Below are 58186 nucleotides of genomic sequence, written 5' to 3' on the forward strand. Positions count from 1 at the left end.
TAGTCATTGTAATGTGACCTAACAGCATCAGTTGCATCTCTTGAATCAGATGAATGCTTCAGAATCTCACTGGAAGTAGTAAATCTCCCATGTTCTTTTCGCCTACTATATAGTAGAGTATTATGCAATTTTGGATGCAGTCCAAAATTCAGTAGAAAGGTAACATGGCTTATTTTTCTGTTTGTATATTGCACAGCATTCACTGTAGTGCCCAGGGGAAATTCACCAAGAACACTGTCATTTATTTCCCATTTTTTCAGTTCTAAATGTGTGAGGTTATGTTGAATACATAGGATTAACACCATCTGGCATGATTTACTTGGACTGTACAGCATCATCCTAAATGTTTAGATTTTACTATCATATATAAACATTTTAGCCACTGTTTAGATGAACTTACATTAAGTCTGGCTCCATTCTGGTTTGACACTTTTCACAAATCCAATATGAAAATACACAGCTATGAAAACACTGCATGGCTCAGCAGACTTAATGAGATTCTTAGTGGGCTACTCTTGGAGTAGCAGCCTCACAGTGGTCCCTATCCACAGCAGTGAGCAGTTTGTTTATCACAGTTTCCAAAGAACCACAGATGTTTGGTCTTTTTGGTAGAGTGTGAACTGATACACTCTGTGTAACAATATTATATCCATTCAGAACTCACATTAATGCTAGCGTTCATTTTTAGAATGAGTCTCATTTACATATGGGAACAAGGGTATGTTTTTGCCAATCTGAGGATTTAGAGAATGTGTCCAGCTGTAATCCCACTTCACTGTCACTCAGGATCTGCCCTTCCCATGAGACTCACGCTTGTAACACCCACTAATTAAAACGCTTTTGTTCTCTGGAGCAACCGAACCACAAGCCCCCGCCCCAATTAAAAGCAGCAACATTTCTGAGATCAGCGGGAGAGAGAGAGAGAGAGAGAGAGAGAGAGATGAGATGAGACACTGACCTGCCTAGGCTTCTTTTACACTTTTACAATCATATCACATATACACACACACACACACACAAAAAAAAAACAAAAACACAAACACACACACACACACACACACACACACACAAACACACACACAAATCACGGAATGTTCAGATGCTGTATTTTTAATCATCTCTCCCTCTGCCTTTCACTGTCTTTCTCTCTGGAGAAATAATCTACAGCATTTATTTTGCAGTGTTATTTAAAGAAACACAAAACAAGTCTAAACATGAAGCAAAGGGTCTTATTAACAGCCTGATTTAGATAATAAATCAATAAACCCATTTTTAATCATGTTGTGTCATGGGTCTTCAGTTTTTAGACATGGCTGATGACACCACAACAAATCAACCAACACAATATCATGTGATAAGCGTGATCATGTAAAAAGTCCACACATTTACCATACTTTTACCATAGTAACTGTTGCTCGACCATGTCATGTGTAGTCAATACACAGTAACTACAACATATACCATGCCTCTCCCACCATAACTGTAGTTTTACTGTGGTATTTGTAGGTATGGTAACCACAACACCTTTTCATGATTTTACCATAGTTAAGTAACTGTGTTTACTATCTACTCTTTGTATTTAAAGCACAGTAACACTACACTTGCTATGGGTTTACCACATTAACAATAGTTTTACTGTGGTATTTGTAGTTAAAGCACAATAACCACAACACTTACCATGCTTTTACCACAGTAAGTGTACACTGTTTACACTTAATATACAGTAAAATAGCTCCAACAAATATACCTAACAAAGACAAATCAAGTTGATATACATAGCTTTTACTAATTTTAGGTCTTGGAAAATAAAAAAAAATTTTTGGTCTCATATGAGGCATTAAAATGTATCCATTAAGCAGATGCTTTTATCAAAAATTAGGAAAATAACACTGTACATAAAGTAGAAAACCACATTAAAAATGCATTGATACTAAATTTAACACTACTTAAAGGTGCTGTACGTTCCTGTTTGTGTCGTCAATCTGGCAACCTGCGTGTGCGTTAAGTCTGAGGAGGAGGGGCCGGGTGAAAAAACCCACTCCAATATTTTGAATTTGGACTGCAATAGTTCAGCCACTCGACGTCAATCCTACATACAGCACCTTTAGAGATATGGCCACATTAGTGAAATCTGCAACCAAAAAGGTCCATTGGCAATAGTATATCAATGTATGAAGCACATCTCACAAAGTCACTTTTAAACCAAGCAGCTCTCTGTTGATCAACTTGGCAAATTTGAGTGACCAGTTTGAGCCCATTGCAAAATCTGCACAGGGAAACACTTTTTCCTTCACATAAAATTCCTGAATGCATAGATCGCTGTTGAAATGAATGGATATTGCACTCAAAATGTTCTGAACAGTGGTAAATGAAAATGCAGAAGGTAAGAGGGAAAAATGTGTTTGTGAAAGTTATTGAAATTTGAGATGATCAGCGGATGATGGGTGAAGGCTGGAATACTGTATTGATAGAAGGGTGCTGTGAAAAAAAAAAAAAAAAAAGAGTGGTGGTGTTGTATATATATATGGAGATGAAGAGGGAGCCCAGCAATTAACCCTGAGTGGTTAGCTAATGTGACTTCCCTTCAGAAATCTTTAAAGGATCTTGAACTTGGACTCAAACCAGCAAAGATGGTCAGTTCAGAGAGGGTGGACAGGAAGATGTGGTGTGTTGAAAGTACCAGACAGGTCTAGAAGAATGAGGACGAATGATTTAAAATTAGCTCCGGTCGCAGAGTTCGAGTGACAGGTAGCAAGCAAAAAGACCACTATTAGTCCAGTTTGGTTGTATGTGTTTTTTCCCCAAGATTTTTGTGCTCTGTGAGGAAAATAATGTTGAATTACTACTGCTGTTTTTAACCATACAGGTCCTGGGTCTTTGGGACCTGTGTCTATGTGTGCATCATGCAGCATGATGAATAATACATATAATGTTCCTGTAGTCTTGTGTACCCAGATATCTGAGCAGAATTAATAGGGATTGTTCAATACCAGGGTTCTTCAAATCCTTTCCCCGAGAGCCTTACCTGTGATTTTCTAGGGATCCTGAAGACCTTGATGAGCTTGCACATGTGTGTTTCATTGGTGCAATACCTACTTCAACCACTCTGTGTCAATTCTACATACAGCACCTTTAAAGCTATGGCCACATTAGTGAAATCTGCAACCAAAAAGGTCCATTGGCAATAGTATATCAATGTATGAAGCACATCTCACAGAAAGTCACTTTTAAACCAAGCAGCTTTCTGTTGGTCAACTTGGCAATTTGAGTGACCAATTTGAGCCCATTGCAATTCGAGATTTGAGAAACCCTGGTCTATACTTATTCTGTTCAGGAACCAATGAATTTGTTTTTCCATGGTCGGCCCCTCATTGTGTAATATATTTCATATAAACCCACATAAGCATGAAAACAAAATGTTCATGCCACGTTACATGTCAGTCATACAATCTCAAACTAAGCTGGATCAGACTTCACACAGAACAGGACAGAAGAGTAAATTCTATAAAGCACATCAACTGCAACAACGTGTGTAACTATATCACACAGTGGAAGTGCTCAGTTAGAGTTTCAGAAATTCTGCTGATGATAACAGCTCTCCAGTTGAGTTGATTATGGACTTGAGCTGACTGATTCTGAAACCTTAAAGTTGGCACAGAATTTTAAGAATGATATTAATGCCACGTCTCCGTGGAGAAATGGTTTTAAGGCTGGATACTCATGGGTAAGAGAAGGGGTAATGCTGGGCTTCCATGATGAAAATGTTTTGGCACAGGGGGGCGTTGAACAGCATCAGATGAAAGAAATGTTACAGTTCTTTTCTAAACAGCCTTCTGATTTCTTTCAGGGAGCTTTTATGAGGTGTGTGTGTGTGTGTGTGTGTGTGTGTGTGAGAGAGAGAGAGAGAGAGAGAGAGAGAGAGAGAGAGCTGTCACAGTGGAGTGTGTTTTCATCATTATGGATAGATTGAGGAATTGGATGTATGAGCACTCGTGCAGTGAGTTAGTGAGCATGTGTATATGTGTGTGTACTCCAACAAGATGTTAAAGTGAAATTGTGTGGAAATAAGAGATTGATTGTGGTCAGTTTATCTCTACATTTTATATAGTGTTGTAGTTGTGTGTTATTGTTACTGAGAAGGCGTCCACTATCCCCATGTTCTGGAGCTTAAAGGGTTAGTTCACTCAAAAATTTAAATAAGCCCATGTTTTGCTCACCCTCAAGGCATCCTAGGTGTTTATGACTTTCTTCTTTCAGACAAATCCAATCAGAGTTATATTACAAATCTTCCAAGCTTTATAATGGCATGGGTGGGTGTTTTTGTTCATCAGACCAAAAGTAGTCAAATAAAGCACATCCATCTATATTAAAACGTGCCTCATACAGCTCTGGGGGGTGAATAAAGGACTCATGTAGCAAATCGATGTGTTTTTCCAAGAAAATATCCATATTTAAAACAATATAAACAACTTTTTCTCACTTCTGCTAACTGTCGTAGGCAGAAGCTGTTCCAGCAGCCAAGAGGAGACTGGTTTTCCTTTGGTAAAGTAAGGAAACTTTGCTTCCTTTGCTCCTGTTAACAAACGTTGGTTTTTGCGAGACTGACATGTGCATGCGCGTCCTACATTATCCGCTGGAACAGCCAGCAGTCTCTCCTGGACGTGCATACGACAGTCAGCAAAAGTCACACAAAACTGTTTATATCGTTTTAAACATGGATTTTTATTTTTTACAAAAACACACTGATTTACTACAGGAGGCCTTTATTCACCCCCTGGAGCCGTGTAAGGCACATTTTAATATGGATGGATGCACTTTATTTTACTACTTTTGGACTGCCCACGCCATTATAAAGCTTGGAAGAGCCAGGACGATTTTTAATATAACTCCAAATGGATTTGTCTGGAAGAAGAAAGTCATATACAGCATATCTAGGATGACTTGAGAGTGAGTAAAACATGGGCTAATTTTCATTTTTGGGTGAACCAACCCTTTAACGTCGCACACGATGAGGATCTACAGAGGTTTATGATGATATCATCTATCTCTCTACATCAAATCTTCTCCTTTGATGGCCCCATGCAACAGTTTGAAGAACACAATTTTCACAATTTTGTGTCTTTTTAAAAAAAAAAATACTCAATAGGCTTTAGTTGGGGGTTGGGAGATATTTTAGCTAAAACCAATTCCCTATAAAGAACCGGCCTAAAGCAGCTTTAGCTAAATTACAGAATCACACAAATTCAGTTTTGGTCAAACATTTATCTCTCCTCATTTCTGAAACCACTTACTGTACAGTAGAAAATAGGGGTTAAAAAAAAATTAAAACCAAACTGATACACCACCAACAGTACCACGATACTCTCATTGTGTACCGAATGACCCCCACCCAAAGAGTGAGTCAAATGATAATTCAGCCCTAGTAGATACATAATCTATGATTTTCAGTTAATCATATTAATAAGAAGATGATACATTACACAACATTGGTTTATTAGACTTAACAGTTATTAATCTATTAAACATGAGGTCAGTCGAGTCTTAAAAAATGAAAGTACAAACAGTTAACATTAAGACCAGTACAAAGTCACACATTTTCAGTTTTTATGAAGCTGAAAAAATACAGAAAGGTACAGACTGTAACATGCATGTGATGATGATAATAATGTAGAATAGCTCATATTATTAATTGAGATATACTTTCATAAGACTGCTCAAAATTATGTGCAGTTTTAATTTGTTATAACTAAGTTCATTCATCTTGTGAATGCATTAAACATATGCATGTTAAAATTGTCAAATAACTAAGAGACAGATCACAAATCCTTAAACCCCCTAAGAATTAATATTGATTGAGTGCATTAAACAGACATTGATAGAACATGGTGGATTCATTAGATGTGTACATACAGTAGCAATGCATAGAGCTGTACAGAATTTTTCAAATGTTTTATATACACCAAGCAGCATCACTCACATATTTTCCTCTGGAGTTTTTGGATTTCATCTTAAAAAAATATTTGCTTTAATATGTACATTAATGCTCAAAAAGGCCTAGTTCATAATTTGTACAGATGTGTGTCCAGGACCATCCATCAGTAACAGCTGACCTTATTATAAAGCGTTACCATTTTAGTTTTACCTGCGAGATGCTGCTGCTTACACTGTGGCCAACATTTTTATACACAAATGATAGCATGTTGCCAAATTCAGACAAAAAACAGATGACAGCATTTTCTAGAAATTATTTAATACTAAATATAAAATGAACACTTGATGGATGAATCACCAGGTCTTATTGTAACCCAAAATAAAACATAAAAGAACAACAACAACAATATTTAAGATGATGATAATAATTTGGTGCTTTAGACATTATGATATTATATTAATAAAGTAGTGTATTAAAATGAAAAATGAGTCCTAAAAATAATGATGACATAATAAAAAGTATGTGATTTTTTTCATGAAACTTTTTTCCCCAATTTTCCAATTTACTTAAAAAATGTATTAACTAAATTCAGATGAAGTAGATACAACACATAGATAAATCCTCCATGAACTAAAATCACATAAACTGAACTATGTGTTATGATGGAATGCTTTACAAAAAATAAAAAAAATAAATAAAAAAAATACTGAGACAAAATGAATCAAAAGCTGTATGAATGTCTTTTTTTTCTATTTACATACTTTTCTGTTTCCTTAAAGTGATAGTTGACCCAAAAATGAACATTTTTTATCACTTACTAACCCTGTCTAAATGTCTTTCTTCTGTTTAACACAAAATACGATTTTTTAAATAATGTTGGTAACCAAACAATTGCTGGTGGCCATTGACTTCCATAGTATACAAATCACTTGCAAAACATTACTTTATATTTAATTCATAGTTTATAAACTGTAGTTAATGCATAAATAGACTCGATACAACTAGTGAGTTCTTTATTCATTTTCACTGTAATTAACAAATTGTTATTGTTTAATTAGCTCATATGAAAAGAGTCAGATAATGCTTTGTTAACAACTTATTAACAGCAAATATACTTTACTATTTTACAACCTTTGCATTAATTGCATTAGTATGAAGTGTTCTCAAACTAAGCTCATGCTCCACTCGTCACCACGCCTCTAAATTAGCAACATAGCAACATTAAGCTTTACTACATCTTCCACTTTGCATTATATTTATATATGGACCTAATTGTAGCCTTTACTCTTCTTTTCGAGTGCCATGGCAAAGCATGATGGGAAACTGAAATCCTGATTCCAGTTACATTTAAGTTAAATTAAAAGAAACACATTTAGTAAATTCAAAAGAATGCAAACATTCAGTTACCTAAAATGTACCAGTTTTGTGTTCAACAAAATAAAGAAACTTCAGGTTTGGACTTGGAGTGAGTAAATGATGACAGAATTTTCATTTTAGGGCAAATATCCATTTGAGGCAGGTCGAGTTCATATTGCAGCCTTACTGAAAGAGATCAAGTTAGATTTGAGAAACAGCAGCAAGTAATACAGTTGGCGTACAATCCACTGACCAACACACAATCCCTTCAGGTGCTGTAAGGAAAGCGGAGCAGAGTTAAACTTCTGCTCAGAGTGAAATGCACTTCAGCACAGTGGAAGCTGACACAATCACTCCATCTCTAAAGAAACATATGATGTGTAAAGATTTGACGTGTAAGATATTAAGAGGCACCAGAACTCCCACACAGGATGAGCAGCATAGATAGCCAGTGACACATGCTCAGATCAGAGACAGCAAGCGTTTAAACCTCGCCAAGAGCTGGTCATGGACTGTGTTCTGACCCCAGTCCAGAGAATCTGAGAGCTAAAGGAAGCAGTCCAGACACGAACAGAGACACAAGCCTGGCCACAAATGGGTCCGCAAATGGGCTGTGTGTGGCTCTCCTGATCAAAGCCTTCGCTGAACTTGATCATGAACCAGAAAAAAACAGTTCACAGAGCTGTGAAGAAGGCCATAAACCTGACTCCAGGTCTCATGGTGTGTGACGAGATTTAAGTATGAACTGGTTGTTGCCGGCTCTGTCAGACACTCAGTGTCATGTTCCTCAGGATCCACTGCTGTGATCGCCTGCCGCTGCAGTCTCTGAGAGTGGGAACCATCTTATCGTCTTCAGAAGGCATGTCCAGACACTGGTTACTGTTCACATGGAGCAGAGTCAGCCGCTGTGGGGAGACACAGATTTATAGAGAAACGAAAAACAAACAACACATGGTGTAGATAAATCTCACACTTTACACTAAGGTTTCATTATTTAAGCATGAACTAACACTGAACAATATTCATTTGTTCATCTTAATTCATGTTCATTTCAGTGTTTGCTATAGATTATTTATTGTATTTATGCATTTTTTGAATTTTTTCATATTTTGTGACAGATCGCTGTTCAAGCGGCACATGAACCGATCATATTTGCATATTTACTTAAAGCACAAAATAAACATGAATGAACATCAGAAGGTATTTTATTTCAACTGGCAGTGCTTGAAGTGGGCTTGTACGGTCACTTCTATATTTTAGTCTTTAGCATACCAGCATTTTTTCAAGCATTGAAGTGAATTCAAGCAGAGAACAAAGTTGTCAGAATTCAGTAAATTATTATTTTCTGCGTGTATTTGAGTGTTTTATAATAGACATGGGCTGTAGGTGTTTTAGATTTTGTCGTGGTCAGTGTTTGGCATCGCAGCTTGACTTGTGCTTATTTGTCTTGAAAACATTTATTTAAACATTAAATGGTTGATTGATCGATCGATCGATTGTTTTTATTGATTGATTGATTGATTGATTGATTGTGGCACTATACATACATTGTGAATTATGAAAATTAAAAAAAGTACTTATTTATTAAATAAACAATTCAACCGCGGATATTTTATAATCAAACTGCGGCTTTATGATTGGTCAGATCACCTGTCAATCAAGCTCCCTGCGAAGGGTCGATTGATGCATCACAGATTTTGCTATATTGTTTAAATCGCAGTATGTAAATGTATCTGCAGGGCTCCTTAAAGTAATGATGGGCACTTTCGAAGCACTGCTTCATGAAGCTACAAAACCTTTGGGAATCATTTGTTTTAAAGCAGTGATTCGTAGAGCATATCAAACTGCCTAAATAACATGATTTCAGTAAACGAGGCTTAGTAACATCACAATTGTTTCAAATTTCCAATCTGAGATTCCAATGGTTCACCATTGGGGGCAGTGATCTTTGTGAACCTGTGAATCATGTGTGTTCACTGAGATCACCCCCCAGTGGCAAACCATACAGTAAGTATATTGGGTATATTGGTAACACTTTATTTTATTGTCCGATTCTCACTATTAGCTTATTAGCATGAATATTACTAGCATACTGGCTGTTTATTAGAACAAAGCACACATTAATTCCTTATTCTGCAAGACCATATTTTAGATCCTTTAATCCGACTCCATACCTAAACTAAACAACTACCTCACTAACTAATAACCAATAAGCAGTAAATTAGGAGTTTGTTCAGGGAAATTGTAATTATGTATTTCCTATTCTAAAGTGTTACCAGTTTATTCAATCCATGCATCAGTCTAATAAACCTGCTGCAATATATGTCATCTATGTAATTCAAACAACCAAAACGCACTCACTGCTTTTGACTGAATACATTTTGTAGCATATTTAATCTGTATAGTGTAGACTAAGCATTTATCATTTTATATTTTATGACTTTGCTTAATTTCTTTTTATTTCATTACTGATTGTTTGATTGTCTCTTCGGAAAAGGCTTGGGAAATTTTATTTTACTTTTTATTTTTTTCCTTAATAGACTAGGTCAAACACAGAGCCCAGATAATTATTTTATAAAATTATTTAAATACTGTATGAAAGAAAGAAAGAAATGTATCATTTGCAAAGTGTTAGAATTGACATGAATTTTCAAAACCTTGCAGTCACACTGTAAAATCCTATAGTTTCAAAATGACAGGGAACATACAATAAATATACATTTTATTTCTCCAATTCTCTAATCGTGTGGTAAAGGATCTTGCATCTTTAACTCTCTGAGGTCTAGGGGGTTTTGGGGCCTGGTGAAGTTTTGACATCCCCTGACTTTTGTGTGCTTTTTCCAGTTGCTTATAACCATATTCATGGCTAAAGTCTAATAACACTGTAATCAGTACAAACTGGGCCACAATAATATGTTAATAGCATGCATGTACATGATTGTGTTTTTGAGAAAACAACGTTTATGCGTCGTTAGTAAAAAACTACAATTTTGAAGTCACTGAAATAAGGTCATAAAACACCTTGAGAACATTTGTTCACAAGACTGTCAAACATGGACCTTGTAGCCTAGAATTTTTGCTTCAAAATGATGTGAAAATCATCTTGTTTACTCGCTCACAGAAAACAATAGATTAATTAAAATTTTCTAAGACACTTTTTGTTTCAAAAGGGCATATGCGAGTAGGCGTCAACTATCATGAATATTTGTGTGATTTACAACTAAGACAAAGACCCACATAATGAGCTGCATAATGAGCCTTTCAGCCAGGTGTGTGACTGAGAGGCAAGAGTTACAATAAAGAATGTGAGGAGAAAATAAATGTATATATTTTTATGTTTGTAGTTTATTTAGAATATAATTAATTATCCCACAAAATAACTTGAGATTAATGAAACATAATTTTGGTTTGTGCTTTTTGCTCCATATTAAATTTGAGCCCCATTTTAACCCTGTTTAGCTATTTGATTCTTCAGAGTAGGTATTCAGCACAGTCTCTGAAAGCATCGTGCCATCCAGCAGAACTCCAGAGGCGGATAATGAAAGCTGCTGCCCTGCTGAGTCCAGACACCCTTCCTAAAAGCCTGGAGCCTGCGGGTGATTGCTCCTCAACAGCTCTGAATGAAGGTAATCAGTCACTGTCTCGCACTGAGAGATAGGTGAGAATATGCACTGTTCTGCCTCTCCTCAACTGTGGACTGCTCAGACTCTGACACTATTTTACAGCTCATGCAGCAGACAGCATGACAAATGAGTTGACCGCATACGGTCTCATGTTTGGTATGAATCACTGAGCATTTTGAGTTCATAATGAACAGCAGCTAGTTAATATCCGCACACGAGAAGCATGTGTTGTGTTTTACACAGAGCTCTCAGTCACTCTAAAACTTTTATGATACCGTACTTGTATGGTGCTTTTTGAAGCTTGACAACCCTTGCTTGCTGTCTGCTTTAACTGTATGAGCAGCATGAGCATTGCAATAAACATTTAGAGAGAAATACTTGTTAGTTAATAGCTACAGGATTTAAATTTTTACTAGGTAAACTATTAATTCAAAACTTTAACCTACTTACCTGAATCCTACCTAAATACCTGTGTGTGTGTGTGTGTGTGTGTGTGTGTGTGTGTGTGTGTGTGTGTGTGTGTGTGTGTGTGTGTGTACCAAATGTCCCCTCAAGGATAGTAAAACCTGACATTTTTGACATTGTAGGGACCGGCCTGCGGTCACTATGAGGGGAAAAAAATATATACATTAAAAACAGTAAATGATGTTTATCTGAAAGTGTAACAATGCAACAGGTTTTCTGTAAGGGATAGGTTTAAAGTTAGGGGATAGATTATATTGTTTGGTCAGTATAAAAGTAATAGAAGTCTATGGAAAGTCCCCACAATTCACAGACACCTAACATGTAATAATAACTACATGTTTAATCTCATTTTGACCATGTGAGGAAAATAGTTGTAGCCATTCGCGTAAAACAGTAGCTTTAAGTTAATACTCATGAACCCCACAGCATGAAAGACACGGATATGTTGACAAAAATAAAAAAAATAATTCTCAAAATAGTATGAAAAGTATACATTTTAATTCATGTTTGCGATCAGATTATTGAAGCTCTGTTATAAAAATGGTTGCTTGACTGATGTTATTTAAATAGTTTATTTAGGTGTTATGCTTTCAAATTAAATTCCATATGAACGTATAAAACTACATACATTTAAACTGTGCTGTGTTGTGAAACAATGCCTGATGAGATTTAAAATCACTTTTCACATAATTCTGATCCTTCTATATCCAGCTACACATCCAGTCGCTCTGTTACATACAGAAGCTAAATACATACTTTTATAACTCAATTTATCTCTTCCCTATTACGTTACTTTTTACTGTCAACGTGAATGAAATGAGTAAACTGTTGCTGTAAGCAAAAAACTATTTTATTTGTATTTATTAAAAAAACAACAACAACAAAACTTCATTACAAAAACTCAATTATATCATAATAACTGAAATATTCCCACTCATTGGAAGAACTCAGATTCAAATTAGGTCCCTTACCTAATATACCTGACCATTGCAATCAACAATTACAAACTCTCTTAAAAACAACATGCGTAATAAATGAATCAAGTCTGTATCATGATCAAAGTGTTTCTGAAATCTTACATTTTTTTATAGTTTTGTTCAGCATATCAAAGAGAGTATTCCTACATGACAGTAGCTCAAAAACACAACACAAATGACAATAAAAAAAGTATTCTTCACTGATAGCAGCAGTACTAGGACCAGTTCTATTTTTCTTTCTTTTCCTTTTTTTTCTCTGACATAATGTGGACAGAAGATAAAATACCATCTGGGCATAAACATAATTTACCAGCAAATGATGCCTATGTCCAGATCTATTTACATACTACTTAAAGGGATAGTTCACCCAAAAATAAAGAAAATTATGTCATTAATTACCCACCCTCATGTCATTTCAAACCTGTAAGACCTTAGTTCATCTACGGAACACAAATTAAGGTTATTTTGATGAATTCTGAGAGCTCTCTGACCCTCCCATAGGCAACAAGGATCCTAACATGATCAAGTCCAGAAACGTAGCAAGGAGATCGGTAAAATAATCCATGTGACATCAGGGGTTCAACTGTAATTTTACCGCTTTTTCACTTGTTTTTATTTATTCATTTTATTTTTAGTTTTTTATACCACATACTGTATGTGTTAAGTTTGAGATTAACACAATGACCTTGGTCACAGTAGGGTAGAGAAATGGATGAAGGTGAGGAAAATAATCAGCAGTAATATATAAAGCCATGAGATTAGATATCTTTTTGCTACAATGGCAGTCAAAGGCTGCGTGGTTCTCAGTGACGGACGTAGTATCAGTGTGAGGTGTGTTACAGAGATCTCTGTGTGAGGCGCTTTTATCTGTGTGCATCTGAGCAGGACACAGACAGCATCATCCTAATGACAGCATCAGCTGTGAGCTCTTCACTAAAGTCAATAACACTCCTTCAAACTCATGGCTCTTTTACCAAGAACATAAAACATATATCTATAATACTCTATAATACTGGGGTGTTTGAAGATGATGTTGATTATATCCTTCAGATCAGGACAGCTAAGATGCTTACATACACAACATATAAGGACGCCCACAGCATTTTAAAAAGTCTAATTTAAAATGCATCAGCCAAGTTATTTGAGATATAGTCTGTATGTGTGTGTGTGTGTGTGTGTGTGTATATATATATATGTATATATATATATATATATATATATATATATATATATATATATATATATATATATACAAAAAAGTGGATTAATACATATGTATATGTGCATGAATGTGTGATATATTTGGCAGTAAATTAAATATGAATTCAGATATTCAAAACAATAAATGTTGTATCCTTTGGAAGATAGTGTGTATCCATGTGTAAAATTACACTGTACTGCCATCATTCATTTGCTAATGCTTGATGAAACGAAAAACCTCTGAGTGAAAAACACACATAAAGACACAGGCATTAATGAAGCGTTGGTGGCCGAACATATGCCAGAAAAAAATGCTGATTAAAAATACTGGAGTGGCCATTCAAATTCAGGGTTTAGACAATAAAAGCCCCTCATTCTGTCTGTGCTGAGCGCAGCTGCCGTGTGAGAGTGAGAGTGTGTTAATGCAAAGGGTCCGTCTCCACAAGCCCGGGCTTTCTCAATGAGATCACTTCAAAAGAGCTTGTAAACAAAGGTCCATTTCAATCCACCACGAACAGATAATCAAGCCTAAATAAAGCCGCCTTCTCTGATCTGATGCTAAATTATAGCAGGAAGAGGTGGCCATGCTGGCTGCCAGTAAATTTTCATTTCACCATAGAATGTTTATGTAATAAAAACACATTTCAAATGAAATTTAATTTGACACAAAGGTGCTCTGAAGGTCCTTGAAATAGCTGTATATATCTAGCAGCTCTTGTGATGTCTGTCTTTGAGTTGCTGTCCCCTCCCATTTCTCTCAAAAGGTCAGCAATAATTGCTCCTAAACGCACGGAAACCTGCCTTGAATGTGGACTCACAGTACAGCCTGAGCTCCATAAACCAATTTCTCATCAAATGGCCTCACATTCAATAAATGCTATAACCACAAAACTATTTCACAAATGAAGATTAAATTGATTTATGTGAGGTTCATTCTCAGGAAGCCATTTGTGTTCTATGCTTCTTCCCATGATTTAAAATAAATAGTGTTATATTTAAATTATACAGAGTTTTAACAAAGTGTTATTTCTGTATCATATTTATTTATTTATTTTTTTTTTTTTAATACATTTATTTCAGCTAACATTCTTTAAACTCATATATATTGTCTATTTATTTAGTAGTAGTAAACTTTAGTACACAACCCTTTATTGTGGTCCTCAAATGTCTGGTAGAAAAGATTCAGCAGTAACCTTTTTAACCCTCAAGCATCCTTCAGTTAGCATCCCTTAATTGGTTATTTTTTGGACAAATGTGGGCACAAAGGTCTCATGTGTGATCCCAATTTATCTTTTTAAATAAATGTCATATCACTGTCTTCAATAAAATAAAAACTATCAATTTATGCTTTTTTTTGTGAGTGATTTTTTGTGTATTTTTTTTTTTTTTTTTTTTACCATATTTTACCATATTTTATTATGTAAAATTATACTTTCTTTAGAAATTAATCAATCCAGTAAGTTCAGACAGCCAAAACCTAAGAATTTGGTGACTTTGATGACATCTGGTGACATATCTTGACATAAAAATATCAAAAATATCAATAGCCACTATATGGCTGTAGTACTCAATAGCTGCATATAGGCTGAAATCAATAAACCATTGTTGTAACAAACTTAACCTCTTAAGTTTTAGATTTTAAGTTAAAATTGTAGAAATTGTTTAAAAAAACATTTTTTGTTGGGTGAGACTATACAAAGATGGAAGACAGAAGAATTATTTATTTAAAAAAGCAAACCAAAAAAAAAAATACAAATGAAAAATTTATAAAAATAAAAAATAAAACCATCAAATTTCAGTAACTCAAAAAAAGTAAAATGGATAAGAATAAACAATAATCCTAACAAGTAGCATGTTTCAGACATGTTTTGTTGAGAAGCATCAACAAATCTTGCAGTAGGACTTTGATCTGGCTTTGAAGTGTGTGTTAGTGTGTGTGCGTGTGTGTGTGTGCGTGAGCGTGATTTCACCAAGTACAACATGTTCCTGGAACATCCTTGTTGATCCTGGAACAACATTCCAATCAACCAATCAGAATAGAGATATAACTTTTCAGGAAATATCTGTTTTAGGCTTACAATCAGGGTTAGGTGCTTCTACACCCTTTTTAATCAGCTATCATTTCACACTGATTTTAGGAATAAATTACGGGTAGGGTTAGGTTTAGGGGTAGGGATTGGGTTAATTCTATATTTTTGGACAATAATGTTGATCCAGGATCATCAAAGATGTTGATCCGGGAACATGTCTTACTTGGCAAAATCACGGCGACCGCATGTGTGCGTGTGTGTGTGTGCACGCACAGTGACTGATTGGCACAAAAAAGCTCAGTCATTGGCTCATTCAATTCTTTGGTTTTGTATGTGTGAGTGATTGTTTTTATTCAACAAAATGTAAAATAAAAAACCTGCTGTGTTAAAGGCACATTCGACACTTTGTAAATAAAAAAAAATGTGTCCACATTTGTTTGGATGCTTAGGGGTTAAATCCTGAGAATGTCCCGTGCCGGTCCATGCATGGCATCTTTACATATCTAAAGCTCAAAAACACTAGAGAGACAAACTAAAGTAACAGCTAAATTAAACCCAGAATGATGTGCAAGATACTCAGGCTTTCAGATACACCTGATAGTTCCCTCAACAATTATACAGTATGAATGTGGGGTAAAGCACACTTTACACTAGGGCAGCTCTAATAACTGCCTACACCCTCCTCACCTCTACAGGCTGATTTTGGATTGGGCTACTGGCGCTTTCAAAACTGACCTGCCATCAACAGGAAGTTGTGGTAGCTACAGAAAGTAATCAGTTGGGCTGTAGTAGAGCTTCTTAAAAACCTCCTGCCGGGTGAAGTTTCGGAGGATCCAGGACTGAAGGGGGCTATCGTCACAGTACTCCACTGTTGGGCCGTATGTCCCCTCCTCCAGCCGGCTGATGGTCAGACACGACTGGGTGATGATGTGCAGGAAGGTGTGTTTCTGATGGTTTCCATGAAAACATGATGACAATAAACCAGGTATGGGTATTGATGATAAGAAGGTCAAAATGTGCCCACAGTCTTTTACCTTATAAATCTTTATTTTAATAGAAGTAGATTTTCTTTAAAGTCTGACTAAAAACATTAAAGCACATGTAAAATACTTCATTATAATTTTATCGTTAGTGTTTCAGTATTACATTTAAAGACAATATATTTTAATACTAAATTCATCATTACAAATGTGTAATTACAATTATATTACAAATACATGAGATTGCATTAAAGTATATTTTAGTTTACCATAAAGACTTGTCAAGACATTTGGCACTTACACCATATTACAAAGACAACATAAGTTATAATGATGAAATCACATATGAAAATGTACTTTAGTCCTACTTAAGAGGATCAAAAATCATTCGAAAGGACAGCTGTCTGGATTTAATATAAATTTAAACTATACTTCATTTGTATTTAATTGCAATTAATATGCAATTAAGTGTCCAAATGGTATATAAAAGATATTGAGACCAAAAATGATAATTCTTCTGTTTTAATGCATAAAAATAATTCAATTCAATTCGATTCAATTCAATTATCTTATTAATTAACTTGTTTATTTCCAGGTTAAAATTTGGCTTTTGAATCCCAGATTTTCAGTGTGGTCTCAGACTCCACTCTACAGTGTATACACACAGAGGTTCTAAACAAGGGCACAAACTAATGGGGGTCACAGAAAAAGCTCAGATGCGGAAATGTAAACGTAGGGCTGGATTGTCAGGGAATAAGCATGGGTGTGTAGTTTGTGTTCCCTGGTGTCTGGTAATGACAGAAATAAACTGTAATGGGGCTGACTTAGGTGGAGCAATGCTGCACTGATGTCTCTTTACCTTCTAAAATGGCTATTTAATTGGAAACAGTGCCAGAAACTGAGCAAATCTCGGTAAACCCATATCATCAATTTTCACATGCAGTGTGAAAAACCTGAGAGCTATTTTTAAAGCAAATGCCTGTCTATCTGGTTGCCAGTAGTTTATGGATTAATGGGAAAAAGAATCACAATTTAATGACGGGAGATTCTAGGATGCGAAATGTTGTCAGTATCATCGTTCTTTATATTTTGATCATTAAGTCCCTGCAGCACAAGCTTCCAGGCGGTAGAATAAATACAATGCCCTGCATTACAGACAGCTGAGAGGTGAAAACCAAACACTGGATACGTGTTTGTGTCTAACATCAAAATCAAAGCCACCGAGGAGACGGAGATCTATTTTTAGACGGCTTCTGATTTCTTGAGCCCCTTTGTGATTCAACACTAATGTCCCTTATGGCTCAAGTGTGATGTCCTGTTTTAAATCAAATGACTAATTTATTTGGAAATATAAGCACTAGAATCGACCCAGCTGACAAAGAAGTGTAATCCGTTATATTAACAAAAATATCAATAGCACCAAGAATCTCGAAAAGCTTCTATGTGATTCTTGATATCTTGAGAATGCTGTAATGAATCTCAGAATCTTATGAATGAAAATCAATGCATGGAGAGGAAATGTTATAGAGCTGTATAGTAAACAAATATATTCCTCCTTGCTATGTCTCTACATGTACAGGCCTACAAGTATATGTCTGTATTTACACAACTGTGTTTCTAAACCACTCGCAGTGTGACTCAGTTACAGTGGGAGTCTACTTCACAAACACCTCTACTGGAATATTCAAACGACACACAGCAAAACACAGTTCAGATGATCTTACCTTAAAGTCATACTCCCATTTGCCAACATACTAAGATATGTACAGAAAGAATAGTTCATCAATTTCCAAGTAAATGCACAGCATCTCAAATACACAGAACTACACCAGGACGATCAATATTCAGAGATGGAAGAAATAGAAGATATTGTACAGAAGCACACAAAGTGGATAATAATGTGATATGCAGCACCATCTGGTGGTTAAGAGCAGAGTTTTTCAACTAGCTGCAGGTCTAATGGGATACAGTAGGTAACGTTTTATTTTAAGAACCAATTCTCACTATTAACTAGAATGGTAGCACACTGGCTGTTTATTTGTACTTATAAAGCACATATTAATGCCCAATTCTGCATGACTAGGCTATATTTTGGATCCCTTAATCCTACCGCATACCTAAACAATAAGCAACAATAACAGCAAATTAGGAGCAAGTGTGTTCACATAGAGGTTTTCAAGGCCGGTGTGAATAAATCTAGATTTAAATTCAAAGAGACAGGACAGTCTGTGCATGACCTGATGTGAACATCACAGAGCCCTCAAAACTCTCATGCAAAGTCTGTTTCATTCACACTTGACTCTGGAGGGCGCTGTCGCACAGAAAGTCCCAGACGGACTCATAGAAGTAATAACTTGTGATGTGCCAGAAAATCTCTAACATGGACAAAAGGATGCAGCTATTGCTGTTTACTGAATAAAAAGCAGAAACATTTGGACACTAAACACTTGATTGCAACAATATACAGTTTATTTGTGTGTTTTTATTATTATTATTATTATTATTATTATTTCCAGGTAATAAGTATAATAAAAATCCAGTGCTAAAATATATTTCGCTTTTATTACTACAGTATAGAAACAATCCTCCCTAACAATTTAAAAAAAATGGAAAAACGGGTTTGTGGTATATAAACAAATCATAAAATTTTTATTAGGAAAATATAAGAAACTATTATAGATACAAAATATTGTTTATTGTCCAGCAGTGTATTTGATTTCTTAGCCAATTAAAATAAATAAGAAAAAATAAAACTTGCCAAAAAAAAAAAAAAAGTATTTACATTTGATATTTCTGTCCCCCTCACTTTTGAAATGATGGCTACACCCCCGTAGTTAACAGATGATGTCACAGTTATATTTAGTTAGTTTATCATGGAGTTTGTTATTCCCGTCTTCACTCTATAGTTCCCTTGGTTACTGATTTGATTAGTGATTTCAGTTCAGCTGTGTATTGTTAATTTGCCTTATTGTCGGTTGTTGTTTGTGTTAAGTGCACACCATTACACATGTTTGGATATTTGCTCTTTAAAAAGACATTGGTCTCTGAACCTTCGACTCTTCTTCATCTTTGGAACTTGCTAATACGTGACAAGTGAAAATTGTACCTTAAACTAAAGTGTGACTGAATGTTCATATAAATATTTTGTTTACATGAATATGTGGCCAAATGTTATTGGATTGATTATGCATCACATGACCAATCAAGACATTACAAGTTTGAACAGGGAGAAATAGTAAATGATATTTGAGACCAACAGTTGGAACTTCATAAGTGTATGGAATGTCTTAAATAACAGAATTTTCATTTCTGGATGAACTATGGCCGCATCTGATTTCCATAACCCATTTCTGGAGTTGGATGTCAAATGGACATGTAATTTTTGACCTGTATCCAAAACAAATATAGGTTCAGTTTCCCCGGAGCATTCTGAGGTTAGATGTCTCCTGAGAGCCCATGTGGTCTTTGTAGGGCTCAAACAAAAGCTTTTTGATAACTAGTCGTATACTAAACTGAATATAGTGTACACAAACCTGACGGCGCCCCAGGGTAAAATGTGCCTTTGGTATTACTTTCCTCTAAACCACTAGATGGCACAAAAAAACTTTGCTTAGAACTTTCCAAAACATTTCAAGATCTCTTCAAAATGAACATGCAAATGTGGCTGATCCTTGGTGTGATCACAGGCAGCAGCACAAAGTTGATTCTGTGCTAACTTGATCTAATATTTGATGCTTTTTTTTTTAATGCTGGAGATTTAAGTAGCAAATGACAATCACTAAAATTATTGAATAGGGCCTCTATTTTGACACTAATGCTTTCTTAATGATTTTCACTAAAGCAACAGTTTTTCAATAATGGAAAAATATGTAAAAAAATAGTATTTGCGGTAAAAAATTGCCCCTGTTGTTGGGTCTAAAGGCTCAGTAATAAGCATGATAATTAATAGGTGGTTGACATTTCAGTTTGTGGACATGACATGATCAGATTCAGATAAATATCACATATTATGTTGGGTGTCCATCTTAATCATAATGTTTAGAATGAAACCATCATATTTAAAAACATGTTATATTAATCATATCATATAATAAAATATCATTTGTTGACAACACTAAAAATCTTTACAAAAAAAACACTATACACAATATTCTCCTCTCCCACATCTCTTTTGTAAACCCAACTCCTTTAACTTTTAACCAAAAACCCTCCTACACGTGTTCTCTGGTGTGCCCAATAACAAAGAAAACACGTCAGCAGCGCCGTACGTCAGCGGCATCACTGCAGTGTTGTGAACTCAGAACAACAGACCCGGAAGAGAAGAAAATGCTGAATAAAGTCGTAATTTTTGTTATTTTTGGAGCAAAATGTATTTTCAATGCTTCAATAAATTCTAATAGACCCTCTGGTGTCACATGGACTACTTTGAAGATGTATTTATTACCCTTTTGGACGTGGACAGTATACCGTACATACATTTTCAATGGAGGAACAGAAAGCTCTCGGACTAAATCTAAAATATCTCAAACTGTGTTTCTGAAGATGAACGGAGGTCTTACGGGTTTGGAACGACATCAGTGTTAAACATCAACTACACAATTCAGGGAAATGTGGGAACTAAACCCCTAACAGTGAACTTAAATATACAGTCTTATTTCTGCTTTAAAAAAGTGTACTAACAGCACACTTGAAATATCTTCTTTTTTGTAAGGGAACCTATGTGTAATTTGATGTTTTTATTGCAATGACTTGTCGGTGTGCAAGAGTGATGTTGCTGGTATGTGTGATGTTTTCTGTGTGATATGTACCTCTGCATCGTACTCAAACATCTGGTTTCCTTTCATGTGGTGGCACTTCAGCATAACAACAGGTCCATTAAGCCGCGATGCATCCAGACACAGGTCATCGGTTCGAATCTCTTTGTCAGCCGTATATGAAAACACCTGCAAACAGATTCATCAGATGGGAATTAATTACCATATGCTAATTTACAGGAAATTACTTACTTTATTTATATTTTATTACTTGCATATATAATCAACATTTCAGCGATTGTGTTATCCAATCTTTCAATTTAGCAACAAGAATTAAAAGGATTTTCTGTGTGATACCAAAAATTCTGCTATCAAGCTTAAAACAAAGATGCAAAAATCATCAATCCCAATGCATTTTTGGTCTAGTAGATATTTAATTAGTTTTATGTTACATTTAAATGTATTTGTACAGTAAGCCTTTAATTTTACAACTTTCTTACCTGGTTGCCGCCCATTCCATGACAGTTGAAGAAGCCAACCTTTTCATTCTCTTTCCGGCCCATGTTATCCACACACTGATTTGTCTCAACATTTCTGATCTAATACCATAAAAGGACAAAGTCTGAGAATTTCATACAATGCACTGTTCTTTTAATCAGGTACTGTATGTAAGTCATCATTTTTTACAGTTGAACATTGTCCTTGGGATTTATGAGACAATATAACTGGTGAAAAGCTTTAAATACAATTATTGCAGACTGCATTGAGGGAACTGCTCAACACAACATCAACATGACCGCACACATAACGTTTCTGATTTAGTGTGAAAAATGACAAACTGAAGCAATTTATTAACAACTCTGATTCTTTTAATGGTCATGTCAAAAGAGGAAACAGTGAAACTCTCTTACCTCCCCAAGTGAGTAGTATCTGCGTGGAATCTGAGAGTCGGGGTAGATGTTTTCCAGGTACCATGAGAAGGGTTTACACCTCAGTGATTCTCTTAAAGCCTTTCGCAAAGAAACATCTCCATAATCCACCCGAACCACACCTGGAGAAACACACACAATCAGCATCCATGACATTCATCATATACTGGCCTTTCAAATCAGTGAAATGTAAATGCATGACCCTCTTTTGCAAGTCACTTAAAAGTGCCTGCTTAATGAATAGATTTAAATATACCCACCTACAAACATGACCCAGCGAAAACAATGAAGAAATAGAACATATATAGAGATAAAGAATTCATAGAAGCATCTGGAAGACCTTGATCCATATTCAACCCTAAGTAAACATGTTTAAGTCATATTTCAGCAATCTAGAGCTGTAAAAATGAACCAGCACCAATTAGGAACATGTATGTAATAGATATGTTTATACAAATAACAGCATTAATACGGCATTGAAGTCTAATTATGGATGCAATGGCACAAAACTATAGTAAACAGAACACCAGAACAGAGGAGATGCCAAGACGAATGGACAGAAAAGTACAGTATGTATACCTTTATTCATCTACAAGTGTGTGAAACAATGTGTCATTTGCTATGAAGAAAATATAAAATGATTAAAAAAAGTGATAAAGATATAGCTTTAAAATGTTAGAAACGCTCAATTGTATTTGTTTCCAAAGTAGAGTCTGTAAAACTAATTTCATTTCAAATATTTATTTGTATTATTTATTATAGTTGACAATGTCACTGATAATTTTATGTAATTTTAATATAGATGCTTACACAGATTTGACAATGATGAGTTATTTCAGCACTAGATACATTTAGAAAGAGGTTGGCTGAATTAATGCTTTCAATTAGGTAATATTTTTTTTAAGAATTTTTGATTGATTGATTGATTGTGTGTGTGTTTGGGGGTTAACTGTTAATCTAAATATAGGCAAAGGTATTTTTGTATTTTTTTATGAAAAGTCAAATTCTTAGACTCATATTATATCCCTAAAATACAATGCAATGGCATATATTCAATCATTGAAAAATCTCAACTGTCTCAATTCAAAAGCACCACATCTTTCACTACAGACACTAGAGGGAGCTTCAACATCACTTTTTATCACTTTTTTTTTTTTTTTTTAAAGATTTATTTATGGGCTTTTTATGCCTTTATTGGAAAGGACAGTGTAGAGTAGACAGGAAATCGTTTTTTTTTTTGGTGAAGAGAGAGGGGAGCGGGATCAGCAAAGGACCACGAGCAAAAACCCAACCATCCACGCCGTCAGCGCAGTTGCGCTGTATATGTCGGCGCACTAACCGCAAGGCTCTTGGCGCCGACATTTTTTATCACTTTTCTCAGTAAACGTTTAATTGATATAAATTGAGGGAATAAAATTCCACCCATCCAGACTGCTATCCTCTTGAAGGTCGCAGGGATACCAGAGCCTATCCCAGTGTTACAGTAAAACTGTGCGTGTATACATGTATACATTAAAATCCATCAGGAACCAAATTTTAATTCTATTTTTCATTTCATATTAAACAAACATACACATTTTGGGATGATGTAGATGGGTGGTCTCTTCTATGTTCGTGACTCTGCAGAGAGGGTATAATGCATCTGCACACACACACACACACACACAAAAAACACACACACACACACACACACACACACACACACACACACACACACACACACACACAGGGCTGCCTCGGCGATCAGAGCACACACTTGACAGCTGAAGCGTCAGGCATTTGTGTCTTTCTGCTGAGTGTTGACTTTCTGCATTTCTTCCTTAGTCTAGCGTTTTCTCTCTTTATATCTTTGCTGCTGTGTTTTGTGACCTCTTCTCTCTCTGTCTGTCTTTGTCTGTGGTGCAGATGATAAATGATCTTGTGTGTTTCAATAGATGCCTTGGGGCAGAGCTGCTCTCAGATGTGATCACTGGGTCTAAGTTATGTGCTATCTCTCCCCTCAGAGCTCAGTCCAGATTTAAAAGAATAGTTAATGCAAAATTTCACACAAAATTTCACAGTCAATCTTTGTCGTAGCTCTCAAATCTCATTACAATTTCTGGCTTGTCATATTTGGTTTGAAACACACATGGACCAAACTTGTGCACCTTGCACATTTTGTAGTGAGACTTGGGATTTATAGCAAAAAAAAATAGTGTGAATAAGCTGTCTTCATAGGTATTATTGTACCAAACTTTGACAGGTAACTCAGACGCAGGGCTGGTTTGAAAGCAGACTTGTGTCTCCAGTCATTTTAAATAAACGTGTTTTAGACCCGAGAAGACATTTTTTTTTACCGTATATTGACAGATACTGATTACAGAAAATCAGAATGAATTTTGTGTAAAAATAAAGCTAAGAGATAAGCATACTTTTAGAGGGCATAAAATAAATATAATAACTGTTTTTAATAAGACATAATTGTACATCTTTGTAATTTTTAATTTGTCATCTCTGACTCAGAAACATTCATCCCAAAAAAAAAAAAAACAATTATAATAATAATTTTGATTAATGAAACCCTAGAGGATACTGGGGTGTGCAGCAGCAACATGCAGCCCACTGTGCTCTTCAACATCTGAGCCATTCAAGACAATAAGTGCAGGGATTTGCTTATTAATATTAATATAAGAATTTGCCTGTCTTTTGAAGTGTAACATAAAGCTTATGATGGAGCAGAAAAACAATGGAGCATACTGTTGCCAGATAATGAATACAGAAAATGCCAAACTACTCAAATAAATCAATCATAACTGTATATTTTCTCAAATAATTCATGAAGATGCATGGGGGGAAATCTCCCAAATTTTTGACATACACAAAGGCTATATTATCTGGAAACATGGGTTAAAAATGTAGCTAAAACAAATCTGCAAAAAATTTAGGAAAATAAGCATACTCTCACATCCTAATCTGCCTTAATATCTTCATTAAAAATCCCTCAACTTGCCATGCTCCAAACCTCCTTTAAAAAAACAGGCTTCCAGGCTTCCTTTTTAAAAATGTACTTATGCAACATGGGTTCAGCCAAAAAGTGATTCTGGTAGAAGATTTTACACAATACATGTCTAGTGTGAATACTGTTTTAAACATCTGCTTGTGTAATCCAAGTGCTGAAAACAGGATGTCTTAAACACTAGAAATAGCTTTCAGCTAAGTGCAGGTAAATGTTGAGTGAACCTTCTTTGTGGGGTGGACTATTCCTTTAAATGTGTAAGATTTGACACTAAAAATCTCTTCAATTCAAATAACCTCGGTCTTTTTCTCCAGAACAGCCATTGCCGTAGACTCTAGACATACCAGACCACACTATTTATTCATCACACACACACACACACACACACACACACACACACACACACACACACACACACACACACACACACACACACACACACACACACACACACACACACACACACACACACACACACACACACACACACACACACACACACACACTTCAGTCCGCAGACCACAACACAGCACCACTGGGATGCCTTTCCAGGAACAATCCCCGCCTGTGCTCCACATTACCACAGAGTTCCTCCTGAATCTTTCCCTCTCAGGTGAACTGACAGAGGTTTCAGTAAAGGCTAATCTCATTATTGTCCTTGTACAGGATACTGAGGCTTTCTAACCCCACTATAGCACTACATTTCCCAGGTCTCCCTAGGGGCGAGATGCAGATAGAAAACCAGGACGTTCATGAATACGTGAGCAGCAGTGCAGAACTCAGACACTTAGCACAATGCCAGGCATGAATAAAAGATGGAAAATCTATCATTAGGTTGAAATATCTGTCCCACTGATCTGCACAATAGAACAACTGCTTGCGGACTGTCACCAAAACGTCTATATCAGCAAATATGGGCAAGCAAAATTGTTTTAGAGGGATGTGTTACTGTAGTGGCTGTTACAGTTAAATGGGGATGAAATATTGATGTTTCATGGTAGGAACAAGAGGAAAACTGTCTTTTATAGAAGAACATTCACTGGAAAGGTTGTGGAATATATTACTTTTTTCCCTCTTCATTCTTCTTCTTCAAAAAACGTGAATAAAACTTTCACACTTCTGTCTTTCATTTAAATAGCTCGCAAGAATCATCATTCCTTCAATTTCACTTTAAAATTATGATTTTACTTTTAACTTTGAGTTTAACTATGTTTTATTTACTTATTAAATCTTGCTTGGTAAATGTTAATTTCAGACCCTGATGGTAACTAAACCTGAACATTTGTTTGCATACTGTTTGCATATTGTTGTGCCATCAACAATAAAGAGCCATCAAGCTGGCACTTATTCTGACATCGACTAACACACTATAGCACACATATACTTGATTAAAATGTAAGCTTCAGTGTTATTTGTTATATTTAAAGTTATTTGTTTAAGTCCCTAGTCCCTGACTAAAATGCATGTTTGAGCTGTCTCACATGAAAATATTTTAAAATATGTCAGTGCCATTGTTCTGTCTCAAGATGCACACCTGTAACATTTTCTTCTAAGGCATTTTTATAGAAGCTGCTTAAATACCTTAATTTAACTAAGGCCTAGTCCGGGCTTAAGCTAAGCCCCGTCTGTGAAACCGGGCCTAAATGTACTAAACAACTTTGTAATGTAATTTGTTTACCATAAAGGCTTGTCGGTACATTTGGCAGTACACTTTTACCATATTTCAAAAATAACAAGATAGTTGTTAAAAACAAAATAAATAAATATAAAATTACAAATAAAGATATACTTGCTGTAAGTCCTATTGCATTTAATATACATTGAAAATAAGCATATAATACATTTTCAACATTTAACATTTTAAACATTGCATTTAGTTCACACTTGAGTATCTTCTTTTAAAACATAATATTTGAAAATAAGTGCTCTTTTTAAAACTAGGGTTTTGTGTTTGTGTGTGTATGTGTGTGTACCTACTTAACCATATTTTAGGGACAGATTTGTACCGAAAAGTGAGCTAAACCTGTCAAAACCTCCCTTTGGAGACATCCTCATTTGTAAAACTGGAATATATATATATATATATATATATATATATATATATATATATATATAATATATATATATATATATATATATATATATATATATATATATATATATTTATAGTAGTAGTATTATTTTTTTTTTTTGTAAAAATGCAGAAAGTGTTCTGTGAGGGGTAGGTTTAGGTGTAGGGTTCATGGAGGGCAATAGAATATACAGTTTGTACAGTATAAAAACCATTGTGTGTGTGTGTGTGTGTGTGTGTGTGTGTTGTGTGTACTGGTATATATGGTTTATGAGAACACAAATGTGTAAAATGACATGGGTACTACAACGTCAACATGGTTTATGAGGACACTTCATATGCCCCCATAAAACAAAAGGCTTAAAAACCATACACAATGATGTTTTATGAAATTCAAAAATTGCCAGTAAAAGCAAGAGGATGTGTGTTTAAGGAATTGCATTTGAAGATATTTAGTGCACTACAGTTCCCTATTGTCTGTGTAAGCTTGAGGAATGCTGGATATTATATACAATAGAAAGCAAACAACAGCAATGAGTCCAGGAGGCCAAACGATAAGATAATTACAGCCTTTCAAAACAACCATGACCACAGAAGCAAATCAACGTGCTATTTATAGAAAACGCTCTGCATCTCTGTAAAGACAGCCATGCATCACGCTGACACTAATGAAGACCTGTGAGAACACGGTTACTGCTTTAACGGCCCATATTCTGAATTCACTAGTTCACTAGCGTTAAACAATTGGCTTGGTAGAATTGTGGTGTCATCTCACTTTCTCTTTATTTTACACTTAGTTAAAAAGATAAGCTTGAAAGTAGTCAAAACAAGCAAAAGTAAAGCTACAAAGATTGTGTGATGGTCCATCTCAGTAAGTGAAGTGTCATTTATAGTTTTTCTGAAAAGTATCACCTGGTGAGATGATGTAGAAGAAATCTTTGAACTCATCCATCCAGACTTCAGCCAATCGTCTGTTGTTCTTGTTGATCACCTGACCAGTTCCACCAGGGAAGCTGTATGGTGTGGCCTTCCTGAACACATGGCCTACATGAGAACACGTGACTATCTCCAGAGATCCTCCGCACTGCCAGATCTATTCACACACATACAAAAGAAATATCAGAATTAAAATCATCAAGGATCTTTAAAACTTGGCCACATACAACTACAAAATAAAAATTCCAGCATGTATTTATGAATAAAATATTGCAGAACATCATCGTTATGTAAGACATTTATGACCCCTGCTATTTTTAAACGTTTAAACTACTGAAAAATTGAGTTCTCACCCTAAAAGACATCTCAAGGTTTTCCCCTCCCCATATGTCCATGCCTGAATCATAGGTGCCAATCTCTTCAAAATAAGTTCTGTCAATAGAGAACAGACCTCCTGCCATTGTGGGAGTTCTGTGGAAAAGATTCAAATAAAACCTTAACATGAATTAGTCTGACAGGGTGTATATACTGTAGGATATATATCTGTACCCACCATCAAGTGATGTGAACCACTGTAGTCTGTGTAAGAGAATCCTCTGATCAATAACCTTCTTTATACGGTTATTTATTCTTTATAGGGGATCAATAAATTACTATATATATATATATATATGTTACTATTACTATTACTATATATATATATATATCTGTATAAATGTATTTCTGTATTTTTTTTTTATTGCATACATCATTTTGTTGTTTGTGTCCTAATGTGGATACTAGATGTACACCTTTTAGAGAGTACAGAAAAATGACAGACTTTCTTCACACCTGTCATTGCTTGTCCCATTAAACAAGCCAATGACGAGCTGTCATCAAACGACTGCTGATCTCAAGCGTGACTACAGGTTTTGTTGTTATTTTGGTTACATTTGTGATTTGTAATAAAAAATGTAAGTGTAAAAACAACATACAGGTTGATTGCAGGTCTCTAAATCAAATAAATAAATAAATAAATAAATTAATAATAAGCGTAATCAAATCACAGTATGTTTAGACGTCCAAATTACAAGCCTTTTGTTTATTACACTGGCAACTCTTGACTTTTGCACATCATGTTTGGAAGACATATAAAAAAGTAAAATTAGTTCAGTTTAAACACTCCTTAATAAAAATCCTCTGAATAATGAAAGAATTGGTTTAAAGAGTTGACTATATCAGATGTTAGATTCACATCTTACTTCATTATAATGTAACTGGCAGTGCTGCAGTGACAACAGCTAAACCACTGTGGCGCCTACATAACATGCTGTCTGCTCAATTAACCAATAAAAACCAGACGTTATGTGAAGGTTTTCATTTATTTGGAATGAAGGCTCTGTGTCTTTACCATTGTAACGAACGGTGTGTTTGAAAGAAACAATGTAGCACAGATGATTTCATGGGTCAGTGTGAATAATTAACAGAATAATGTGCTTACATCATTCACGTCAAAATTGAAAATAAAATGCTTTAAAGTGTATTACCTAACAGGAAGGGTTCTGTCCCCCTTGCGTCGGTCCATCTCTCTCTGAGGAACTGGATACCATCTGAAGTTGAGCTTCCAGTTGAATCCCCCATAGGTCATATCTGAGCCGGCCATGTACTCGAATGTCTCATCACTGATGACATCAATGATTGGACAGACCACAGCCCTCCTAAAATGACAAACAAAAATAACCCTTTCACCTTCAGCCCATTGTTGCAGTGGAAAATAGGGTATTTTGACAAGAACTGCACCTATTTTTTTAAAATATAAAATTATAGACTTCAAATTCTAATTACAAAATTAGCATGAGAAAGCTACCAAAAAAATGGAGGGGGAGGAATAATAGTTAAAAACTTCCCTCTCTGCCAAATAAAATAATTGCTTTTTAGTTTACTTTACTTCAAGATTAATACATTTTTAAACATTTCCACGTTCATACCTTTTCAACAAAAAACATGCACCAATAGAATGGCTGATAACAATTTAGTATAGGGACCAATACTCAGTTGCTTATTAGCATGCCCATTAACATATTGGCTGTTTATTGGTGCTTATAAAGCACATGTTCTGCATGACCATATTCTACATCCCTAATCACCTAAACTTAACAACTATCTTACTAACTATTAATAAGCAGCAAACTAGCAGTTTATTGAGGCAAAAGTTGTAGTTAATGGTTTGTTAATAGAGAGAATTAAATCTTAAAATAAAGTGTGACCGAATGGCTCAAATGGTCACACCACCCTAAGATCCTGGATTCAGATGAATTTCAGGTTTAAACTGGAAGCTTTAGCTAGTCAAAACACTTTAACAGTCTATTATTTTGCAATAATGCCCAGCTGACTAGACATTATTCTTTGTGTAGCAGAAAAAAGACCCAGACACATTTCCAGTGGTGGACGAAGTACACAAATCAAGTATTTGAGTAAAAGTACAGATATGTATAATAAAATAAAACGAAAGTACAAAAGTACTCAAAGTACTGATAGATATATTTATTTTGCAATTTTTCAGTATGGTTATGAATAAAAATTCATATCTGTCTACTTGGGTATATTACCTAATTTAATTTTATATTGGCACACATTTTTTTTTATAATCCTACTGCTCAAAATACCTGGAATTTTCCCAAAATAACCAAAATGGAGGTCAAGATATATTTTTGTTGTTGACATGGGCTTTGGTGATGCAGTAATGTTCAAAGCTGCCATGTACCACCCTGGAGCACAAAACCAGTCATAAGGGTCAATTTTTTTCGAAATTGAGATTTACGCACATCCAAAAGTTGATTCATCTTTAACAAATAAGTTCTTAGCAAAATTACTAATCAGAAGTTTTGATACATGTATGGTAGGAGATGTACTAAATACTTCATGGAAATGATCTTTTTAATATCCTATTGTTTTTGGCATAGAAAAGGTGGTGGCTCAGTGGTACAGCATGGTGTTAGCAGCGCAATGGGTGATTCCCAGAGAACATACTGTTAAAAAAATGTATAGCCTTGTGCTGTAAATTTTATAAAAGTGCCTGCTAAATGCATAAATGTAAATAAAAGAAAAAATGTATAATTTTGACCCATACAATTTTTTTTTACCCCAGCGACTTAAGACTTTTTTGTGCTCCAGGGTCACATTACATTTTACCAGCAAGAAAAAAAATGTTTTATGTTGTTTTGCAGAACATACAGTTATATATGACTTGAAAATAAGGCCTGAAGTTAGGAAGAACAGAAGGAAAATCAGTATATTTTCATAATGATTTTTTCCTTCTCAAACCTTGTCTGTGGTGTAAAAACACCCCTGGCCCAATACTCCCAGTGGGCATCACTCCCCACTTTGATAATTACTGTAGTGACCATGTTCTGAACATCACAGCCTTTCTTTTCCCCCAGATGCAATCTATCTAGGTGATTGAATAAAAATATTTGGACTTTATATCTAAAAATGACCTCAACTTAGCACCAGCAACCTTAGACAGTTAGCATCAGCTAACAATATTTACTTATTTTCAGTATGGTTATGAATAAACATTCATATCTGTCTACTTGGGTGGTTAATCCAAACAATATAAAAAATTTACACTGTTGATAAACAATATAAAAACAGATAGGGCATGCATTTTAATAAAACTGTTAACGTTACGGAAGTGGGGAATTTGAACGTGCATAAGTTATTTTATTTAATCTGTGTTATTTAATGTTTCCTTTTTTTTGTTTTTTTACCTACAAGGCACTTATGCTGTAAATAGATCAGCATTTACAGCAGATTTAGTTCACAAACGACTAACAGTTTTGACCTAAATATGTTTTTGTATGTTTTTTAGTTACAATAATTAATCCTAAAATTCGACATTACTTTTAACAGAATCAGACGTGCACACTCACAAGCTCTCCCGGTTCTTATTTGTGAATTCAGTTCACTGGAGACTCGCACTAAACGGTTCATTTGAATCAGTGAGAGTAGACTCTAGAACAGCTGCAGTCGAATCATTCCAATTCGTGAATGAATCGTTCGTGCGATTTGCGAACCTATTTAAAAGGTTCATTGAAAAGAATCAGTTCGTTCTTGAATCAGACACTCTGAGCACGTGATATATTACAAGGAGTAACAATATGTTTTATGAAATGTAGTGAAGTAAAAAGTATGATCTTATGCTTTGGAATGTAGTGAAGTTAAAGTAAAAGTTACTAAAAATAAAAACTACTCCAGTAAAGTACAGATACTTGAAAAATGTACTTAAGTACAGTAACGAAGTAAAGCTACTCCGTTACTGACCACCACTGCACATTTCCAAATAGGAACAGTCCACACTATAGCTCATGCATCCAGAATGTTAATTGGATAAACACCTTTAACTTCAGCACCACTAGACCGATTCTGATCAATGCAAACTCAATACACGGACCGCATAATGCTATACACACCCAAATGACCAACTTATCCCTTACCGCTGTGTGATTCGGCCTGATGGGGAAATAAATATCTTTAAAGCATGCAGCACAAAGCGCATGCTCTCTCAGAAAGGTTTCCTGTATCAGAGCACCTGAGTATGAGGCTGAGCGAATGTGAGAGTCTGAGTGAGTGTGCCTGTAGAGTAACAAGATATCCTTAGTAACGTAATTCAGAATCTGTGAATCTGTGTGAACGTAATAAAGATCACTTTACAAATGGAGGAGACGTCATACTTACTGATGGGTAACAGGATTATACTTTGAGAGACCATGAACTAAAGTAGCTGGAAAGGTTAGCATTTCAAGCAAGGTAAATAAGCAGTAAAACAAGTTAGTGCTTAAGTCAATTACTTACTTACTACATACATATTAGTTACACATGTAATTGTTATGGTGGACTTTCATCTAAACATCCAAACATTTACCCAGACATTTTACCTATTTTTGCTACATTAAACCACAGGCAACATCACAATATCTTAGTAGTGATGCATTTTTTTTTCTAAACCAGGAGTCACTAGGGCCACAAGATGGCTTAAAATGATTACAAATGAGACAAATCACACTTTAAAGCTAAAACAGATAAAAAAAAACAAGATGCAATCTGACGTTATTTTTTTATTGTAATTCATTCCCTTAACAACTGCCATATTTATTGAAGAACCAGGGTTTCACAGTTTGGGTAAATCTGTAACTTAATTAAAATGTAAAAAAAATCCTATAATCCTAAATGATTGGAAAAATCAAGTTAATAAAATGAATGGTAATAAAAGGTCTGAAATCATGGGACTGACTTACTTAGAATTATTTGAATATATTGCCACTCCTAGTGTAAATAAAATCATGATACCAGAAATATCATAACTTACATGAGGGTCTTGGAATATTGTCTTTGACAAGAGAGTGCCTTGGAATCAAAGAGGCATGAGAACCATCTGCAGTACATTCTCTGCTGTCTGACTAGAAGTTTATTGTAAATATCTTTTGCCGTGTACTATATTTAGTTTCTCTTATGGCAAAAAGCACAAGAAAAGGAAAAGCAAAAATAGCTTGTCTTGGAAACAGTCTCAAGTCTTTAAAATATACAGTTTGTGGCTCAGGAATAAATTGTCTGTACAAAGTCAAGCACACTCACCTGTCCTCTTTGATCCGGGCCAGCAGTGGCTCCAGCCACCCTACAGTGCACTCACAGTGGGCGTCCAGGAAGGTGATGACCTGTCCTCGAGTGGCGGCCGCCCCTCTTAGTCGCGCTCGAATCAAACCAGATCGCTGCTCCATCCTTAAAATTCGCACTGGAACCTCCAGAGTCACAACATGGTCCTCTAATTTTTTCTTGAGAAAATCTGGAATCATTCAGTCAATAAAAGCAGAGGTCATCTACGGAGATGAAATTATGGTGGACAGCTTCATATTACACACATCTTAATGTTTCCTCACTTAGGTCTCAAAGAAGCTAAATGACATTTATGGACGAAATAAACTTTAAAGAAAATGTACTGCCAACTTTCACATAAACAATGACACTAGAGATATTGTGCCATTGACTGGTATAGTGATACTGAAGGAATAACTCAACATGCAAACATAATTAAAATGATCAGTTAATGAATTGACGTGATTATGACCTCTCTCGCTGGCATCATCCACCAGCAGTATCTCGAGCAGCAGGTGTCTGGGCGAGCGGTTTATGGCGCTGTGTATGGTTCTCAAAAGTGTACTCCAGGCTTCATTATGAAACACGATCACAATGCTGGTGTTTGGAAGGTCATCGGGGTACGTCTTGGTTTTACAGCTGAGGAACACACACGTTAAGAGTTAATAAGACAAAAAAAGTGTAAAAACAAACCATTTTTAGACATACAGAGTCAAATTTCTTTGCATAGCGCTTTTCATAACACACATTGTTTTAAAGCAGCTTTGCAGAGAACCCTGATGTAAATGTTTATTATCAGATGGATCTGTGGAATACTCGATTCTGATTGGTCAGTCACCACATTTAGAGTTACATAATGCAGCTGCTGTCATTTTGTGACAATTGTTTTGTACACTGTTATGGCCTGTATGATAAATAACAAGCTGGTAAGAATTTAAAACAGTTTCATCAAAAATCAATATCTTTTATTGTCATAATTATTCTTGTGTAGAAATGTTGTGTAATAAGTACCATATCTCTTAATGTCCGTCTAAGTTTAAACTTGCCACTTGCTAGCAACTGCTTTCACGGAAGGTTTGCCTTCAAATATTTCAACTCAAATCAATATTTCACGTCTAATTATTTAGTTTTGTGACAAGTAGCCATGTAATAAGTGGGATAAAGTACATCCAGCCGGTTGTTATTGCAAAATAAAATCTGTGATTAAAAACTGGTTGGATGTACATATACTTTACTTATATTGTAATATCTTATTGTAATATCCATACAGATCTAGACACATTACAGATTACAGCTAGGCAATAATATAGATTGCATTTTGCAATGATATGAACTGAAATCTGATATAAAGTTTATAGTCAAAAATTTGGATGTTCTATATATCCAACTTTAAATATATAACTGGGCGATAACAGTGTACATTCTGCAACAACATTAATAATCAAGCAGCTGAAATTTGCTAAATGGTATATATGGTTTATCGTGGGTATGAGCTGATTGAAAACATCATGGCCTCATTTTGTGCACATCTCTCAAGGCACAATTGTCCCAGTTTGATCATCAATACAACATTGATTGTTGATCTCTGATACTGATACAACACTGATTTCTGTTCATTAATTTTAAATATTGATTCAGCCATACATGCATAAAATCAAATCTTCAGCAATTACATTCTTCTTGATTAAAGCTTTAAGCAGACAGTCTATTAAAAATCAGTCTACAGTATTTCCTACTATTTAGAGCCCTACAGTTATTTGATATACACAAACAAGAAGACAGTTTGGGGATACACACCAGCTTCTGTCAAATTCCACCCACATAATTCAGCAACAATTAGATGAACGATTAAAAAAAAACATTGAAAATTGGTATGCATCTGCTTTAGTGGGCATCCTTACATACCCTCTAATAGGGCTACATGAAAAAAAAACAAAAAAAAAAACAAATAGGCGACAGCAGCCAATCAAATTGTAGTGCCTAAAAATGGACAATCTGAATGACCGTTACAGAAATGGACACACTCATACATTGTGTGTGAATATCTTTATCTTTAAGTATTTTTTTCTTTTATCAGTAGCTAGCAGCTGAGTGTCACCAAGAGAGCCTAAATAAAGCATGATGCTGCACTGGACATGGAGTGAGCTGAAAAACAGAGAGAATGGTAGAGGGAATGAAAAGAGATAGGTGGATAAATGAGCAGCAGGGGAACGAGGTTTATAGTTCTGCTTCTCTTTGTGTGTACAGACAGGATGGGAGCAAAAGGGCACAAACTGGAGGCAGAGTACAGATGACGGCATGCAGCATCTATCTATGAATATCACCCAACTGCGAGCAATGGAAGATTTCAGGCTGTAAGCAGTGAGTGAATGGGACAAACAATAGTGCTGATGGGTTATTTTACTCCAATATTACACCAGTGTTGTTCCTCAGGGAGACAAATTTACTGAATGTCACCCCAAGTTGTTTTTATTCATTCATTCATTCATTCTAAAATACTCATCAGTACTGTTTGCTTTGGGGAAACATCAATATTACTATTGCTGGTAGCTGTGATTTAAACAATACCAAAACCTCAAAGTACTAAACTTAAGCATGTAACGGTGAAATAGACATAAATGATTCCCCAAATCAAGCAGCTTCTTGGCTACTTTTGTAACTGACATTTTTAACAATTTTATTGTTCAACGTTAATTTTGCCTGGTGGATTATAAAATGGCATGCATACATACATACATATATATATATAAATTGATGTCCATGAAAAAAAAAAAAAAAAAAAAAAAAAAAAAAAATATATATATATATATATATATATATATATATATATATATATATATATATATATATATATATGCATGCCATTTTATCATCCACCAGGCAAAATTAACGTTATATATGTTATATATATATATATATATATATATATATATATATATATATATATATATATATATATATATATATATTTTTTTTTTTTTTTTTTTTTTTTTTTTTTTTTTTTTTTCTATGGACTTCAATTTATTAAAAATGATTAAATTATTCATTAAAACAAATTAGAAAACATGAGGGAAAATGCCAGATCTTTGTTAAAATGTAGAATAAATGTTCCTTCCAAGAGAAACATACATCAGTGAATGCAGGGAGGGAAGGAGGGAGTGTATGTGGGTGATGGCCTTCAGTGTGCTGAATGGTGGCTTTACTCAAAAACACCAGATGAGTGTGGCATGTTTTGCTCTAACAGCTCTCTGGGATTTCATTATGTAACTCGAATGACTCTTCAGATTCCTTAAACAAAGACCTTATTCGCTGCACTGAGATAGACAGAGGGATGGAAACTGGAGCTTTCACATAATAATAATAATAATAACAATAATAATAATAATAATAATAATAATAATAATAATAATAATGAACAGTAACTGAAGAGTATGTTTACCACCTATTCTTGTGAAAAGTTCATTTAAAAAATCTGATGCACAGATAGATGCTCTCCATATATTAAATCCACATACTGACTAGAAAATAAATCCAGACTTTCATAATTTGATAAAACTTGTGAATTTGTGGTTAATATTAATCTAGAATATTTTAGCTCAACTAACACTAACACAACTAAATGTCAGTTCATAGCCTTGCCTGTGCTCCTACAGAAACTGCTAGCTTTCAAATGTGTCTACAAAACCACAAAGCTTGTACCACTGCAATGACAAATACCATACTGCTTCCATGAGAGTCAGAAAATACAAATATCTCTCTCTGAAACTGCTGAAGTGTGTGATCTGCAACCTTCTTTAGCCTGCTGCTTTTATTGTGAATAATATGCAAGCTGATTCACTTTCTAGAAAGAAAAGCAATTTGTAAATCAATAACTCACTTGTATCATATCATCTATGGAGTTGAAATGACAGTCTTTGGCCTCAATATACTTCAAGCAAAAGTATGAACAAGTGTGAAATAGCAAAATCTGTTTTGTTTGGAGTTGTTTTCAGTGGTTTGAAGCAACTGGCAAGTGCAAAATTTTACAGAAAATGTAAAATAAAGTCTCAGAACCATTGAGTTCATGAGAGGAAAAAAATCACTTGAAAAATAACATTTATACAGAAAATATGTCATTGTAAAATGTATAAGTCCTTGAGGCAAATTTGTTTCCCACAGGAACAGGGATCCTAATATGAAAATTTGAGTTATTAATTTAAACAAAGTAGTGGGGCTGATGGCAAATTTAACCATTCTTTTCTAGGTAACTATACATCCCATAATTTCAGTAAATGCAACTAGCCACAAAACCTTCATGTACAGTACCATGTTGTATGAGGATAACAAATTGCTTATTATAAATTAAAAAAGAAACATAAACTTTCTATTTGTGCTTCTTGTCATTGTCTTCCTAATGAATGTTGATTTTGTGTTGTTGAGTTTGCTGTGGCAGCTGATTGGATCCTGTGATTAGTGTCATTAATGTGATCATGGAGCATTTGTCTGTACAAACACACACACGCTCACCCGTCCAGCCGGACATCTGGCAGACTCCTGTTGAGCGCGATCATGTCACTGGCCATAAGGTTGAATTGATTGATTTTAAAGAGCTCTTTCATCTTCTCCTGCTCATCTTTGGGAATCACCACAGCCTTCCCCATTTCACCTGGTGCCTCATGGGTGCGAGACATCACCGCTGGAACACAGAAAGCAGGAAGGCAGTCAGTGTGAAATATTTAGAAAGAGTGCTTAGTTTCTAAAACATGTGCCCATGTATTTATTCCACACATTTTCTCTCATGTTGGTTCGTTAGAAAAGTGTCAGCTATGACATCTAAAAAGGTGTAATGTGTAATCACCATGCCTATTCCCATGCTAATAGTTGTTATGGTAATAAGTTGATCTAACTTATTTTCATCTTCATATTATTGACATCGTCATATTATTAACATCTTCATAGTCTTATTGTGCAATAACCTGCTCTGCCTCTGAAACTATACTTTTTATTTCAGCTAACATTACAAACCCTTCTGTCATATAGACATTCATTTTCAGTCGTCCAATGCATTCCTAATGTATAACATGAATCCTGCCTTTCATTATTTTTTGTTAAGCATCCTTTTACACTTGGACATTAATATTTATACTTTACTTCAGATATGGAAATAAAATTTGTTGCAAAAACATGTTGACTTAGATATAAGATAAAGAGGCTAGAAATGAAAATAACTATAATATAAATTCAAATGAATATACAAGTTTATATATAATATTAAAATGAATAATAATATAACAAAATAAAATTAATAAGCTCAGAAAAGCACAACAGTCCGTTTGACAGATATACCTGTACAGTGTGGTTTGAACTGAACACAAAGCAGATTTTCAGTGGCTCTGCTGCAGGTAAAATCTGTCTAAACTGACAGCAGTGTTCTGAACCACTGAACCATCAACACAGACACTTTCTGTCCTTGAAATGTGCCTTAACACTGTTATCAAACAGAGATTACAAAGACAGCAAGCAAATCAACATGAACACTTTCAGAAAAACACACTCAACATGTTTTGATCATGAGTTCTGTTACTCCTCATCCATAATCGTAACATTAGTTATATTATTTCCCTTTCAGTCGGTCACTCTCGATGTCACATCGGATGACTGACGAATTGGGATCTCGCTTAGAGAGACCAATCCACTTGGAGTGTAAACTAAACAAGCCAATGCACATTGGCATGTGGTTATTGCATCCAGCTGTCGCTGATCACAGCATGAGTATAAGTAGGCAGCCTATTCAGCATTTCACTTTGGAGCAGAGCGATCATATCATTCTGCTCCTGACTACTCTACTGAGAGAAGAAGACTGAATGAGTTGAGCGTGCTCTTTGAGAGCTGTTCATGTTGGTTGTACGGCACTTTAGCGGTGGTGGTTTCCCGTGTTGAGTGGGTTGAACACATCAGGCTGCACTACCCCTTGTTTGTGTTGCAGACGGCCATCTCCCCTGTACGCTTCAGCACACTAAAAGAGCTTTTTCCCTAAAAGAGCATTCGCTGGTGCATCTTTTTAAAGACGACGTTGTGTGGCAAACTCAACATTACATCTTTGTAAAGACAATGTGGGTCTTGCTATAGACAACGTATCACCCGGGTATTTCTGGATGGGTTCGTTACCTGGCGCTGGGTTATGGTCACGATCGCTGCCTCACGTGCCTGGGCATAGGTGGTGTTTGTGGATGAATCACTTTCTCATTGTGAGAAGATGATCATCTTGGAGTCGCGGGCCAAGCTTTGTTTCCTCAAAGGGGTGGAGCTTTGTTGCCTCTGCCTCAATCTAGTTCTCGTCATGGTGGCAGTCAGGCGGGGCTACTTTAGGCAGTAGCATGGGCGGTCTGAAGGTAACAGTGATGTCAAACCCTCCAGGGAACCAACCCTTGGGGGACCATCGCTCCTCTTGCACTCTGCAACCAGTTGTGCTGCCAATGGAACGTGCTGGGCCCTCTACAAAAAGCGTACCAGCAGTATCCTTTGGCGCTCTTCTCGACGACCAGATGTCGATTGCTGCATCAGTGGGTGAGCTGAAGCTTTCTGGAAAGGAAGATTTGGCTGTGCTGCTGTCCTCCGGAACTGTAGCAATGCCTGAATCAGATCTGGAAATAACGGCTATGCTTTCCCGGACTGCCATAGGGGTAGGGCTTGAGTGGATACTCCCACTGTGTCCCGAGCCCTCAAGGTTGGACGACTTGTTCTTCGGGGTGCTCCGCGCTGGTTCTCAGCGCCCCGCCTCGGTGTCTTTCTTCCCAGAGGTGCATGAGGAACTCACCAGGTCATGGACGGCACCTTTTACTGCTGGAAATGGATCTGCTGGTTCGTCCTCCCTCACTACCCTTGACGGTGGTGCAGCTAGGGGGTATGAAGGGGTCCCCCCGGTGGAGTGGTCGGTTGTGATGCAGCTGTGCCCTAGTACCGCCTCCTCCAGGCAGGGCGAACTGCGCCTCCCCTCCCGGGTCTGTAGGTACTCGTCTGGCCAGCATTGCCGATACAGCCTGTGGAGAAGCTGCCTCCGCCTTACATGCTACGGCGTTACTGCAGGTTGTTCAGGCTAAAGCACTTAGGGACCTGCACGCGGGTGGTCATGATTCGGAAGTTCTAAAAGAGCTTGGAACCGCAGCTGATGACAAAGGTCACAGTGAGTTCTCTGGGTCATGCCATGTCCACACTTGTGGACCAAGAGAATCACCTCTGGTTGTGTCTGGTCGACATGAGGGACACCAACAAAGTTTGGTTCCTCAAGGTCCCTGTATCCCAGACCAGCCTTTTCGGTGGTGCAGTCGAGAACATGGCCCAGCAGTTCTCTGCTGCACAGAAGCAGACTGAGGCGGTCTGACCTTCTGCCCAGTGGGCAGCTGCAATTGTCCGCCGGCCGCAGTGCCCCAGCCTGCTCGTCTCTGAAGGCGGCCCCCTGTGTCCGCCTCCACTCCTGTGGTGCATCCGCAGCAGCCTTAAGCAAACGGCGCTGTGGAGCTGGGCATAGGCAGGCCGCCCCGCCCATCCAGGCCCTCGTCAACCTGGCGGTGAGCGGAAGAGCAAGAGGCCTCGGGACGGGCGACAGAGAGACAAGGAATGCTCGAGTGCATCCATCCCTGAGTTTGGTTTGCAGCGATTGACCCAAAGGATGCATACTTTCATGTGTCAATCCTTCCGAACCACAGACCATTGTTGCAGTTTGCGTCCGAAGGACTAGCATCTCAGTACGAAGTCTTGCCCTCCAGGCTGTCCCTGTTGCCCCGTGTCTTCACAAAAGTTGTGGAGGCAGCCCTTGTTCCCCTTAGAGAACAGGGCATTAGCATTCTCAACTACCTCATCAACTGGTTCATACTAGCTCAGTGTCAGGATCAGGGACTTGCTGCTCTCACACTTCACACTTCAGAGAAAAGAGCAAACTCTCCTTGGAGAGGATCTCTTTTCTCGCTATGGAGTTGGATTTGGTCGAGCACGCCTCATGCAAGGACGTTCTCAGTCGGTGTTGAACTGCCTGAATATGTTCAAGGGCAGGACAGCGGTCCCACTGAAACAGTTTCAGAGGCTCCTGGGTAGAGCCCTGCACGGGCCTCAAATCTAGGCCCGAGCCCGGCCCTGGCCCGAGACGCTCAGGCCCTAGCCCGACCCGTGTCCGACAGCTCATCAGAATTATCAGCCCGAGTCCGACACGAGCCCGTGTTTTTATTTATTTATTTATTTATTTTATTACACAGCGGAAGCCTGCCCTATTTGCAACAATTAAAAAAATGGGTCAGTTTTGTGTTATGTTTCTTTTCATTTCTTTATCAAGTTGATTTAGAAAAATGTTTGGAGCATTTTTTTTAAATGACGATTAACGTTAAACAGCCGAGCCGCCGACAGCGAGTAGCCTAAAAACATATTTAATCAATTAAAACCTCTCAAATTAACGCTAATACTTTACTTGGCTACAATAAAATCCATATATAAAACACTTCAAGCATATCAAACAGACAGTTTAATAAATGTTTATTTATTAAACCACAGTGAGTAAAATAAAATAAAAAAACTGAAATACTGAGGCAGGCTCGCAACAGCGCTCGCAAAAGAAATGAGAAATAGCCTACAATCTAAACAAATTAAATTAATTAAAAACAAACTTGCAGGTTATCTTACCTCAAAAATGCACCACAGAATATGTCCATTCTTTTTTCGATTAGTTTCCAACAGTTAAACGAAAATAAAGTCCAGTCAAATGAAAAGTTAGAACAGTCTCTTACAGAGCATCGTGGAGAAAAAGAATAGCCTCCAGAGTGGAAGGTTTTTAACCCCAGTCCTCCTCTCTTCTATCACCCTTCCCGCTGCGCTGAAGACACGTTCGCTGCTGCTGCTGCTGCTGACAGGACACTAAACACAGCGCGAGCCAGTCTTGACAGTTGCGGTAGCAGGGTCTCGTGCTGTTTACATTTACATTACTTTAGAGGCCTCTAATAGCTACAACTACAATAAGTGGATATAAGTGAAGTATAATCGTGGGTCGCGCTGATGGAAAAGCGTGCGTGTGTGAGACTGTCATGTCAGTATGTCAGTTTAATTATAACGGGTTGAATTATCAGATTATGAATGGTATGAGGTTATGAAATGTCTTTCTATGTTTGTTTTTCTATCGTCAAAACAACATAACGTCAACTTCTCATTTTTTTATTTAATGTCTAAAAATATAAATAGAAGGATAACCCAAAAAAGGCCCGAGGCCCGGCCCACATGTGAGCTATAACGTGAAAATTGGCCTGAAGCTCGGCCCTAGTGGCATAAATAAGTCGGGGCCCGTCGGGCTCGGGCTGAAATGCAGGGCTTTACTCCTGGGGCATATGGTAGCTGCAGCGGCAGTTACACCGCTCACTCTCGACGTCACATCGGATGACTGACGAATTGGGATCTCGCTTAGAGAGACCAATCCACTTGGACTGTAAACTAAACGAGCCAATGCACATTGGCATGCGGTTATTGCATCCAGCTGTCACTGATCACAGCAAGAGTATAAGTAGGCAGCCTATTCAGCATTTCACTTTGGAGCAGACCGATCATATCATTCTGCTCCTGACTACTCTACTGAGAGAAGAAGACTGAATGAGTTGAGCGTGCTCTTTGAGAGCTGTTCATGTTGGTTGTACGCCGCTTTAGCGGTGGTGGTTTCCCATGTTGAGTGGGTTGAACACATCAGGCTGCACTACCACTTGTTTGTGTTGCAGGCGGCCATCTCCCCTGTACGCTTCAGCACACTAAAAGAGCTTTTTCCCTAAAAGAGCATTCGCTGGTGCATCTTTTTAAAGACGACGTTGTGTGGCAAACTCAACATTACATCTTTGTAAAGACAATGTGGGTCTTGCTATAGACAACATATCACCCGGGTATTTCTGGATGGGTTCATTACTTCAGCCAGTTGAGCCTTCGGGTCAACTGAGAAAAGAGCAAACTCTCCTTGGAGAGGATCTCTTTTCTCGCTATGGAGTTGGATTCGGTCAAGCACGCCTCATGCAAGGACGTTCTCAGTCGGTGTTGAACTGCCTGAATATGTTCAAGGGCAGGACAGCAGTCCCACTGAAACAGTTTCAGAGGCTCATGGGGCATATGGTAGCTGCAGCGTCAGTCACACCGCTGGGGCTGCTTCATATGAGACCGCTTTAACACTAGCTCCATGGCCGAGTCCTGAGGTGAGCGTGGCTACGTGGCACTCACCAGGTCCGAGTCACGAGACATGCTTACGCCTTGAAGTGGAACCTGTTCGTCGAGTGGTGTTCTTTTCTCATCGAGAAGACCCCCGTAAATGTCCAATCAGAGTCGTGCTGTCTTTTCCGGAGCAGGGGTTGGAGAGAAGGCTGTCTCCCTCAAGCCTTAAAGTCTACGTGGCTGTGATTGCTGCCAACCACGACCCCGTGGAAGGGAAGTTGGTGGGGAAGTATGACCTGATCATCAGGTTCCTTAGGAGGGTGAGAAGGCTAAATCATCCACGACCCCCCTATACCTGCTTGGGACCTGTCTCTAGTGCTCAAAGCACTACAGCAGGGCCCATCTGAGCCTTTGCAGACAGTCGAGCTGAAGTTTCTGTCAATGAAAACTCTGCTCCTGCTTGTATTGGCCTCCGTTAAGAGGGTAGGGGACCTGCACGCATTTTCGGTCGACAATTCGTGCCTAGAGTTCGGTTCCCCAGGTAATCCTGAGGCCCCGGCCTGGCTATGTGGCCAAGGTTCCCACTACTCCTTTCAGGGATCAGGTGGTGAGCTGGAGGAGGCAGACCCAGCCCTAGCTTTACTTTGTCCTGTTGAGATGCTACGTAGACAGGACACGTAGACAGGACACAAAGCTTCAGGACCTCAGATCAGCTTTTTTCTGTCACGGAGGCTGGCAGAAGGGAATGCCATCTCTAATCAGAGGATGACCCACTGGATAGTGAATGCCATCACCCTGGCTTATCAGGCACAGGGTGTGCCCTGCCCGTTCATGTTACGAGCTCACTCTACTAGAAGTGTTGCATCCTCCTGGGCTCTGGCTCATTGCACCTCGCTGACAGATATTTGTAGAGTTGCGGGCTGGGTGACCCCCAACATGTTTGCTAGATTCTATAGCCTTTGTGTGTTCCCACCTCAAACGGGCAGAAGCACTGAGAGGCCACGGCTTCGGGTAGGCTTGCTAAAACTGCTTCACAGAGTCCATATCGTAGACCCTGTCAAGCTTGTTTAGTTTACACTCAAAGTACACTGGTCTCTCTAAGCGAGATCAAAATTTGTCGGTCATCCGACGTGATGTCTCCATTCCCTCCTCCAGGGAATGAGGGTTACAAAACGTAACCGAGACGTTACATTCTCATCTGAAATATTTCAGAACTGTCATTGAAACAAAGTACTGTAAAGCTGTATATATGTAATAATTGTCCAAAAAATCATTAAAATGCATATATAAATCATATATTTGAAACTTCAGGCTTTTATGGCTCATATAGTATGATATAGGAAACAAAAACACCTCAATTTTATTCAGAGGCACAAAGTTAGCAAAAATATGTAATTTAATGCAGATGCTGATATTTGTATGGCCAAAGTGTAAGATAAAATTCTGATGGCTATTAAAAGTAAATCTATCACATTTTTTATAACAGTATATAAAAATGCATGTAAATATACAGGTATGTAAGAAAATATTTAAATGCTTCGTTTTATGATCAAAGCTCTATAGTTTTGTAGTGTAGTAAACCTAAGTTGCTTATCTCCAATACATGTTCAACTTTATATTATTACTATATCACTAACAAGATGCTCTCCTAAAACTCTAAAGTAGCACATGTCTGCAAGGGCTAGAAAATTAATGAATCATCTCAAGGACTATCAACCTTCTACAAACAACCATGCATCTGATTACTAGGAAATAACATTTATAAAACTAAACATAAGAACAAATTAATCAATGAAACCACCAATAGATACAAACTCATAATTATTACCTTGCAAAACTCACTGCCACAATGCTAGGATGCATTCTAAGTGATTTATATTCTACAATATTATTAAAGGCTGCTCTCTGCCACCTAGATTTATCAACGTCTCTTTCTATAAACGAATATTCTCAGCTCTCCCAGAGCCATAGATCCATCTGCTGCTGACCAGGTTAAGAAGGTTCAATCCAAACCACTCAAAGCCAATCTCAGGCCACATTAATAGCTTGTCTGATTTGATGGATTTCTCAGTTAAGAGGTCAGTGTGAACCTGGAGGTCTGCATAGACATGTTTAGGCAAAATCACCCTGCTTTATGCATTTCTGACAGAGAACTAAACATGTTACAGTGTGCAGCAAAACGTGCCAATATAATCGGGAGTGCTGTGACTGCAGTATGACGAAGAGCAACTCATCAGACAATAACGGCAAGAATGAAACTCTGCAGCACTGCTTCTTAACATTCCTCTTCAACCTTCACAGTATTTCAAACCAGAACACCGGGGGATTTGATATACCCTCATACACTGCTGTCTTACTTAGCTGGTTAATCCAAAAATAGCATCCATTTTGACACAAGGACAGCCCATAATATCATGTCATCGAAAGAAATCTGGAAGCATTGTCCCATTATTGGCACTATTGTTCTGTTCCAAAACCTATTGAACTGCCTCCATAAGCTGTATTTTAAGGCATAATAGTCACAATCCCGATGCAAAAGCCACCACGTTTTGGACACATTTCAAGGCAGCAATGTTTGTAGCCTTTGTGGAGAAGACAATGTACTGTGCTCGAATGTACCACATTGAGTAAAAAAAAAAAAAAAAAAAAAATACTGTAAGTAACCCAAGATATCAGACATAGTTGAAGAAAGTTAGTTCCAAGTCAATAAGGTGTTAAAGTTAATTTAAGGTTAAAGTTAATTTAAGGCTGGAATACACTACACAACTATAAAAAAAGAAAGCAGAAACAGATTTTAAAACACTATGCATTAAATACTTTCCAAACAGGAGGAGAGTTTTTTTTTTTTAATGAATCATGCAAGGTGATTAACAAAGGTTTGTAGTAGTCTGTTATTTGCTCCATTATTTAACACCTCCAAAAAAAGCATGTCTTAAAGGGGTGGCTGATTGCGGTTTCACTTTTTTAACATTAGATAGTGTGCAATGTTGCTGTTTGAACATAAACGATATCTGCAAAGTTGCAGCGCTGAAAGTTCAATGCAAACAGAGAAATCGTATTTTAAAATTCTGGCAGTGTAATGCCTACAAAAACGGCTGGTAAGGGACTACAATGAGTTACTTCCTAGGTCCGATAAGTCACAGACCCAGATAAACCCTGCCCCCGGGAACATGTAACGAAGGGGGCGAGGTCATGCTGTGCTGCTTTAGAGAAGAGGAAGAAAAAACTAGGGGTGCACGTAAAAATCTATTCATATATAAATCACGATTCTATCTTCTAACGATTCTAATGGATTCACAAGTTTCAAAATCAATGTTAATACTGTTCCTTGCGTCGCTCTGCACACACTGAGGTGAGGGGTGGGAAGTTCAGGCGCACACTCTGCGGTTTAGCGAATCACAACACACTGAGCCAGCTAACCAATCTCAGCCAATTGTGTATTTCTGAGGGAGGGGCTTCATAAAAACAGGAAATGATTGAAGCATTTGTGAGAGAAGGGACAGAGCGGTGTGGATTAAAGGTAAATTATGTGAAAAATTATGTGTTTTTTTAAAAAAAACAAAGCATGAACACGTTAAACTGCACCCTATAAACACAATCAAGCCTAGAAAAAAAAACAGTCAACCACCCCTTTAACCCACCTTGCGGTTGTGTTGTTAGATTTTGCACACATTCTTTTTAACATCGGCTTTGCTTATTTGTGACCCAGCACTTATTTGTGATGTTCTTGATATATTGGGTTGATTATTATGGATGTGAGCTGGCTGCATCTGTGTTCTTTAATGACTTGCGTATTTCACAGAACTTTTCCCTGGCCCTATGTGTTTTACAATAATCTCAACATGTTTGATATCCTCTGACTGAATGGAATTAAAGTCTGAGACTTCAGTTTAAAATGCAGTCTGTGAAGAGGGTGATGTGTAATTAATGATGTGGCAATTAAGACGGAGATGTCTGCATGTCTGCATTGATCCCAGTACGGTATTTATTTAGCAATAAGATCATATTTGAAGCAGCCTCTGTGCTCTCTTTAAGGCGGCTGTTTAAATGATACATATACTACAGCCATTTAAAGAGAGAACAACAGATCAATTGGCTGCATAGTAAAGCTAAAAATAACCCAAAGGTTATGAACAGACTAAAAGCAAAATTATCTTCCCTGGAAATGATATTTGAAGATCTGTCTCAGTAAACTGAATTCTGCACATGAAAGAAGTGTGGTGCTGCACAGCAGGAATGAAGACTGAAGTAGACTGGATCTATTTTTTGCTACACAAAGCAAAACGTTGCCAGATTCACAATCATCTATTTTTGATAAAAGTAAACACACTTTTATCTCCACTCACAGGATGTTATACTTTGAAACTGTCGCACAATGTGCAAGAAGCAACGTAGTATCATTTTGCAAAAATTATGCCACAGGCACACTTTCCCAATGAGCTTGGGTTGCTGTTTTGTCTTAGGCCAGTAAATAAACAACTACTGAGAACATCCAAACAAGCTAAAACATTTAAGACCCCTATATAGCAACCCTAGTCACATTTTAGTTTGGGGACCAGTTGTCAGTATTAATTAACTTTTAACTACAGCTTTTGCCTCAATAAACTCCTAATTTGCTGCTAATGAATAGTTAGTAAGGTAGTTGTTAACTTTATGTATGGGGTTGAATTAAAGGGTCAAAAATATTGTCATGCAGAAAAAGCCATTGATATGTGTTTTATGCGTACTCATAAACAGTCAATATGCTATGCATGCTAATAAGCCACTAGTGAGTAATAGTGAGAATTGGTGTTACCAAATTTTAGGCTATATGTTACCTTTTAAAGATGTGCATTTAATTTATGGACAGAGTAAGAACATGTGATTAAACATATGTCCACAGTTCATTTGGATGATAGTTTACACACATTAACTTCAACTTAATGTTGTTAAACTACTGATTACATGCCAGAGGAAGTGGAATTCTTATTCACATTTATTTTACCAGGCAAAATAGAGAAAGATTCATATCAGAAGATCAGTGATATACTGTGCCAAATACATTTGATATCTAAGACATTTGCTAGCCAATAAAGTTAAACTTTGTTAATTTTCTAACTAATTAGGAGGATTAATATGTAATAAGAAATCAGGCAAAGAGATACAGATCATAATTATCAAGCAATTATGGATCCAAAATCATGCACTGTATGAGAATTACTGAAATGTATAAAATTCCCTGCTTGAAACTGAACTTCCAAGGTCTGTGTTAGGTCCTTAACCTTTAGATAACCACCCCTCGACATCAGGGCTGAGCTAATCACTGCCGATAACCTCAGTAAGAAAAGACCTTCAAACTGGCTCGACCTCATAAAAAACGATCTAGCATAAATAGCCGACAGACTGCAGTGCTTCTAAGCCCTGCTCTTTCAGCACTGTGACTGCTTAGACCTCATCTGACTGTTTAATACCCTAATAGCTTTCCTGCCATTATTAAATCCTGAATGCATGGTTATAGATTGTATTTAAGACAGACACAGGCTTCCTGTTTTGTCCACTTTATTAGAGGCAACAAGCAGACCACAGAATCTAAATTCATAACAAGGCATTTGATGTACTTGTGCTATAAAGGTTTCGAGAAAGACTGTGATTATGGTTGCTGGTAGACCACATCTAAACCTGAAAGCAGCTTACGGTACGAGTTAAACCTGTTTACCATGCAAAGCACTGGAGTGAGGACAAGGATCTGATAGTGCTGGGATTAAACAGTAAGAAATGAGCAGCTAGTGAGCACACTTCAGGAGATTTCGCGATCAAAAAACAATGACAAGTCATTTCATTCTCAAATAGGAAAAGAAACAGAAAAAATATTCCCATATTTTGAGAAATGATTAATCTTATATTGTGAAGCAATATACTTATGTTTAATGTAAAAAGCTTTAACTGAAATATTTTGAACGTTTTGGACCTGGATTTACCCAATGTTCTAGAAATGTATGTGCAATAGTGCATATTTATTTAGATAATGCATATTTAAACATTACATTTCAGAAAACGTGTAATACTAAACTATTGTCCTGCAGGGGAACAAGGGAATATGACATTGCTAAAAAGAACATTATTTTGTGTATTTGGTGTAATGCAATGTGTTTATGTGGTTTGAGGTTCAAAAAACACATTATTTTCCACATAATGTACATTATTGTTTCTCCTCTATGCCCCGCCTTTCTGAAAAGCACCGATTTTTACAAAGCTCATCGCTCTGAAAAGCGAGGTGTACACTGATTGGCCAGTTATCCAGTACGTTGTGATTGGCCGAATACCTCAAGCGTGTGATGGAAATGTTACGCCCCTTACCATACTTTGATGCCGTGTCCCGGCATTACCAGACAAAACCAATAAAACACATTACAAACAAAGCATTTGTTGCATCAAGCGTTGACAAAAACACAGCACAAACAAAAAACAATTACTGCATTTGTGATTGCATAAACTACAAACAACAATAAACACAAAACACACAACCGCAACTCTAAACTGATAAAAAACAAACCACAAACCCACACCACACTGCTCAAAATTCACGTTTGAATCATCAGTGGCAAATCCTTTACATATGAAAACGTACTTACAGGCTGTGAGTCAGAAGCGCCAGACTGTCCTTGCAAACTTGGAATTGCCGCACTTTATAGAAACACACCGGTAATAAGTAATTTCGCTTTCACAATGAAACACACAGCGTCTCCACAACATGGCGGCGGCAGCAACCGCGAGAATAAAAGTTATGCCTTCTTTTTGGCCTGAACTTTTGGGCGACGTGATGTAGACATGTGGGGGTGTGTTAGAATGAGCCGTTTTAGGTAGGCGTGGTTGATTTATAAAGAATATCTCTTTGGATTTGAGACTTTAGTCTTTGCAACTTTACAGATCTTCTTTATGCACCAAGAGCTTGTAACACTTCAAAGAGAAAGGAAAAATTTAAATCACATCATATGACCCTTTTAATATACTATGGGCAAGTATGGAGATATCTATTAGATTAAAAATTTTACTGTTAACCATTAGTTAAATCATTATTTACTGAAAATGTTGTCATAGCTCTCAAATGTTATCTGTGTTTGGCACATTCTAACTTGGCGATGCACTGCAAGGTTGGCATTTGCCCTCACAGAGATTACTTGTATAAAATAGAGCAATTGGAATACATTGCAAAACATATGACATCTCAAACTCAGGACGTGCAAAGTACACCGGCAGTATTTGTCAGCACGCTGCCCACAAGGCTATCACCGATGCACAATAGGTAGAACGTATGAAGAGTGGACACCTGCACCCCATGCAGCTAGATATTAGATAATAAATCTGTGATCTGTTAAATGGTCAGACTCACCTCTGAGTGCAGGCAGGAGTGAATGGTCCTTCTTGTTGTCACATTTGTTACACTCACTGAAGTACAGCAGCAGGAAGACATCCACTAGCACCCAAACCAGAGAGGTGGTCAGCACCACCTTACAGTACACAAAGCGTCTCATGAGCCTCTGCTGGCGTCAGGACCCCACAGATGGACAGATGAGAGGGACACAGGAGATGGGGCAGGGGGCGATGTGACAGGACACACTATGAGACGTCATCCCACTGAAAGATTTCAAGAAAAGCATAAATATTAGTTGGATCTTTCTTTGCAAAACTCTTATATAGAGCAGATACACTATTAATTTCGCCTTTAGAAAAGATTCATACCAAAACATCAAACTGAGTTAAAGACCAAGTCAGATCAGTATAATAAGCAAATCTGAAATAAACCCTGATTCTCTGTTCAGTGTACTACTCATTGTTAAAGTCAGATCAAAAACCACTCTCGAAAAGGTATATAACTTTACTATAGAGTATGCAAGTATATAAATGAAATACTTGCATTCGATTACAAACATTGTGTCCAACATTTAAAATGCACTTCACGTTTTGCAATATGCATTCCCATTTCTCTCTGGTTAACTATTAAAGGGATGGTTGGCTGGTTAACCTGCTGAAAGATGCTGTAACTACTATAGTTAAATACTATTTTCTAGGGCCATTATTATAATATTATATCTGTCTAACTAAGTAATATTGCAAAACGATAAGTAAATGCAAAAGTTTTTAAAATAATTGTATCACCCCTTGTTAGTTACCACCACAGTAAGACAAAAACAAAACAACCTAGGTTAACTGTAAATATGTGCCTCTATGCAAAAATTCATCACAGTTTCCAGCTGAAATGATCACTAGAGGCAATAAAACACCAACAAGCTTTATTCCCTTTCCCATAAATTCTAATTACAAGTGCAGATTTGAGCAGATTATCACTTTTACCATAGTACTCCATAGTGCATTTGTAAATTAATGCATTTCGACATTTGCATTACATAACCAGCTCCATATGTACAGCTTTTCTGACGTGGCAAGCTTGCTCGGTAGCTCACCTGGTATAGCATAAACCAGGTTTAGCGCCACTCATGGGACATTTCATTTGAAAACTGATGGGATAAATTACTAACAGTTTGAAAAGTTGCCAGATTTCACATTCATCTCTTTGAAATAAAACAGAATGCGCCTTAAGCACCATTTACTGGACTTTTTACTTTGAAAGCATTGCAAAATGTGAGAGATATAATTATAATATACAATACTATAGCAATAATGTTGACAAGCTGCCCATGAGGCCATAACCACTGATGAACGGAACACAAAATAGCTGCGTCCCAAATGTAGCACTATACACTATGCACTTGTATGTAGTGTATGAATTATATAAGGTTATGTTGTCATTCATAATCAGAGTCTGATGGCCCCTTCCACTTCGTTACGTAATTAAAGCTCCGACAGTTGAGTGCATGAAGTGTCCAACATTCCACACTTCTTTTTTTTCGGTTATTTGAGTGCATCATCCAAGTATTTAAAGTGGAAGATACAAGCTACTCATCGTTTGTCATAAACAACAGCACTGCAGCATTTAGTTACTGTGCATTACACTACTTGATGGGGGGAAAAATAAAGTTTCTCAACACTAGAAACTAAACTATTTTGAAGACAGCTCAGCTATTACTAAAAATAAGTCGTTATTGTTATTATTATGAGTTTGTTTGTTATTTTACAGCTTTGATGTCTCAAAATGTTGCAAGCGAGGGATGTGACACAATAAGATCACTCCTGTACGAAGTGCTTCTCTTGTTCTCTCTGTTCCTCCCTCCCCCTTCTCTAGGCTCTATCCTGCAGTCTGGAAACAGTACACTTGCTCCAGACTGTCTGTCCTTTTCCTCCAGGGAATGCCTGGACAGCACACAGTAAACACAAACTCCAGAATCGATTCGATATACTCAAAAGCACAAGCTGAGAATGAACACTGGAAAGAGTAAAGCTATCAGACAAACACATAGAGCAGATGATTTCATTGCACTAAAACATGTGTATTATGAATATTATTAAAGGAATGGTTTATCTTCAAAATACAGTATGGACAGCATCTGTGATGTGCTGTCGATTACCAGAGAACATTTTTTGGATTTGCCCCTCAGTTTTTTAAAATAAACAACAACCATGTTTGCAGTAATAAACTTAAGATGAAGTCTATTGGACAACATATTCCAGATGGTTATAACGGAAAAGTGCAGCTTGTTAAAGCACTTACATAAATTATTTAGTGTTTATTTATTTATTTATTCATTTATTTTTATATAAAAGTCCTGTTGCTGTACTTTTGAAGCAATGTGTATTATCACATCTATCCTGTTCAACGTCACTCCCCACAGACTTCCAATTTAAATCCATTATAGTGCACATGACCTTTGTTTGTTTGACTGTGGTAATAAAAATCATATCCCAGAAGCTGTGAACTCATGTTGAACTGGAAATATAACTTAAAAGGTAACACTTTACAGTAAGGTTTGATGTGTTAACATTAGTAAACTACATTATAACTACATTATTACAAACAATAACTGCATTATAACAAACAATGATCCATACTTCTAAAGCATTTGTAAATCTTAGTTAATTTTAATTTCAACATTTAGTAATCAATTGTTAAAATCTGGCTGTTATTATTATGAAACGGACCTGAGCTAACATGAACTAACAATACAATGCTAGTTGATAAAAATACAATAGTTGCATTTTTATTAAATAGCATTAACAAATATTAATAGATACTGTATCAAAGTTATCATAAATTAATGTGCTTAACTAGTGTTAATCTTTTTAAAAATAAAAGTATAAAGACTTTCTCATGACTTATGTAAGAAATTCCCGGTAACACTTTCCATGAAGCCCATATTTATAATATATTATAAGAGTATTCTTAAGGCATTATAATGAATGGATAATGCATTATATATACATATATAAAAAAAATAATACTTTATAATACTGTATGTTATATCATATAATGATTATTTATAAAAACAGTTTTAAAGTATTATAATATTTACTTATTTGTGGTTATAGTTTTCAAGATTTATAGCACAGTGAACATGTTGCATCAACTTAAGTTACAATGGATTATATTTCTCATAGTTATAACCTAATAAAAGACTTGTCATATCTTGTCATCTTTCTTTCATCTTTCTTACTTTACTTAAAGCAATCAAAGACCACTTAAAAGTATAATAATAATAATAATAATAATAATAATAATAATAATAATAATAATAATAATAATAATTCTCTCAAACAGCCATAAGATCAGATATCAGATCAGATGAATGTGTAATATGACACATTTGCTTTGAACTATTTTTATTGTAATATCAGTTTGATTATTTTGATGGTACCCTTTAGACAGCTGTTAAGTAACTCTGCATTACGTCAACTAGCAGTCATTGTATTAGTATTAGTAGCATGTCTGCTTAATATATGCTAACACTTTATTTTGATGGTTCCCCAATAAACAAACTTATTATAACTAACTTTGCAAGTACGTAAACATTCTACCTACCTTAACCTAAGCCTACTAATACTCTAATGAGAATTAGTTGACATTTAGTTGCAAAGTTGACCTAACACAAAAACATTGTTTTTTGTTTTTTGTTTTCAGTTGAAATTATTAACTAGCTTAAATTTCCTTCTCAAAAAACAACCAAAATTATAAAAAAGCTCACATCAAAATTGATATTAGCCTCACAGGGAACACTCAAATAACACTCCACACCTAACCACTTACAAGATGTAGTGCAGATCTTGTACTGTGCAGATCTTAAATAAACAATGTCAAGATATATAGTCCATTATACATGTAAAGGTAGATTTAGTATGGTGTTCATAATCTTAAAAGTTATAACCACAAATGTGTAAGCATTATAATGTATTATAATTGTTGTTATGGTTATTTATATCATGATACAACATATTATAAGCTTTTATTATTATTATTATTAATATTATTCAATATGCATTCATTATAATGCCTTAAGAATACTCTTATAATGTATTCTAAATATGGGCTTCATAGAAAGTGTTACTAAATTCCCTTACAATATAAAAATCAACATGCAATAAAATAGAGCTAACAAGTACTGAAAAAAAATCTCACAGCACAAGTAAACCTGCTGTAATATCAGATTTGATTACAAATGTTGTTGAGCATCTGCTCGGCTGTCCAGGGCTGCAGTGGCACCAGAATGAACTTCCCTCAGGAATATAACTGATTTAACAGGCCTCAACAAACCACTGAAAAGCACCAGTCGTGATGAATATCAACTAGACTACAGGATCAACTGTCCTTGGCCTGTTCAAGCACTGTTCATGATTTGTATAGATTATAAATACATGATGAAAGATTGTTGGTAACACTTTATTTTAAAGGTCCCCTGAAGTGGCTTGAAAGACCCAGCATTATTCTATGTGGTGACGTTATTTCAACTGAAACAGGAAGAGAGGGCAGGACATATCTAGCAGCCCCGCCCCTTTTTAAAATAGCCAATAGCGTTTTGTTTATATCTGCTCGGGCCAGAGCCGTTGAGCTCAGTAAAGCCGCATTTGACAGCCACAGTCTAACAGATTACCCCCTAGATTCAATATGAAACTCTTAGTAAAACAAATAGTGGTCATAATCATGCTGAGTTTTTAATATATGCCGACTCGCGCATATGATCTGCTCTGTGCGATCGTGTCCCTGGACCAGAGCTTACTCTCTACTGTGTGCGCTGCTGCAGTTCACGTGAAACAATGTGAAACCAGACCTTATTTGCACCAATCAAAGGCTTATTTAAACTATCTGAATCGTTCCCTCTCTCCTACATTGTGCACTACGAGCCATTCACTGTACAGGAAATAGTACACTGTGAACAAGTGACCGATCTCAGCCAGGTGCTTCAGCATCTATTTATAGTGCAGGAGGCGGGCGCTTCGGATTCTAGAGAGCATTTGATTGGTCAGAAAATTTGATGAGAAGATGAAGTATGATGTGACAAATCATTGAGGCGTTTTGGCGGAGGTGTCGAACCGCAAGCTTTGAACGCTTATATCTTCAAAACGCTAATTTTGTCACTTTTTTTGGAGCCCAGTGCTTTATAGATAACCTTAAGATTAACATATTGATACTAACATTAAAAAACTTTAATTTTGATTTCATGGGGACTTTAAGGACCTATTATCGCTATTAACTAGTTGCTTATTAACTTGCTTAGTACTAGCATTTTGGCTGTTTATTATTATTTATAAACCACATGGTGGCACTTTATTTTATAGTCCTGTTCCTCATCTACATACTGGTAATTACAATAAATAGATAATAACTAGATACCACCCCTAAACCAAACCCTAATCCTTACCCTAACCAGTAAATGTAGTTAATCATTATTACTCAGTACCTAAATGTAGGCTATAATTCCACTGTAACAAGGACACCTTAGAATAAAGTGTAACCTTAAATACTAAGTAAATAGGGATTGTTAACAAAATAAACTCCTAATTGGCTGCTTATTAATAGTTAGGAAGACAGCTGTTACAGTATGTTTAGGGGTAGGATTAAGGGATCTAAATCATAGTCATGCAAAATAAGACATCAGTATGTGGTTGGTTGCACTATATTTTACATTTTACATCTTTATTGTAGTTTAGGTTTTATAAGATGTTTGGATGGTTTTGAAAGAAGTCTCTTATGCTCAACAAGGCTGCATTTGTCTGATTAAAAATATAGGACAAATGAAAAATGTCTGAAAGTACACAATTCTGGAAGCAGAAAATTTTGACCTAGGCCAGTAAGCAACTGGTTACCATTGCCCTAGCAACCAAACAGAAAACCGTAGCAACTTATAAACATCTCTCAAAAACAACTCAGAACACATTCTCAGCTACATAGTAACTACTGGGCAAATCTATTTCAGCAATGCAATGAAATGTCTTAAGCCTGTATGGATGCATCAGTGCAAACATTTCAAATCTGTATGTCCTGTTGTCGGATGTAGCAGTGTAGTCCTTCAGAAATAGAACGGGCGTCTGTTTTCTTTCGGGATTCCAGTATAGACAAGTTCATTGATTATGATGAGTTTACTTTTGATGCAACGTGATGCTCTTATCTGGTGTAGACTTGTTAAAAGGTAATCACATTTTCTTTGAGAAGTTTAAAAAAATATATAAAATAATGAATGTAAAATTGAATTCTCTGAAATATTCCAGGCTCCTTTGCTTTTAAATGCATGCACTGTTTGATTTATTTTAGAGATTTGGTTAACCAGCAGACTGGTGTAAAGTCTAAAAACTCAGCCCTTCAGACTGGGGTGTACAGTTACCTCTAAGCTATTATCATTAGTGTCCTGAAACTCAAAACCCAAGAAAAGCATTGATTAGGTCTTAATTAAGAGGCTTTCACTTAACATTGGGCCTTTGCAAAGTCTGTTAGTCACAGTTTTATAGGGAATGAGACCTTGTTCATTTGAGGCCATAATTATTTGACATGCTTGCTAAGAGTTTACTAGTAACAAAGTTACTATTTTAGCTATGCATAATTTTAAGTCATTGTCTCAATGTCAAATGCCAAATAAGCAGAACTCACATAGAACAAGTTGCCTTACCTATGCAACTGAATAAATGAGCAGTGAGATCATTCACATATTTGCTGATGTTTCCAAAGTCAGTTTTGGTCATAGTGTACTGAAATTAGCAAACATGACAAAGAAGTGGTTTATGACATACCCTGATGTCTACACCA

The 58186-nt window shown here is 36.5% G+C and overlaps 1 protein-coding gene across 3 annotated transcripts; it reads right to left on the reverse strand.

Annotated features, from left to right (window-relative positions):
* Positions 1-5472: 5472 nt before the first annotated feature.
* Positions 5473-51662, reverse strand: LOC109098245 (polypeptide N-acetylgalactosaminyltransferase 13-like). Of its 3 annotated transcripts, XM_042730605.1 has the most exons (13): positions 51392-51662; positions 38386-38554; positions 34352-34518; positions 33862-34069; positions 29775-29945; positions 28602-28719; positions 28225-28405; positions 22229-22368; positions 21818-21916; positions 21372-21506; positions 18288-18317; positions 16319-16530; positions 8075-8193 (listed from the first exon to the last, which is right to left on the reverse strand). In XM_042730605.1, exons 1-12 carry the CDS (start codon positions 51531-51533, stop codon positions 16345-16347), a joined length of 1746 nt encoding a protein of 581 aa, XP_042586539.1. In that variant the 5' UTR covers positions 51534-51662; the 3' UTR covers positions 8075-8193; positions 16319-16344. The 3 variants fall into 3 exon arrangements, with proteins under 3 accessions (XP_042586540.1, XP_042586541.1, XP_042586539.1); XM_042730606.1 differs by lacking the exon at positions 16319-16530 and having other exon boundaries at positions 5473-8193; XM_042730607.1 differs by lacking the exons at positions 16319-16530; positions 18288-18317 and having other exon boundaries at positions 5473-8193; positions 51392-51661.
* Between the last annotated feature and the right edge of the window lie 6524 nt (positions 51663-58186).

The sequence above is a fragment of the Cyprinus carpio genome, chromosome B9, assembly GCF_018340385.1.
Source record: "Cyprinus carpio isolate SPL01 chromosome B9, ASM1834038v1, whole genome shotgun sequence".
Taxonomy (NCBI): Eukaryota; Metazoa; Chordata; class Actinopteri; order Cypriniformes; family Cyprinidae; genus Cyprinus; species Cyprinus carpio.

Bases quoted from the DNA above. Each gene is read 5' to 3' on its own strand.
- LOC109098245 (XM_042730605.1), bottom strand. From the start codon at position 51,533: ATGAGACGCTTTGTGTACTGTAAGGTGGTGCTGACCACCTCTCTGGTT. The intron at 34,519-38,385 runs GTGAGCGTGTGT...TGTGTTCCTCAG, and splicing joins CCAGATGTCCGGCTGGACGG to CTGTAAAACCAAGACGTACC. The intron at 21,917-22,228 runs GTAAGAGAGTTT...TTATGGTATTAG, and splicing joins GATACTACTCACTTGGGGAG to ATCAGAAATGTTGAGACAAA.